Source organism: Mastacembelus armatus, chromosome 22, assembly GCF_900324485.2.
Source record: "Mastacembelus armatus chromosome 22, fMasArm1.2, whole genome shotgun sequence".
In the NCBI taxonomy this organism is placed as follows: Eukaryota; Metazoa; Chordata; class Actinopteri; order Synbranchiformes; family Mastacembelidae; genus Mastacembelus; species Mastacembelus armatus.
The window spans coordinates 19,306,584-19,378,672 of NC_046654.1; the positions used below are offsets into that span (position 1 = coordinate 19,306,584).

Below are 72,089 nucleotides of genomic sequence, written 5' to 3' on the forward strand. Positions count from 1 at the left end.
TAATTTGTGTCAAGAAGGGGTTCGTGCATATCGATGGTGGTGGAGTAAGCTGCCACGTCGCTCCCCGTTGCAGCATCTGTCCGCGGCCAGGCTCGTTACGCGCAGGTGTAGTTAGCTCCGTACTAGCCAGGAACGGGTTGGTTTTATTACCGTTATAGTCCACAACCAGTTTGGCTGGGCTCATTTTAGCTCGAGCAGTCTCAGTCATGTCTAACCAAAACGGATTTGTGCTCACGTTATGTTCAACAACAGTTGTAACAACTTAACCTGGGTGTATTAGCCGCGGCTTTGACTAACTCAGAGCGGCCCCGGTGGCGTGGCTCATTTCGGCGGCTGTGATAGATAGCTTCCCCTGCGCCCGCTAACAACAACACAAACAAAAAACTACCCACAATTCCACCTTCTTAAAGGGCCAGGCCAGTAACATGTTACAGTTGTAGTTTAACTAGAATATAAACGTTTTCGCTGTACAGTATTATCTTCACTTGAGTGATTCCAACGCTATTGACTACTCGACAAAATTACTGTAAATATACACATATAAGTCGCAGGACAGGGTCGAGGAGTAAAAGTGCGTCTTATAGTCTGGAAATAAGGTAATTAGTTTTGGTGCCTTTTTGGTGGTCACAACCTTACTTGCCATGTCCCTTAAAACAAGTAATTTCACTACATACCTTTTGGCTGCTGCATGGAGCAGCAGTTACACTTTTACACGGCTGGTCATAGTGATGTTGTTCACAGTGTGACAGTAGGTGGCAGTGCAAGCTAATTGAAAAGACTTGAAGTGGACTATTTGAAAAAATCTATTACAAATAAAATAAGTTTGTTTTACACCTGTGAATGTTGCAGTTACAATATCTATATTATTGTGCTTAAGTGTTTTTCCTTTGTGTTATGTTCATTTATGTACTGTGTGTACATCTAGTCAGGGATTCGTAATGGTTTTGTCCTCTGACCCCTTAAAATGCAACAATATTTTTCAAAGTCTTCTGAGTTTCCAATCCCAGTTTATGGCATTTTTTTTAGACAGTTGTGAACACGTGAGCAAAAAAAATTGTTTTATTTGAAGATTTTTAGATATCTAGAGATGTTACAGTATCAACTATATCACAAGAAAAATCTAAATTGAGTGAAAATAATGGCAAATATAATTCTGTGTAACAAATCTGTATATTTTTTCCTTCTAATGTCTCAAATGGACTCTTGAGGGATCCCAACGTCCAGTATGCATAGACTACAAACTCATTTGGACAACATATGTCTTGCATTTCTGACACAATAATAACAATAATATTTATCATATTTTTGGTCAGTCTGCAGTGATGACTTTCTAAAGTTGTAACAACAAAGTTGATGAAATGTTAAAATTTGTATGTGTAATTCAAATTATATTTACAACAAAAAGCACACATTTGTAATCAAGTATATCCTAATATAAATAATTGAACTTGATGCATTAAACTGAATGTAACTATGTGGCAGTGCAACACAGAACTGCATAGTCTGCAATAAATATACAAAACGTACAGGTTCAATGTTCACCACAACGTTCATGTCATGCATTGCCATCCACGAGGTTATGACCTTGAGCCATCACTGATAGCTCACAGTACTGCTTTTCCAGGAAAGAACAATGTCATATAAGACATTCTTTCCATTCTTTCTTTTTCCATTTTCACCATTCATTAAAGAAGAGTGATGGCTTCCACAGATGTACACACACATACACAGGTACAACAGTTAACCCTGACCACAAAACCTGAGAAATATGGGAGCAATTACTTGGAGGCCACATGGACTGACTATATGGTGAAGTCTTCTGAATGTATACACAGACTGTAGTCAAACTCAGAAGCTGCAACACTTTCATATACCACGCACAGAACACATAGGAAAATATTGACACTTATCATATTTGTATCCCTAGTGCCGTATGCATTTGCATGTGCTTGCCATTCTCATCTCTGGATGTACGCAAAGTTTTTTAGTGTTGTATAGAAAAAGTTTATTATATTATTCTTGGAAACATTGATAAGCAATCATGATTAGCACTGGTTTACAACACTTATGCAGTAGTCAAGAACTCTCTTGACTCTGTTAATTACTCTGCAAGTCCACAACAAAATGACACAAATAAATAGCATGGTGTGAAACTGAAACTGTAATGAAATGTAATTGTTTGTGTTAATTGTGACATTTGGGTATATTGGGTATATTTCTTCACAGCAGTTTCTATATTTGGATATTTCAGTTACAACAAGATAATGCCTGTGGAGGGCAGCAAAACAGCAAATAATAAAAAGGTATAGTAAATATAGTCCGAATTTTTACCTTAGCAAGCATTAGTAGAACATGTGTGCATGTATGTTACCCTGTCTGGCATCAAATGTCATGTCACAAGTGATGAAACTCATCACAATGAGTAAACCGTCAAAAGCAGTGTAAAAATCTGTATTTGAGAAACACATACACACGTGCTCGCAGTCAAAAAAGGAAGTGAGGAGGAACTTTAATTTGAAAAAGAAACAGCCTGAACATCTGGAAGCTCTTTCACCCCTTGACCCCATCCCCCGCTCCATTCCTCCTCCTCCCTCCATCTCACTCTAGGTCTTCTAGACCTGTGTCTGGAAGGAGTTAAGCACCAGCATCCATGTGATGTCTGGATGTAGGCATGCAAGAGAACACACACAGAGGCCAGGCAGTCAGGGAATAGTATGGAAAAGATATGTATCAATTTTAGACTGCTGTTTTGCCAAACCTTATGTTTTGTTAACAGTGTGCACAATACTAAACGTATCTATTCATTTTGTTTGTTTCATTAAAACATGCTATGTTTATCATTGAGCACAACAGCATTTTATAGGACCGCTGACATGCATAAGGTAAAAAAGGGGAGGGATTGTTGATTGTGTTAAGGGAATTTAACACGTGTTATTTTTATCATTTATAAATATTTAACTTCAAAGGAGAACAGAGACTGTATTGTGAAGATTTAACGATGAGGAATGGTAATGTAGGGCTGAGAATGGTCACTCCTCTTCTTATCTGTAGAGCAAATGCAACTGCATTTGGGCTTATGTTCATTAGCCAGGTGATTCCTCGTCATGTCAAGCCATATTGTATGCCATACAATATTGTGAGCCATGCAACTCAGGCCAAAACAGAAGTTTGTGGTGTTCTTTTATAACCTTGCCTTTGCAGTTAGCCTGACCTTTGTTACAGCCATCACAGGTACATTAACTTGTATTTTATTAATATATTTTTGTTTGTTAAACAGCAAATATATTCTTTTTTCTTAAATTATTATCTATGATTCATGTTAATATATGTAATAAACTACGTATTTTCTTTATGAATCTAGGCTAGATGCTTTTGTGATTGAACCTAGATGTCGTGATGATTCAGTGAGCCCACTTGTTTTTGTTTAATAAACATTTTGTCCGTGATGGACTGGTGACCTGTCCAGGGTGTACCCCTGCCTTTCACCCAAAGAGAGCTGGGATAGGCTCCAGCAGATCCCCGTGACCCTGGATGGGAATAAGTGGGTGTAGAAAATGAATGGATGGATTGATTTTGTACTAGCCTAAACTACATGCTGTATTGCTGAAATTACTGTTGATTCAACTACATTTTGTTTTTCTAGTTTAGCCTCTATGCTGCCCTCCATGTGTCACCCGGGGCACAGCGGAGGGTTGCTCCCTTTAAGCCAGTGCTAGAAGCTGTAGGGTAACCAGAAGACCCGATGGACTCAATTGCACTTCTGCAGAGGAGGACCTTCGACCTGTGTGGACGTGATTCTCTCCGCTCAGTGGCTTGGAAATTGCAGAGGACTATCGAAGTCTCGTTTCACCTCTGCCTCTCGGTTTAAGGATTGTATCCTACGTAAATACATATTATTATCAGAGAACGCACACCAGGGATTGTTAGGGGAGCAGGCGATAGGACAGAGACGGGTAGCGCTCAGGAGCGCAAGGAAAAGACGCACACGTGTGTTGCTGTGCGTTTTATTTTCTACTCCGCTCGCTGAAATGGTCTGAATCCTCTTCTTACAGCCGAGGACCCAGGCTGAAGGATTCTGTATCCTGTCGCTTTGAGAAAAGATCGTCACAGAGTTGTGGAAATAATGCAACGGGCAGAATTGTCGCATCTCTGGCTACTGACTGTTACTGTGGTGTCGGTGTCAATCACCGGCTTTCCCACAAACTTCCAGAGGACTTCAGTCAGAGACAGGAACAGTTCAGCGCCTCACACAGAGGTAAACTATAAACTACTTCTACCCTCCATTCTCTGTACATTATAGAGGTTTCGGGTACTGCAGTATCTCAGGGTTCCTTTTTCAATTATGGGCAAGGGCATTATTCAAAATTTAAAAAAAATCAAAAAATGTGTTCCAAATAATGTCTTCAGCGGATAATCGTTGATGTTCACTATATCAGAATTAAGTTTAACCTAAGACTGAGCCTCACGAGCTTTTAATAAGTAGTAATCGAAGTGTGGACACTTGTATGGTGTGATGTGACCTTTGTCACTTCACAGTCTTAAACTATCTAACAAACTTTGATGGATGTGGGCTTAATTTTTAAACTCTCTAAACTAAAATAAAACTGTCCTGAGACCACTTAACTGTAACCTTTCCTGAGCTGGGTTATACTAAAACCAGCCACATCTCATATTTGGTATCCCCTGATACACTCACACTCATCTGTCTCTGACTTTCTTTGGGAATGTTAATCAATGATTCACTGCAGGCTAAAGGCAACCACGCAATATTTTTTCCTCCTTCTTTTGGCATTCCCTTTCTTGATCACATTTAGATTTCCACAATGCGTAGGGCACAGCTGCTGCTGCTGTAGTTTGTCTAACCACTGAATATATTAGAATACCACATGATTAATTAATGTTGTCCAACTAATAAAAATAAACATCAAAAATATGTTTCAGTGTTTCAAGAAAATTATGGCGTTCAACTGGTATTGAGTCCTATGGGCCTAATACAAATATATATTACTCAGCTTAAATTTTCTGACCATATAACATATTGCCAAAACTTCACATAAATGCAATTCGCTGCTAGATGTACAATAGTTAATCACAATAGGTAGCTAACATGTTAGCAACTAAGCATGTTAGCAGACTTTTGAGGACATTGTGGAAGGTGTAGATTTTAGTGTTATGGAGTTCTGCCCCACTTTGGCCAAAAAAATGTAGATTGTAGCTTTAACTTGTGAAAATCAGTACATATCTATCTCACATGAAAGTAAATCATGCCCATAAAAGGTGCTGTACTTTGTGAGGACATTTAATCTTAAAAATAACTGGAAACTACCTTGACTTCTGAGCTTTACAAAACAACCTCTAACTCCAAGCAGGAAGCATCAGATAGTTGACTCACTGACAGGCCTGAATTTATTTTGCCATCAGAAAAATAACATCTTAGTCTTTTACGGAAGTTTAGCCCTCTCCATTATTGAGTTTGCATTAAATCACTTCCTGTTGATATTCTGCCATTATCCTGCCTGTGAGGGAAGGGCAATTAGGTCTTGCACAGATGCAGCCTTTAAGGTTCATTTTACATTTTGACATCATAAATCACTTTGACTTTGGCCATTTAACTTCTCAGGATACATGAACAGCAGCTAAAGCTCCCCAATGGCCTACTGCATTGTGTGAGCAGCTGCCTCCAGGGATCTACTGTGGATGTGAAGATGTACAGTACACTGCTTCCATAACAGAGGACCTGAACTGTAGTGGCTGATGTGACAACTGCTAAAACTAATTGATCAGTTTTACTTCATTTAGTGATGTGAAGTGCTCATAATGCCACTCTGCATCCAGTCATCAGGTGCAAACCTGCTTGGGCATACTCAGTCATCTGAATGTTATAGACATTTGACAGGGAGTGTGGTTTTACACTGTTGGTGAAGAGGTGAAAGAACATTTTAATCCATATACAGCTGTTGGCTAAAATGTGTTTCCCTTGTTTCTTTATTTAAAGTACCATGTGCTTTCTTTGGCTCCTCATTAGTGAAGCTATAAGATGCTACATTTGTCAATAAAAACAATATATTCTAAAATAGGATAATATACATAATGTATATATACAAATATACGTGTGGCTAGGGCGTTGTGTATACTTCCCAGATTTACTTGGATATCCTTTCATCTGTATTTTTATTTGAATTTGTCACATTTTCATATGAATCTTCTTGTGCATGTGCAAAGAATGATTGTCCTCTACATGCAGCAAAGTTGGAAGTAAAAGGATGAAAAAATATAGGGAGGAGGTGCATGTAATCTATAGCCTCACATTTTGGTAAACAGTAGGGTTTCTTTTTGACGTGCTAGGTGCAGGGCCTAAAAGCTCAGTATACTTTAAATACACGTTAAATAAATAAAAGGTTGTACAACACATTATCGGACCATGTTTAAAGGCAAAGGTGCTTATTCCTGTCCTGAATAGTGACACTCAAAACCTGCTGTCACATCCTCGTACTGGCTCAGTTACAAGGTCTCCTCAGTCGATCTCCAACAACTCTGTCTTTTTCATGTCTTAGTGTCAGCATGATGAATTGTACAAATGGAGATAACAGCACACACTATCGGACAGTCTCTATAAAACCCATCCTTGATGTTACACTTAGTTGCACACACAAAAAGTGACAGGTGTAGTAGGAAAAATGAAATAAAACTGGTTGACAGACCATTTCCGTCGAAGTTCAGTCAAACTGATGTATAAAGTGGGTGAGAATTTTACCATCAGTTTTAGAAAAAAAACAAACGACTGACATTTGATAATCTGAGGTTGGCGTGAAAACTGTCTGAAAGCTGACTGTGGTTGAACCATACAAGTTGAATAACACCATGCTTGCACAAAAACTGTTTACAAGCGCCTGACTGTTCATATACACTTCTGTTTTAATCATACCAGCTATACCAATGTAAATGTGGCAAGAGATTTATATTTACAGTCCATTTTTTCCTTTATTTTAACTACACTTAGTACTGTACCTGAAGACATCTTGTAGATTCATGTGAACAGTGAATGGCGACAGTTGTATATGGCGAGCTTCATGAAGTGTGTTTTCATGGATGCTCTGTACAGTCTGATACTGAATGTACACCAGGTTCATCTAGGTTCAGGATTAAGGTTAAAATGTTTAGCTAGGAGTTAGGGTTTTAGTTGTGAAGGTATAGGTTAGGGTAAGGCCGTAGGAACACATTATGTCAATAAGTGTCCTCATAACTATAGAAAGACAGGACTGTGTGTGTGTGTGCGCGCGTGTGTGTGTGTGTGTGTGTCTGTGTGCATGCACAGGTGTGCATGTACATAAGTATGTACTTCCCGACCATTAAAACAGTACATTCTATATAGTATGTAGGTAGTAGTAGTATGAATAGGTACAGTGGGTACGGAAAGTATTCAGACCCCTTTAAATTTTTCACTCTTTGTGTCATTGCAGCCATTTGCCAAAATCAAGAAAGTTCATTTTATTTCTCATTAATGTACACTCAGCACCCCATCTTGACAGAAAAAAACAGAAATGTAGACATTTTTGCAAATTTATTAAAAAAGAAAAACTGAAATATCACATGGTCATAAGTATTCAGACCCTTTGCAGTGACACTCATATTTAACTCACATGCTGTCCATTTCTTCTGATCCTCCTTGAGATGGTTCTGCTCCTTCATTGGAGTCCAGCTGTGTTTAATTAAACTGATTGGACTTGATTAGGAAAGGCACACACCTGTCTATATAAGACCTTACAGCTCACAGTGCATGTCAGAGCAAATGAGAATCATGAAGTCGAAGGAACTGCCCAAGGAGCTCAGAGACAGAATTGTGGCAAGGCACAGATCTGGCCAAGGTTACAAAAGAATTTCTGCAGCACTCAAGGTTCCTAAGAGCACAGTGGCCTCCATAATCCTCAAATGGAAAAAGTTTGGGACGACCAGAACTCTTCCTAGACCTGGCCGTCCAGCCAAACTGAGTAATCGTGGGAGAAGAGCCTTGATGAGAGAGGTAAAGAAGAACCCAAAGATCACTGTGGCTGAGCTCCAGAGATGCAGTAGGGAGATGGGAGAAAGTTCCACAAAGTCAACTATCACTGCAGCCCTCCACCAGTCGGGGCTTTATGGCAGAGTGGCCCGATGGAAGCCTCTCCTCAGTGCAAGACACATGAAAGCCTGCATAGAGTTTGCCAAAAAACACATAAAGGACTCCTAGAATATGAGAAATAAGATTCTCTGGTCTGATGAGACCAAGATTGAACTTTTTGGCGTTAATTCTAAGCGGTATGTGTGGAGAAAACCAGGCACTGCTCATCACCTGCCCAATACAATCCCTACAGTGAAACATGGTGGTGGGAGCATCATGTTGTGGGGGTGTTTTTCAGCTGCAGGGACAGGACGACTGGTTGCAATTGAAGGAAAGATGAATGCGGCCAAGTACAGAGATATCCTGGAAGAAAACCTCTTCGAGTGCTCAGGACCTAAGACTGGGCCGAAGGTTCACCTTTCAACAGGACAATGACCCTAAGCACACAGCTAAAATAACAAAGGAGTGGCTTCGGAACAACTCTGTGACCGTTCTTGACTGGCCCAGCCAGAGCCCTGACCTAAACCCAATTGAGCATCTCTGGAGAGACCTGAAAATGGCTGTCCACCAACGTTCACCATCCAACCTGACAGAACTGGAGAGGATCTGCAAGGAAGAATGGCAGAGGATCCCCAAATCCAGGTGTGAAAAACTTGTTGCATCATTCCCAAGAAGACTCATGGCTGTACTAGCTCAAAAGGGTGCTTCTACTCAATACTGAGCACAGGGTCTGAATACTTATGACCATGTGATATTTCAGTTTTTCTTTTTTAATAAATTTGCAAAAATTTCCACATTTCTGGTTTTTTCTGTCAAGATGGGGTGCTGAGTGTACATTAATGAGAAATAAAATGAACTTTTTTGATTTTGGCAAATGGCTGCAATGACACAAAGAGTGAAAAATTTAAAGGGGTCTGAATACTTTCCGTACCCACTGTACAAGTAGGTACTGTAGTATGAATGGAATTCGGATGTACTATATCTGCCATGTTGATGTTGTCACGTGTCATGCGTTGTCACAACTGCACAAATATTTAAAAGGCCCACTTCACTGCACCGCAATGATTTAATTCCGTTAAATATTTTACTCTTACTAAACTGCTTAACAACGAACATCTCCGTTAAAAACGTTAACTTGCTGATGTACAGCCTTGACGTTAGCTTGATCTGCACAAAAATAATGATTAAACATCTTTTTATAGCCAATTCAGAATATCATGTCATTGATTTACATTGGTTAAACTTTCAATAAATCAGCCATTTATTTAGATTATGTGAAACAAGTGCAACGTTTTTCTCTCAGGTACACTTGAAAAGAACTGCATCAGCACTTGATGCCATTTTCCGGCATATAACGTCTCCTCTCCCATGGCCTTATGGGATAGCAAAGTGTCCATTGTATGCACACTACAAAATTTGAGTGGAAGTGGTAGGTCATCCGGATACTTCTTTCCTACTGTTTTTCACATAGTATTAATTGCAACATACTACTTGCTTTGCATACTGGTTTTCACATACTATATGGTAAGGAAGTTGCAATTTTAGACGCAGCCACTGTGTTTTTATTAAGGTGAGCATTTGGGTTTGTGTTGCTCACATGGAGCCTTAGAGCCAGCCTTGGTCCAAGGTTGCAATATGAACTTGACGTTTTAGACACAAACTGCCACTCTACCTGTCCAATCTCTGGAACAGTAATGTGAACAGAGAAATATTGAATGTGGTTCAGAGGGGGTACATTCACTGAAAAGCCATAAGGGACATGAAGGGGTCTAGGGTAGGGAGGTGCTACTTTTTAAACCAAATAATCCTGAATGGACAGTTATCCCCTCTACTCTCTCCGAGACGGCATGCTGAAGCTAATGCCACATTTCGCAGAGGACATCAATTCTTGAGCCAGTTCAAGTTTAGGTTGTGCATTAAATGTGGAATGGGCTGTGTGGGATGGCTGACTCTAAAATGCCCCACACCCTAGATGAGCTGAAGATGAAACTGTATATTATAATCTTTATATCAGAATGTATGCTTTATGTGCTGACCATGTGTAAGTGCTGGAGTCTTTGCCTCTGTGGGTTTTTAATGAAGAAACATGAGCTAGTGCTTTCACTGCACAAACTTGTGCGTAGCCTAAGAGCTCATATTCACATCTCTAAATACATGTCGTGCTTGTGTTCTACACTCTGCATGCATACATATTATATCCTGTGTCTGACATAAAAAGGATTTTCTAAGTCTCAATACAGAATGAATAGTGTCCCATATGAAATGTGAATCATAAAATAACATAAAATCTCCTTATGTTCTTACCTTAATTTTCTGAAAACACTGGGGGTCCTGATGCAGAATTATTGAGTTGATAAACCATTAGTGTGATCTGCATAAAAGTTCCTGAAATTGACGAGACTGATCATTTTTCAGTAAGAGAATAACTGCTGGTCTTGGTGACCTAGAAAACCATATAGTCCATTAGACTGATGTTACTCACTGGTGTTTAATTTCCCTCACAGATGATATAAGCTGTGTATAGTGACATCCAGAAAGTACACTACCAATGTCAAATGTTTCATTTTACTCAGTGCAGAATAACTGTTAATTAGCTGTAGATGACCTGTACACAATGTAAAGCAAAAAATACTTTCATTTTTCACCAATGAAAGTGGTTGTCAGAATCTGTCACGTTTGGTGCGTTAATAAATGATTTCAGACCCGGATTTTGGAAATAACAGTGCAGCGGATCTTTATTGTAACAGTAAATGGTGTCTTCATAGAGTCAATAAGTCTGTTCAGAATACTATCACCACTCCTCTAGAGGACATGTCCCAGATGAGTAAGAGCAGTAACTTCTGATAAACTCGGGTAGGTTGTAAGTCATATGACTTGGAATGCAACACAGGTAATTCCTCAGTGCTGCCAGGGAGAAGGCACACAGATCAGTCTATATTTTCAACACTGCTTGTGAATAGTAAAACATTTTTCTGCAGTATTGTCAAGAAGAAATTCAATACAGGTACGTCTCAATATCACTCGAAAGTCTGATTTTGCAGTTTGGTTTCACAGTGCTCAGATTGAGAGTCATCTCAGTCTATGCTCTTGATTAGAAGAGTCACCAGAGTCACACTGGTTGATTCGTTGATAGGAATGATCACAGGAATGATTAATCCGGAGAAGAATTTAGAATTCAGCAATGGTGGCATTCACACAGAAGTACCCAGGGAGAAGAATGCATGCGTCAAAGATTTCTCCCCCTGGGGTCGCCTCCTGGCAATCTCACCAGTTTTGTCAGAATGCCTGCGGTGAAAGTCTCTAATAAGTTCTGGATCTAAAATAAAAGACTTTGGGATCCATGATCCTTTCTCCAGTCTGAACGCTTCCCAGTCCACCAGATACTGAAAACCATACCCCCGCTTGTGTACATCCAATAACCGGTGGATGGTGAATGCTGGTTGGCCATCCACTACTCATGTCGGAGGGGGGACAAGGTTTGCTCGTCATTACTTGTTTCATATGTGTGATGTGAAACACTGGATAGATTTTGAGGTTTCCAGGAAGTTTGAGTTGTACTGCAGTTGGATTAATAATTCTTTCAGTGGTGAATGGACCAATGAATCTGGGAGACATTTTCCTTGAGTCAGTGCATAATGATATATTTGTAGTAGATAACCAGACTTTCTGACCTGTTGTATATGCCGGGGGTGTCTTCCTGTGATTAGCTACTCTCCGCTCATTCTGTGGTGCGGAGTCTCCATTTCTTGACTAATTCTTTCAACTGACCATGAATTTGAGGGTGAAAACCAGAGGATAAGCTCACTTTGGCTCCCAGTGCCTTTCAGAAGTTATCTTCCCTCTGACATTCTTTTGGCAAATTTTAACTTTCTCTCTCTTTTTCTGCTTTATTCATCCAAGCTCAGAGATGTGAAGGCAGTTCTATGATGTGTGTTTTTGAGGTCTTGACTTCTAAATGCTATCCTGTAAATACAGAAACCAGAAAATCCTAATTCAGAAGAAAACCAGGATCCACCAAAAGGTAACCAGGCCAAATTCACATGTCATTGTAAAATAGGTGGAAAAAGATTTGGATTACTTATTTTTTACCATTCACTCCTGTCTTGCGACTCTCTGTGAAGCAGAGAAGGGCTCAGGAAGAAATAAACCGGATCATCCATTAATGGTTAGGTTTGTTAGTGTTATCTCTGGCTGTCTCTGAACAAGACACTGAATCCCAGTCACCTTCAATAACCAGGTCTTTGTCTGACCTTTGTGTGTGAGTTTTTCCTGTAAGTGAATGTGAGCCATATTGTGCTAAATAAATGCAGTCCGTGCTGCATGTCTTTTGAGGACAGTGTCATTTTATACGAGGGTAATTCCTCCACGCTTATATTTCACTAATATGACATCACCCCAGGGTATAAAATTACATTGTCAGACATATATAAATTCCTCTATTGTGGGCTACTCTATTTCTTAGATTCTCTGTTCCTTAAAAAATGTTGGGGTTTATCACATTTAATCAATATGCACAATGATATGTTTAATCTCAGTGAGAAAATCATATCATTGCAGCAATTGTACTGAAATGAATTAACTTGGTTCTATATACTTGGAACTGCAATGTAAGCAAGGAAGATCAGTAGTTGAGTTTCTTGATTATCATTCAAACATATCACAAGTCACACTTTTTTAGACTTTTGTGAAACAGCAGTTTTCACAAACTGTTCTGTTTTGTTAAAAAACGCTTTTTATATTTCAGGGACTTTTTGAATAGTCCTCTGTCAGGAGTGTGTGTCCTTGTGTGTGCTGGTATATGTTCATTAAGACACTGTTCTACAGCATCACTAGCGGCCAAAAACCCAATATGCCATGTCAGAAATTCCTCCATGCATATATTTCACTAACAATACATGCCCAAAGGTTTGTTACACAGCATCATCTGGAAGGGCACCCCAAGGCACCGTTTGGAAAGGGCAGGTGCTTGAAACAATTATTTGCCAGGTAAATGATTAAGCTATCTATCAGTCATCGGCTAATATTACATTGGCTAAACCAATCAGAGCAATGATGCACATGATGTAGTAACTGTGTGCCAAAGTTTAAACACAACAAATCACTGAGGAGCTGTGGACGCTAATGAGCTACAGCTGCTACCAACCATTATCAGTGAACATGTCAGTTTTCGACTTGTGAGGTAAATATGTGCATAAAATGCATGTTATCAAACACAATCAAAACAATGTTATTACAGACTTTGTTGTTTGAAACGTCTCGCTGTTGTCACTCCCCGGACTGATACTGTGTCCTTACAGGATGCTGATTGGTCCTGACCAGGTACAGGTCTGTGATATTACATATTGCAGAGTCTAACAAGATGGATTTTCAGGAGTTTGTGAACTCAAGCAACTGAGCAGGCTAGAACTTTAACTTGATATTCCACCCAGTATGTCGAATGGTAGATAATATGTCTTTGTCTTCTTCCCCACCCAGGTGATAACAGACTATACACATGGAAAAACCCATCAGACTCTCCAGGAGCTCCAGCAGGAAAACCTGTTGCAGACTTTGCCGTCCGATCTGTCTTCTCCCAAGTCCAGAGAGCTCTGGTCCCAGCACCGTCACCAAGGTGTCCTTCCTCCTCCTCAATCTGAGGAAGACCCTGAGCCCTTTATCCTGGACCTAAGGAACTTCCCGGAGCTAGCCAATGCAAACATGGGCTCCCAGAACCCTAACATTCAGGTAGGCAATGTAGGGAGAGGTCAGGATTTTCTGGACTTGTGATTTGAAGTAGGTTCACGTCACTTTGGCATCACAAGAAAGGTTTTTGTATCATCATGAAGTGCAGGTGTTCGAGATTCTAGGAACGTGGTCTCACATCAGTTCCGGTCTCTTCCACACTATGGATCTCTCTCTTAGTCCACACATCCCATCTCTCTGTACACCTGGTTTGAGTCAGAACAATATCTTAAGTTACCATATGCAACGGGGTCCTTCAATTCATCCATTAACTACACAGGATTTAAGAAATAAAAGAAAACAGGGGGAAAGTGAAAATATAACACCCATGTGAGGCAAATATAAGGTGAAAAGGTCTGTGAAGTCAAACCCTAGAAATTGAGCACAGAGTGCAAAATTTTTTGTTGCAAAGTTACAGAAGAGTTGAACTGTATGAACATGAAATAAGAGAACACATCTAAAAGCCTACAGCCATACACAATGAGGCAACTATAAGGTGTGCCATGATCACACCCTCTCATGATGTAAGAGGGTGTGATCTAATTAGCTCCAAAGTCCCACTGTGGGTGATGAGAAAAGCTATAGTTTTTCAACTATTTTGTCAAAAGGAAAAGTAAAGGACAAAGTCAGATGTCAATTACAAATCATGGAAGCATAAATATCTGTATTCAATTTAACGGCTTTTAAGATGTTTTACTTTTGACTGAAGCATGGGACCAACTGATGAGCACCTGCCTGACCATCCCTTGAGCCATGCTGCTAGCATGACTCAAAACGTGTGTGAGTTATATAAGCATTCATTCCCCTCCCTCAGCCGGAGCTCTCACTCCCTCAGCCTGAGCTCTAGCCACCGCCAGAGAGGGCTAGCCGCTTCTCCAGATGTCTCGCCGGAGCCCAGAGCTGCCTTCTCGCAGCCAGAGTTTCCAGTTCTCCAGCCAGTCTCCAGTCCTGCAGCCAGTGTCTCCAGTGTCATCACTAGACTCTCCTGTCCTGCAGCCTGGATGACGGCATCGCTGCCGCCCAAAGAGCAACAGCATCCCCGCTGAGGTTCTGCCCAGGCTTCCAGAGCCTCAGTGTGCCGACGACAGCATCCCCGCTGACGTCCCCTTCCAGCTGCCTAAATCCATGGCTGGCCATTCACCTCAGTTTCCAGCCAGCCTTTCACCTGAGTATCCAGCTTGCCCTTCATGGGGCAGTCGTGGCCTAATGGATAGGGAGTCAAAACTTGTAACATGAAAATTGCAGGTTTGAGTCTCGGTCTCAGGAATTGTCGTGGCACGGAGTGAATAGCCAGCGCCCTGTCCACTTCCAATACCACGACTGAGGTGAGACCTGTGAGCAAGGCACTGGACCCAACTGCTCCCCGGTCCCCGGCTCCCCACTGGTTGCCCACTGCTCTGGGTGTGTGTTCACGGTCTGTGTGTGTTCACTGCACTGTGTGTGCACTTGTATGGGTCACCATACTTGGCCACATAAGTCACTTTCACTTTCATAGTCTCCGGCAAGGCCTTCATCTCAGTCTTTAGCCAGCCTCTCCCCTGAGTCCTCTACAAGCCTCTTCCCTTAAGTCTCCAGCAAGCCTCCTGTCTCAGTCACCGACCAGCCTCTCACCTGAGTCTCCGGCTAGCCTCTCACCTGAGTTTCCAGCTAGCCCCTCATCTCAGTCTCTGACAAGGCCTTCATCTCAATCTCCGGCTAGCCTCTCACCTGTGTTCCTGGCAAGCCCCTCACCTCAGTCTCCAGCAGACCCTTTGCCTCAGTCTCCAGCCAGCCTATCGCCTCAGTCTCCGTCAAGCCCACCTGAGTCTCCGGCAGGCCCCGCTGAACCTCCTCTCCCGGTTCCGGGCCCTCAGTGCGTCGACGGCAGCGTCCCTGCTGAGGTTCCGGTCCGGTGGGGACATCTCCGCAGCCGAAGTTCCTGATCGCCAGAGGGGTCTTCCTCCAGAGCGATCCTGGACCCCTGCTTTCTCAAGGGGTCTTCCTTCAAAGCAGTCCTGGACCCCAGCACTTCCAAGGGGTCGTCCTCCAGAGCACCCCTAGTTTTCAGCTCTCCTCGGTGGTCATCCTCCACAGCAGTCCCAGACCCCTGCCTTCTCGAGGGGTCTTCCTTCAAAGCGGCCCCGGATCTCAGTCCTCCTGAGGGGTCGTCCGCCGGAATCATCCCAGGTTCCAGTTCGCCTGAGAGGCCATCCTCCTGAGTGGCCCCAGAACTTTATGTGCCTGAGGGGCCGACCTCCAGAGCAACACCAGACTCTCAACTGCTCGAAGGGTTGTCTTCTCAGTCATCCCGCCTTCCGGGGCACTATGGGGGCAGACCTCTGGACTTTGGACTGAAACAAGTACACTGGTTGCAAACGTAAAAAATATATACTGACATGTATATATGTATATAAGTATGTATGAAATACAATCGAATGACATTTTGTATATCATGATATTTTTTCTAGACATGAGCCCACTGATAACTTAATTAAATACTGCAGCGTTTAAAACCGCTTACAAGAAATTATGATCATGATTTCTTGTAAAGTATCTAATAATATGTGAAATATATGTTTTTAATTTTTTATGTAATAAAGCAGATTTGTAGTGCAAGTTCTAGTGTAAGTGCAACTTAAGTGGTGTCATTTAACACAACTTGAAAAGTATACTCAGTATGCTTTTAGAAAATATACAAACATATTCTTTTTTTTTCACTTGGGGAATGAGGAATAATTGGCACAATTGTGTAAGTAGGCTACATGTTGTTTTGGTACCTTCAAAGCTACACAGTATTACTAATACTAATGAGAGAGAGCATGGGCAGCCAAGAATAAGAAACCATGGGCACAAGAGAGAACTCGAGCTATGCTGTCAGGAAAATGAGTGGAGAATAGCATAGATGTCCTGGTGAGTTGGGCTATAGCTGATATTGTTTGGTCTGGTCCAACGGGTAATTCAGTTATGGTCAGAAAAGACAGAGGCATCCCACAAGTAATGGTATTAAGTGTAACAGAAAAACGACAAAAAAAAAAAAAACAATAGAAAACACCAGAAAACTCCAAATAGTAAAACGTGACCACTCAATAATCACTACCAGCAACAATTAGCCAAATTCTACTCCCCCTTCCGCCTACGTCATATCAAGTGGTGCAGTTTTGGGAAAGATGATTCAAACTGCTACTTTTCATTTCTGCCAATTTGTCTTGTAAAATTAACACTTATCCTCTACATGGGTATTTTCAAGGCAGATTAATTATGAATTTTTAATAAATGAAAAGCTGTCATTCCTAAAATGTATTTTAGTGATCTTCAAGAATTCTGCAAAAAGCGTACAAAATACATTAAGTAAACGTGTAATATGACAGAGTATTTTTAAGTGGAACGTTGCACACAGGAAGTACACTGCTTACAAGAGTACACTTTACCACACCCAGGAACACATAAATTGTGTACTTCAAATAAGAATACTGTAATATAGCTAAAGATAAACGTAGACATAGTATTATATTTTAAAACACAATTTAAACTAAAAAAAAAACAAACCATTAACATATTTGTTGGAAAATATAACTAAATATACTTACAAATGTGTTTAAAGTAAAATGAACCTGAAAAAAATGCTAAATTACTAATTAAATATCATTTCAAAATATTTTGCAAAAATTTACTGAATAAGCTTTTTTTGTATCTGTGTACTTTGGAGACTTGCCAAAAATGTACATTTACTATGTTTCAACACATGGACAAATACACTTCGTAAAATGTTTAGCACGTTATATGCTAAAAGTATAATTTAAGTATGAAACAATACATTCATTTTTACTTGGGCTACAATAACAGTAAATAATTTTTTAACAAATTTAAATAATTTTTTAACAATAATTTGTTGAACATGTTTTTGATAGAAGAGAGGCAAATGTAGGGAGAGGATATTAGAAATACCATGAGGCCAAGTCCCCTGACGCTCTCCTTATCCCTCCCTCAAAAGAAAGATTTCAAAAAATGTGCTTATTTTTCACATTTCATTATCTGTTTTAATGTAAGATATATATTTAAAATTTATTTTAAGTCTGTACAGGAAGATGTAAAACCAGAACCTAAACAAAACATAATAGGTTTTCTTGAAAAACTTCAGACTATTGATAATTTAACTACTGTTATCTTGTTTAATCCTTTTATAACCATTTATATGCTGGAACTATTTCTTGCTCTCTGAGTCTTTCCTTACACTGAGGTTGTCAGATGTGGCATATTTGGTAATATTATTCTTTTTCACATACTTACATAGACTACATGTATCAACACTTTATTAGAAGCAATAAATGTATTGATCCTTTCATTTAACTTATAGAAAGAAAACTTAATTGATCAGTGTCCTGTGAAAAGGAATGTAATGAAAAGAAGAACAGATCAAGACGAGGAGGAAGACTACAGAGAGAGCTCTTTACCTTCATGTTCTAGTTTCTGATAGTCACCATCATGATGGAATCTTTGTCTTCGGCTGTTGCTTTATAAACAGTTTCAGTGGGAAACATTAGCGACCTGGGATTTGTCTAGACCTGTGTGTTTGTACATATATATGTGTACGTGTATATGTGTGTGTGTGTGTGTATTCATGCTTGTGTGTGACTGGGTGAGAGGAACGAGGAATGAGTCACACGCAGCTATCAGTTCATCTTTCCATTCCGTTGTATATTTCATCCATTTCTCAGTCCCTTCCTCCACTGTACAATAACTCTCTTTCATAAAGGAGAGAAATCTTTAAATCTGATCTTCAAATAAACAGATGTCTCTTGCACCAGTGACATCACTCCCATCATCATGTCTGAGCTCTTGTACCAACATGTCAAGTTGTTGACTTTTGAAATATAGTTTTTTATTTACTGTAATTGAGATATTTATCATGGAAATTTTAAAAACAACAAACTGATAAGCTCTCGCAGTAGGCAGACATCACTTAATGCAGCTTTAATGCATATAAAGCCAAACATCACTGCTCACTTTTAAATGACCATTAGGGCAGTCTACATCCTTTCTGCTGTCTTCTGTCCTATTCCCTCTCTCCTGTCTCTTCTCTGGGTATGAGTCTTTTGGATGAGGTTGTGGTCAAACAGAAACCCTCACCACAACTATAATTACAATCAGACCAAGAAGTCAGATACTATTGTTACATGATCAGGGTAGAACTGTGTGCTGTTGCCACTGTGACTTTAGCGCAGACTGTGACGAATTACACTGTCTTTTAAGAAGTTCTTTTGTTGATCACTTTATGGAATGTCTGACAAGAGGATTAATACCAAAACAATTCTTCAAGTGTTCCAGGTTCAATACAAAATACTAACTTTATACTATAATAGATGAAGTGCCTTATTTACCCCTAAGATAAATTGCAGTATTGCAGGAGCTACTCTTCAAAATCACAAGAAAATGTCATTTACCATCTGTTACTGAAAGAAAATCATGCAATACATGTTCTTATGAGTACCAATCAAATTTGTACAAATCTGATTAACTGAATCAAAGGCTTTTCGCACTGATCATTCAGTGTCAAAGTGATTGACAATGTCAACCTATTGCACTGTTGTCCTTCAAACAGTATGATAAGTATTTCATAATTCTTACAGGTGACCATTGAAGTGGTGGATGACACCCTGACTGAAATGGAGGTTGAGATGGATCTGGCAAAAGAGGGCCAACGTAATGAGTGGTCAGTATCATCCTCAGAATGGGCCAACAGCCACAAGAAGCTGTTTTGGCCACTGTTCTGGGAGTACCCAGAGCAGACAGAGAATGGATTGGGAAGAGCTAGTCTTGATGAACAGTCTGAGGACTACAACTATGACCCAGATGAGACCATCCTCAGTGGAGTGGAAGGAGAATGGGAGGAACACTGGGAAAAAGACTGGCATGGTGAGGACAACTATAGTGCAAATGTGCCCCAAAAACCAAAACAGTGCAGTTTTACACACAATTCATTTACAGAAAATTGAGGTGTAGAGCGCAACAAAAATCTAAAGTGCATGGTAAAATATATCTGATTTGTCTGTGTCCTTCCATCACATGATATGTCTTTTTCATTCATACTGTACATGTTATTATAGCTATTGTTACTTTGTTCATTTTAAAAGCTGCACCAGGTAGCGTTGCACAGTATGGGCAAAAGTCCAGGCTGAAACTGAATATCAATATTTGTGATTTATGTGAGGTTACATGTTCAGAGTCTTAGAGCATTTGCGTGGCTTTACACCAAATATATGAGACATATACTAAAAGTAACTTGTATAATAAGGACTTCCAAATCAGAGTTAAAAGAGAGGGACTACAGTGTACCCCCACTTTTTTCCTTAGAACATAACTAGTAATTGTTCGCGGAAACCCACGCAATTTCGCGGAAACTTCAAATATCCGCTGCATTTTTTAGGGCTTTTTCCATGGCAATATATAATTTTTTCATGCGTTTTAACGCTAAATGATTAAGAACAATATAATCTACTAATTTATTTACTAATAATGTATTAAACTGAGTTTGAAATGAAATTAAAGTGTTCTGGGAGTTTATTTGGGGGCATATTTAGGGTTTAAACTATATAAATAGGCATTTATAGGCATTTTTTTGACCACATCCAAAATTTGCGGTTTTTCACAATTCGCGGGTGTTCTAGGAATGTAACCCCATGGTTTACTGTATTGGATTTGTATTCATCAGATAGCTGGAAATACAACAGTGGAATACTATCTCTGTGTAAATGACAAGTTCTTTCTAACAAGTGTGCCATAACAATTTCTAAGGCAAGAATATTATATAATATATTATTATATCGTTTCATTAATACATTGTTTCATTAATAGGTAGTGTGGCCTGTGGCCACACACTAACGAACGTTCTTGTCTTCAAACTTTCTTAATTCTTTTGCAGACATTTATATTGGTACTCATACTACCACCGAACTGCCCAGAATGCTTAGCACATCAGATTCAAGAAAACGCAAACACGCATGTTTTCATGTGCTCGTTCAATTATCATACATGACCCAGCTGACAGTATTTTCTGGTCATTAGCACTATTATGACTTTCCTCAAAAGTATACAATATTTATTTAGCAGCAGTCCATTATTAACATGAACAGATCAGTGGGTCTGGACTGAACACACCAGCATGCATTTCTGCAGAGATCAGGGCTGACAGGCTACTGACAGAAAGGAGTCCTTTCACTCTTCACAACTTTTACAAGACATTAGTCACTGTATTTCCCATCAATATGTGATCTGATAATGTTATATTGAAGTGTTATAACAGGAATATCTGCAATACTGTCAGAACTAAGCTTGTAATCTTCTAAACCTGAGGACAGCATTTTGCTAAAAAAACAAAACAAATTTTTAAAAAAAACAGCTGTCTCTAGCTGCAAGAAATCTTTCACTTCGGCTGCTCCGCCCCTTTCTCCTCCCCTCCACCTCTTCAAAGCCATCACTTTGCTTTTGTCCCCTCTGCACTGCCTCCCCTTCATTCATCCTTTCTCCCATATTTTTCAGAGTATGAAGAGGAGTGGAGCAGCTGGGCTACCTGCAGCGTCACATGTGGACATGGCACCCAAAAACGCACCCGTTCCTGTGGCTACGCATGCACCGCAACTGAATCACGCACATGTGACCTGAAGAGCTGTGGTATGAAACAGGCTGTAAAATGCTGATTTGTTAACAGCTATTATACATTTATTTATTATTATATTATAATGATGATGTTTTAATAGAAAATGTAGCATAAACCTTTATCTCACCAGTCACATAAGAATATACTTGCTAATATTTCCAGATCTCACAAGAGGCGAGATAACTCTAAATAGGTGCATGAAGAAGTTATGTTTTTTGCGTTTTGGAAGAGGAAGAGCAAAGATAGATGAGTTTCTAGTTGTTCTCACATATTTAATTTAATGAAGTTCGTGTTCATGTATGCAGATGGGTGGCCTTGTAGATGCATTCATTTTCCCAGCCTCTCAAGTTTAAGGATGGTTTGCCTTTTTGAGTTTTGTATCCTTAATTAATTTTATTAGTAATATCTGTGGCACAAAGAAAGAAATCACGTTAGGCTTTAGGAAATGTTGACACTATTTTCAGAACACCAAATTATTTTTAGATTAATTAGCCTATTGCTGTCCTTGCAGAAAAACTGTCTTCCAGCAGACAGTTTGTCCACTACACAGTTTTTGATTATTTTGATGTTCACCATTTATACTGAAACACAAAAACTACAGAAATATCATTAAATATTTTCTTCTCAAGAATCAGATTTTAAAGCACCCATCACATCTTCCAGTGAAAGATGCCAGCTTAGTGCAGGAGACTAAGGGAGACTGAACTCTTAACACAGATGCACACTTTTTATACTTTGTTCTGTCCATTAATGTGTACATAAAATGCCAGTATTTTTGTAAGTGCAATGCATGTTTGTGAAGTTAAAGTTAAATCACTTTCACATCAAGTTGCTTCTTTCTTTGTCATAAAGACACTGTGATGTCTGTAACCGAGCTGATACCCATCCAGATGACAAACAGCACCGACTCCCTGGACATAAGTACGTATGGAGTGTGTGTGCTCGTGTTCTGTATAGAATATAAAAGTATTCTATTGTATTCTATATTGATGCATGCATCCACAAAATAGTCAAAAGGTTGAAAACTTCATGTTTGGGAGGGGTGTTGAATGAAACATATATATGAAACATATGAAACATTATGTTCCATTTGGGATACAGTGTCAGTCAATTACACTGTGAGCTCTTGGTTTTGATATTAGAAATCTCCTATCACAGCATGCTGAGAGCTGCTCCACTAAGTCTGTCAAAGACACAATGAAACACTAAGACAGCATCCCAGAAATGTTTGAATTGCTTTTTACTTACATTTTATTGGTCTCCTGATGCTATGCAGCAGCCAGAGAATGTGATAGTTCTTTTCACTCTGCAAGCATAAAAAAGGATACTGCAGGAGAAGAGAACATGATACAGCATCAGACATTTTCCATCTCAACGCTACATCCACTATGAAAAGCAAATATGGAGAATAGCTTTTAATTTCACATGTTCATTTCTGAGCCACTCTCATCAGTCATCCTATCATGTTGTAGAATTGAACTGTTGATTTCTTAATCCAGCAAGATCTAAGTGGGGTTCTCTTGCTTCTCGTCTTCTTTTAATCCTTTAACATTCAGATCAAGCATCTGGTAGAGCACATTCTTGTTGAGAAAATTTGTTGAACACAGACAAATGTTTGTTGTTTGCTTCCCATAGAAACAAACTGTGGGGTGTAAAAAAAAAAAAAAATAACAACAGTGATTATTTGTTGTTTTTACTGATTGTTGCTGTTATTGCCCTATGGAGATAAAAAAACACTGCTTTTCTTAGTGGGGATGTTGTAAACATTTATCTCTTGGCATGACTCTATCAGCAGAGTGATAGTGAGAAGTGTGAGATTACAGTGGCTGGAGTGCACTTGCATGAATATGATTGGGTGTTAGGAGTCAGCTGTAAGCTAAACAGCTGGTGAAGCATGAATGTAACAGCTGATGTCAGTTAGCTAATGCAAGGGTAACCTCAGTGCTCAGTCTGAATTCACACTAGACTCCATTCCTGCCAGCTATCCAAACCCAGAGGCAAACATTTCTAATGGATCCCTTCCGTTTTTTTCATTTAAATCAAGCATTTTCAAACTTGCTGAATTAGCTCTGTTACTCTCACATTCCATTTTCAATTATTATAAAATGAAATAATCTATGATTTATTTTTTGTTGAATAACTGACTACATGTACATCTTTCTTTATTACTACAAATCTCTAACAATTGTAAATCAGGTGTGTTCAGTGAATCAGAAGCAGAACCAGGGAGTGTCACACCTATTTTATATGTTTTCATGTCATCAACCAAAAAATTATTTTACAGCAGAAAAATAACTGAAAAATGTTTAGACTTATCATGATAAAACCCTACTTTTTTATTTTCCGAAACCAGATGTGGACAGCTGTGAGAAGTGGCTAAGCTGCAAGAATGACTTCCTCCAAAAGTACCTGCACCAAGTGTTCACAGAGCTACCCAGCTGCCCATGCTCATACCCATCTGAGGCTGTTTACAATTCTGTTAACATCCAGGACCCCAGACTTCGCAAGACTTACCGCTGGAGGGACACAAGTGGACCCAAAGAACGTCTGGACATTTACAAGCCCTCAGCCCGTTTCTGCATCCGCTCAATGCTGTCATATGACAGCACAACGTTAGCAGCCCAGCACTGCTGCTATAATGATCAGATGAGACTGATAACACGAGGAAAAGGAGCAGGAACACCAAATTTAATTAGTACAGAGTTCTCACCAGAACTGCATTACAAGGTGGATGTTTTGCCTTGGATCTTGTGCAAAGGGGACTGGAGTCGGTTTCACTCAGTAAGGCCACCCAATAACGGACTAGACTGTGCAGATAACCCTTCTGAACAAGTATTTCTGTTGGAACTTAAGGAGGCTAGGGAGTATTGACACTGTGGGAGTGTGGACAAGAAGGGATGACAGGATACCAACATGGTAGTTGGTAGTTCAAATTGCCATTTCTCCTGTCTATTGTCTTAATTCTGTATGGTCACAGAAAAACTGAACTGCCATGTTAACACAGTGTTTGTTTGGTTCCATGAATGAAACCCTGCCATGTGAAACTCTTTGGTGCAGCCATAAGATCATAGCCTGGGTAACTCTGTTTTTTAAAAAGAAAGACAAAAATGACATAAGTAATATGAAAATATGAATGCAATATGTGGAGAACAAAAACTGGTGAAGCTTTTTTATACTTATGTGTAGACTATTAACTAATCCCCGCCCATGTTTGTTGCATCTATGGGGATGTGCTGGGATGAACTGTATCTGATGGCATGTGTGCACAGTATATGTGTGTGAGTGTGTGTCTGTGATTGTGCACCTGGTATTACTCATATTATGGGAACCAAAACCTCAGAGCTTGGAACTTAGCCTTCCTCGTGGGGATCAGATGCTGATTCCCACAATCTAAATCACCGAATTTTATATTGATGACTTGGTGTAAGGTTGGTGAAAGTTTAGTGTTAGGTTAAGGTGAGGGTTAGGGTTAGGGTTAGGTAAGTAATGGTTATGGTGTGTGTGTGTGTGTGTGTGTGTGTGTGTGTGCGTGTGCGTATGCGTGTGTGCGGAGGATAAGCTTATTTATTGGACCCCAGAACTATTTTAATCAGAACTAGTGTCCCATGAAAGGAACTTCTATCAAGCTGCTAAATAGGGAATAAAATCAAATGGACTATTGGAGTATAAAAGTTTTATGTTCATGTTTAATAAAGATTTGAGGGACTGTAGAATTGTCTTCCTGGTTTGCATCTTCCATCTCTTGATTTGCTCCAGAATGCATTCTCCTAAAGCAGGAAAATCTACAGCCTGTGACTTGTTAAACATAAATAACATCTGATCACTGTGCGTGGCAAACTGACCAGCCACAAAAACACTTAAATCCCTACATCAGAGTAATTGCTGGTGGGAAACCAATGAGGTACACTATCAAGCCAAGTACATTCCTTTTGTATAAACACAAATGTTTACGAAATAAGAAAACCTTATCAACAAACCTTGAAAGCTGAAACACATAGTCGGTGGACATTTGGGATTTGGGAGAATGTAGAAACCTTTACCATAACCAGCACAGCTAAACTCTTAACCTTACTCTAACCTAAACCCTATTCTAAACTGAACCCTAAAACACAAGTTATTAATATTAATATTACAGGCATTAAGCCTCTATTTCAATATTTTTACATTTTGCAAGTGGCCCTGGTCTGATTAGAAAAAAATCTGATCCAAGTCACTGAGAATTTGGGTTGCTTCAGCAGGTAATGTAAATGTAGGTCTCCACCAGAAACAACTCTGAAGGTGTGAGAACAAAAATACCATAATCATTATATTCTACATTTTATACAGTATCTCTATTGGGTGACATCTTCGTGCAATGGACATGCTTACTGGGGAAGCAAGTAAGTAATCATGTCACTGGTTGATCGGTAAACCTCCAGAAAGTCATTTCTATCCTGTCCAAACAGAACAATCAATGTAAAATAAAACGATACCAATCTTATCTCTATGCCAAATATAAGGCTACTGCAAGCAGGCAGTTAGCCATGGAGATGAACTGAAAGTTCTGATCGTTTCACTCATTTTTAATGATTTTTCTGCGTGGTTTTTAACAGTACTATTTTTGGCAATTTAGGCATGTATATGTGCAGATCTGATCCACTTGCTATCAGCCACAACAGATCTGGTCAGAAAACTGCCAAACACAATATTATATCAACATTAAACCTTCCACTGATGATCCTCACACCATAGAAGGTCAGAAACCAAGTTTTTCCCTTTTAGTCCAAATTGTCCGGCCTGGTCTTCTTATGTTTGTGCAATATCAAACATTACCACACCAATAAAGGCACAGCATACCCCTGTCACTGAGCTTTAGGGGTGGTGTTTGGTGAATTTTGTTACTGTCAGGAACAACCAGGCTATCTGTTCCCCATTGCCCTCAGCCTATCAGCCTTGCTAGGTGAGGCTGATATGCTTATCCAGTAAAGTGAATCAATCTTCTTACCTAAATGTCTGAATAATAGCAAATAATGTATTTCCCAACATTTCAAATGTTTTTTTAACTTTAATGAAAGCTCCCTTTGTGGATTGGGTTATATCTCAATACATTATTGGTCTGAAATAAGGCACAATCCTTTTATTAACATCATGTGTCATAGGTCATGTATAAATAATGATGCCATGCACTTTCCAAATATGACTTCACATACTTTTAGTTCATTGTGCTGTTCTCTGAATGTGTTGGTTTAAATCATTAGCAGAGGTACAGCCCAATAACATGCACCAGTGTTTTCCAGCTCTTTTGAAACTGTTATCTGCACCCTATTAGCTCCAGTGTGTGATGCATCCTTTGGAACAGTGTAACCTAAGGTCACTGTGTTGATTTAAACTCATCCTCATACCCTTTGGTGTTTGTGCTTGTTTGTGCTCAGTTGTCCTGTTGAAGAGCCAAACCACATTGAAATATTTTTTCTGCCTTCCGGCCATTCCATCTAACTCAAACCTTGAGTGTTCTGTAAGAGGAGCTCTGAAAGAATGGGGTGTGAAGAGAAAGGTGAAAGACAGATAGTGTTGAAGGAAAATTAGACTGATTGGTGTAGGTGTGTGTGTGAGTGAGAGTTGGAATGAAAGAACAGGTTTACCTGACAACAGTAATATAGCAGTTTCCCTCTTTTTTATCTACTATTGTATGTTGTATTTAATAGTAAATGCATGAAAAGCAGGAATGTGTGCGGAGGAGCCACAGGAAGTTGTCACACCTAATTTGATTGATTGACCCCAGCACCCCCTGCCCTCTTCTTTTCCTTGTCTCAGCGGTGTATGTGGTAGGCGACCTGGAGGGGAAACAGGAACTCTCAGTAAACATACTGAGTTTTTGAAGTTTCTTTCTCCTTTCTTTCCTCTTCCTCTCTTCATCTCTCCTGCTGTTCTGAGGCAACTATGTTGGGCTCAGTCACTGACAGAGTGTTGTTTAAAGAACTTCATCCTGTTGAAGGTTATCGATGTTTTGATTGATACCAAAGGCCTGCTAGAAGCAATTGAGCTCTGATAGAGGGTGGTCTTTCTAGGAAGTTTGATTTCTTGTTCTCAAATTCACAAGAACATGTGTTAGCCTTCAATCTTTCTGTCTGCCCATCTTCAGTCTGCCTCATCACTGATATGGGCAGACAAGGGAATTCCCACTTTACTGTCTATGAGTTGTCTTTGATTAGCACACACCACATTAAATACTGAAAAAACATGCACAAACATGATCAAATGTAACTAATACATATATTTGCTGCATTCACTCACATGTTGATATGCAGTACACATAAAGGCATACTGCTAACAGTGTGACTTCACAGATTCTTGTTGTTAACAACAGTAAAGGTCAACTTTGCTTTTCTGTTTAAACACAACTAAGTTTATAGAATTTTCTGAGCTCTGGGAACTCTCTAGGAGGTTAATTTGTTGCAATGAATTAATTGCTGCTCAGTTATCTGTCAGTCACCTGGTGGAAGACAGGAAGACAGGACAGCAGTGTGTTCCAGTGGTTAGCATTAAGGTTCTAGGTTTGGGCCCATGGCCGACCACACCTTGTGTAGAATTTCTGTCTCTCAATGTCTGTGTCCTGTGACAGACTGGTGATCCAGTCCAGGGGGTACCCTGCCTGTTGCCAAAGGTGGGATCAGCTCTGGCTCCTTCACATCCCTTCACCAGATAAGTGGTAGAAACAATGGATGGATAAAAGAAAAAAATTCACATCTCCATCCATACTCATTTATTCCTATTCTAGGGATCTGCTGGAGCCTATCCCAGCTGTCTTTGGTTGAAAGGCAGGGATATACCCTGGACAGGCTGCCATTCCATTGCAGGGCTACACATATAGATGAACAATAACACACACACTCCCATTCACTCCTACATCACCAATCAACCTGACATGTTTTTGGACTGTGAGAAGAAGCCAGAGTACCTGGAGAGAACTCACACAAGCCAGGTTTGGAACCAGGAACCTTCTTGCTGTGAAGCAACAGTACTAACCCTTAAGCCACTCTGCTGCAGAGTAATATCTCTTCCTGGATAAAATCTCTTAAAACACACTGCCAATCAAAACATCCAGATGCAGATGTTTTGATTGGCACATTTATCTTTATGCTCCAGGACAGAGACATGTCATACTAAGTGCATCATGCTCACATTTGTATGACCACAATAACAAAAAAAACAACAAAACAAAACAGTTTAAAATCTTATTGGCGGCACTAGGTTACACTGGGAAATGTAACCTCAAGGGATAAATGGATGAAACACACAGTTTTGGATTCAGTGCCTTGCTGTTTTGCAGTATTTTAGTATCATAGATATAATACCTACCTTCATCCAGTGACCAGCTAACAGCTGGAGGCCATCTCTTTCTCTGTGCCAGGAATCAAAATACAAAATACAATTCTCTACACTCAGGCCCTTTACCTCAGAACCTGGCACTGTGCAGCAATGACTGGCTTACTGCTAACAGTCTTATTAGGTTGGATTGGTGAAGGGGATAAAGGTCAGAGTAATGGATATCTGTGTTAGCACAAATTATCTTCCAGCTGCTCCAGCTGAATAAACCCTGGAATTTCTGCACATTAGCAGCTCCAGAACCCAGCGGATCCTCCACTCAGCCTCAGGTTTCATGCAGCGTCCCAGCCCTGGGCTGACACACTGGGCTGGACAAGGCATATATAAATGGATTCAATGTTTGTCCATAAGTGCACTAACAATGTGACTGCAGGTATAAGCCATTATCCCGTTTTAATTTCCTTCAGTCCTTTTACATGTTTTAAGCAATATAAATCAAATCACCTTCACACAACTGCTAAGCATTTGCGAAAAGTTGCTGGTTTTCAACTGTTTGTTACAGGCAGCCATTTGGTTTTCTGTTTATTTTACCTTTGTTGAGTTAACATTATAGTGTTGTCAACAGTCATTGTTATTATTGCCTTAATTGTGTTACAATACACGTAAGAATTATATTATTATATTATTTAAATCCATCATAAATGAAGTACTTTATGAACAAATATCCAGGTATCTGAAGCTGGGCACAATTTCTGCAATTCTTTTATCCACTGAAACATGTAAAGTAAAAACACAAATTGGCAAAAGGCTAGAGTGCACACTACAAGGTATTGTACCAGGAATGTACTGGATCAACTTTTTTGTTTTTGCCTGATTCCCAAAAACACCCCTGCTTCACAGTGCCTAGCTGAAATTCATGAGGAAGCTATGTGACTGTCAGTCTGAACATTGCATCCAGGTAATTCCGTTGTTTTCTCTGGTGTTTCATTTCAATTTCAATGTCAACAATTTTAAACCAATGTGTTTGTCATCTCAGTTTGCATCCCCATTTGTTAATTTGTCCTTATTCATGTGTTCATATGTCTTGCATTTTCTTTACATGTCACACTGAATCTTATATATGCTTTGCATTTAGCTGCCACAGTGTATCTGTTTCCTAACCTGCTCAGCTGCTAACAGGCTATTGCCAGCCATTATTCAGAGATCTGGATCTAAACTGGGGGCTGAAGTTTGTTTTGAAATCAAAGCTTCTGAGTCAGGAGTTAAAAGGAAACTTAGATGAAAATATTTCCTGGCTCTACTGTTATACCACCTTCAACTGTCAAACAGGGATAATTAAAGTCAGCTTTAAATCTCAAGTGAGATTTATTAAATCTTTAGAAGAAATGAAGTGCTGCACAATTTTTAAACACGGTTTAGAACACTTTCCAGGTGTGACTGTGGTTGTTATATGTGGTCTGTAAAAGTTAACTTTAGGCTTGCTCTAAACATATTGTATTTAGTTACTGTTAATGTAGGTGCATTTATCTTTATTTCAAATCAAGATGAAGTTGAATCACAGCATCACTGCATATACAGATTCTGTACATGGTAAATTTAGGGGACTATCTTCAAAAGGTCTTTTGGACCTCTGCAGGAGAGGGAGCTGCTGCAGGCCAGTGGTCACTTAAGAATGTGCCTTTTCACTTACCCAGTAGTGAGTGTGACTAATCCAATCTCCTCAGAGAGGCAAGTATAAAACATATTTAAAAACAGAAAAGCATATAAACGAGACAAACAAAAGTTATTGTTTCTCTGATACTAGAGTTGCATAATAAATAAAAAAATGTAACATCTGTTTTAGAATTCACTTGTTTGCACTAGAATATGTTCTGCATTACACTGCTGGCACTGAATTTCATTACCAATTTAGCCTTGGCATTAACTTTAGTTTTGTGTTTCTGTTCCAAGCTTTGTATTTACTTTCTAAACCTTTAAAACTCAGAACCACTGGAGTTTTGCTGTGCTGCTTTTGGGGGAATTTTACAGTGAAACACCTTTTAAATACAATAATTAAACTGTATATAAATTCTAAAAATGTAATTGTAGAGGCTTATGTTGCATCTATTGTAAAATACAGATTTGGTGTTGTTCATGACGCAGAACAATAGTTATTCATGTTTTGTCATGCATCATTAATCGGTGCATTCAAAAATCTATATTAATTATGCAACATTGAAGCCAATGTTTTGTCACATCAGAATCATCTGAGGTGTTAAGCAAAGTTTATTAAGACTGATCTTTATTAAACAGTGAAGAAGTGAGGACAGTTAAGTATACTTTTCCTGTCCTTTTACTGTGCATTAGAACTGGAGAGAAAGAAACTATGCAACACCATGTACCTAAAGCCTAACAGATAGTGCTGGTTAGGGGAAATTATCACCACAAATGGCTGCATTGGTTCAGACTTGATTCTGGTGTTGTGAGAGATAAGAAAATAAGACACGAGGTGCTGTTTCTTAAGGCTTATCACAGCATCGGTTGATCAAAAAGTCAATGTGCTCTTTTGTATTCAGTGGTACAGTGAAAGCCTGCCTTCAGAGAGAGATGAGATGAACTGCACAAATCGGAAAGCTTTAAAGTTTTCTCAAAGACATTCATGGTGTTGCACTTATACAAAAAAGGGGAGCTTAACAGTTTAAACGCTGCACCAGCTTCATACAGTTCAACTACTTTGTTTAAAACATAAAATAGCTTTCTTTCTCCAACACCATGAATTGTCACAGAAAGCATGCAACAGGAAGAAACATACATAAAGGGGTTGTTGTTAAATGCCATAACATTTAAACACGAAGAGAAGGCCATTCTTGTTTAGTCTACACTAGGTTTAATAAAACAAATGCTTTTGCACCTCAAACGTGACTTAAACATAACTGTAAAGACCTAAAACACTGGCAGAAGAATCTGATGAGCAGACTGTTCGATTCCTTGGACTTGTACATAAAGCAAACACAAATGCTATGCTTATATTATGTTTTTAAATTGTTTTTCACATTTGGCTTTGACCAATGCTATCTAAAATCTGCAATGATTTTAATGGCAAATGTGCCAACCCATGAACTAGTGTGAACATGAGATTTGAGAAAAGAAATCCAGTAATTTTATTCCAGAAGTGTCATTGTATTGTTTTTTTAAGTAGTTTTATTTTATTTATGTATCTACTAATTACAGTAGGATTTTATTTAACTGACAAATGTGTTGGTGTTTGTTTAATGCAGTCCCAGGCCTGAATTTAGGGCAGCATCCTTTGCAAAGAGCCCACCACTACAAAGCTGTTACAAACGCCGCAGAGGTGACATCCATCACCGAATTCATTAAGCGGAGAACCACATTGTCAGTGGTTTACACTTCTGCTTCTGACTTTAAAGACTACAGCACGGGAGGACGTCGTTTTAAGTTGAAGATAACATACCTGGACAGGAATCTGTTTGGACTGAAAACAAGGCATTGTGGGAACACAAGCAGGGGCAGGACTAGAAGCATTTGCTTTACTTCCTGCTGGGAGATAAAATGACAACACAGTGGTGAGAGTCAACCAAGAGATACTCTCTTTCAAACAGGAAACAAAGGGCAGCATTAGTAGCTTTATGGTTGTTTGTGTGTTCTGATAAAGGTGAATCACTGCCATGCTGGTGCTGAGAGTCACTAGTGTAGGCTCAGATCACATGCAAACTATGAATTATGACTTAGTTTTTAATGCTGTCTCTGAACATTTCACTCACTAGGAGAAAGTGAACTATGCTACCTATTTTCCAAAATGGTGAAAGAATAATTGTATGGTTGTTTGTGGGGCATTGTTGTATGCTGCCTGGAATAGAAAGATTTAAATAACTAGTCAATACAGATGCATCAGTGATATTTAACCTTAAATAGGAGTTTCTTTGTGAGTTTCTCATTGATTTATTGGCAATAATATCCCTGTCATTGTGTTCACAGGACTTGAGAAACACTTTGGAATATCTCTGCCTGAGGATTCTCTGGGGAATGATGTTCAGAGAGCAAACACGTGAGAGGAGAAAGGCAAACAGAAGTGACTGAAGAGAGAGAAAGAGGCAAACTGGAGTTCTCCCATTTTCTCCACTGATAAAACCTTTAAAACTTTGGCTGTGGGACAACAAGGAACGGATAAGAAAGAGAAAGAGAAAGTAAGTGGGAAAGATGATGACACACCTACACAGACACAGGCAAACTCAGGCATGCATGTTTTACGACTATTAGTGGGGCAGTAAATAGGGGCCTGTTGCGGAGTGTGGCTGGAGAGCTTCGAAACCACAGGACCAGATGTCTGATTTCACAACAGACACATACACAAATTTGCCTGGTTTACAGCCCTCAGTTTGTAAGTTCCTTGTAAATTTTCTCATCGTGATTAAGTATATGTGTTTATATATATGTATGTAAGTGTTAATGAGAGTGTGTGTGTGTGTGTGTGTGTGTGTGTGTGTGTGCATGTGCATGTGTGTGTATTAGCTCCCTCTAATTCAGGGTGTGAATTATGCCATAATTCTAAGACTTATTTACTCCAGAGCCATTTTCTAGAACGTATCTAATTTATTCTCCAATGTGCCAAACTCTCTGGCTACAGTGAATAAAGGCAGGCATGATGTGAAAAGAGAACTGTGAACAAAACTGCATCTGTGTGTTTGGCTCCAAGGTGAAGGCCTTCACGGATATCAAGATTTCTGGAAGCAAATACTTTAAAGGTATTTAGAACAGTTCAGGGGTCTATAACAGAGGGAGAGAGGGAGGGAGTTTACACAGCTTAATGCAGGGAAGTCATTTACAGTACTAACACTAATGCTATCCTGGTACAGCATAATGGCATGCTGCTAATAAATGTCAGCTGGTAGAGGAACTGGAAAAAAAACATTCAAGCCTTGATTTGGTCCGGGATTAAGTGGAATTTGAGATTGCCCAACATGCCAGTGGGAACAGAGTAAGCTCTCTACAATCTCTAGTAAAGGTGCACGAAATACTCAGGATTAACTATGCATTAATAGCCGGGAAAGTCAAGCTGAGGTCAGTTTACAGATGGTTTCAGTCTTAGAGTCACAACATCTCAGCTTTCAGAAGGTCCCAGTCAGCCCTTCTCTAGAGCAGAATTCCATACTGTAATAATTCACTGACAGACAGACCCAAATGCACAGCCTGATAAACATGGATATGATAAAAAAGGGTTTTAATGTCCACAAATGCTGGTAATGCAGAGTCAAAAAACAGGCAGTAATGTCAAGTTAGAATATCAGTCCACACAAGCAAGGTATCCAGACGAAAGGCGAGAAAATGGTCATACACAAAAAACCCAGATGTGACTGAACTAACGTTACAGTGCAGACAAACCTGTAACTGGTAACTGGTAAGAGTCAGAGCTAGCGTATACCTGCCTGGCTGATTGACCCTGATTAGACAAACATAACTAGCTGCACGTGGATAATAGATTAACCAGAAGTAATTTGACATTTGTGATACTGATGGTAAGGGTTACAAAATAAAACAGGAAGTGACAAAAACTAAGACCTTTCAAACCAAAACTGACAAACATAGATAATTCAATTCAATTCAGTTTTATTTGTATAGTGCCAAATCACAATACAAATCATCTCAAGGCACTTTACAAAACCCAACAATTCCCTTATGAGCAAGCACTTGGCGACAGTGGAGAGGAAAAACTCCCTTTAACGGAAGAAAAAACCTCCAGCAGAACCGGGCTCAGTTTGGGCTGCCATCTGCCTCGACCGGTTGGGGTGAGTGGATAGAGCAGAGAGAAAAGAACAGCAACAATAAACAACAAATAGACACTGCAGGTTGGTGGGGCCAGTAACTGCACATCAGCGATATACAGCTCCAGGACCAGGGACACCTGCAGAAGGTACAGAGAGAGAGAACAGAGAGAGAAGGAGAGAGCACAAACTAGGGGGGAGAGAGAGCACAAGGTTAGTGACATTCAATGGTGGAATATACATGTGAGGTGGGAGGAGAGGAAGAGAGGGGAAGGAAAGGGAAGAGAAGGGAAGGGAAGGGAAGGTAAGGTAGGGGGGGTTGGGGTAGGGGAGCTCAGTGCACCGATGGCCCTCGGGCAGTCTAGGCCTATAGCAGCATAACTAAGGGATGGTTCAGGGTTGCCTGAAGCCAGCCCTAACTATATGCTTTGTCAAAGAGGAAGGTTTTAAGTCTAGCCTTAAAAGTACAGAGAGTGTCTGCCTCCTGAACCCAGGCTGGGAGTTTGTTCCACAGGAGAAGAGCTTGATAGGTAAAGGTTCTGCCTCCCATTCTGCTTTTAGAAACTCTGGGAACCACAAGTAGACCTGCACTCTGAGAGCGACGTGCTCTATTGGCATAATATGATACTATGTGGTCTTTAAGGTATGAAGGAGCTTGATCATGAAGGGATTTGTATGTGAGGAGAAGGATTTTAAATTCTATTCTGGATTTTACAGGGAGCCAATGAAGAGAAGCTAATATAGGAGAAATATGATCATGACACGTGCAACCCTCTGATTTTTTTCCTACAATAACATTTATGTATTAAATAATTAGTATTACATCATCTATCTGAATTTTGTTCTAACACTGTTCCATGACAGGAGACAGCCGGTGGTACATTTTAGGAGTTATATTGATGACCTTGGTGTCGTTTGAAGCAAAAGCTTCCCAGTTAAAATGTGAAATATGACTCCCCTCCCCCTCTAGCTTCGAGTGCTGCTTTCCCAGCGTTGTCAAGGCAACATTTACAGTAAGGAGTGGGGGCTATTTAAAGCCCACTGTTGTGTCATCAAACATAACGAGTCGTATAATGTTCGAAAGGCCTCATCATTGACGAACAATGCGACTGGCTGATTCTACTGTCAATCGAAGTTAGTCTATGCCCCCTGACTGGGATTTTCTCTGAGGGTGCGAATTCTATTGGTTTTAGGGTTAGTTATGCTGTGAAATGTAACAAACAAGTTTGATTGAGGCCTCATATGATTCACAGAAGCTTGCTATGTCAAACTTTATTGAATAAACGGTGAAATCAACCGTAAAACGAAGCGGATTACAGCTTTTCATGAGGAGGACGATGGTTTTATGGATTTATTGTATAATATTACATCTTTTGGAAACACTTGGATGCACTTTGTTCTATGGATTCTAACGAACAAAACGATATGTGACACTTGATGTTTGAGTACATGTATGAAGTAACATAACAGAAAGGTAAGAACCAGGGTATTGTACTGTATTTTTACTGTTGTTAAATATTAAGAAACTGTAGTAGCTGTGATTATTCAATCCTAAATTGCTTTATACCATTTGAATTGTGAGACTTTAAAGTTTTATTAGATATAAAATTTGTTAGACTGTATTCAAATTTATTCAACGATCTTTGGTGAAATATCTGGACATACTTTGGACTAACTTTGGGACTGGATCCGCTCTTGGGGCACCTAAAAATTTTGGATACTGTAGCACGTACAGTATCCACGTTTAAAACCAACGCGATTTCTCCCCAGCTCTTCTCCTTATTGCTACGGTTGTGGTACAGCTTTGATGAAACATTACAGTCATGGTGTTGCCACATCTCAACAAGTTGCTCATCCACCTCTGAAGTCCAACAGGTACATACTACAGGTTTCACGGTCGCCATTTCAAAATGTTCGTCACTTCCAAGAAAATTGTATAATTTCTGAGGTTTTGTGTTTAATCAGCCCAGTAGGAGGGGCTTAAGTAATGATAAGGGCCTCCTCAAGCCCTGTGGAGTCAGTTTGTTTTTAAACAGCTACAAGGAAGGTAACTTGTGTTGTTGGCTCAGTGGTTGCAGCACTGAGGCTTAGTAAATTTATTAGTAACTTTTGCCTTTGTAAATACTTTTTTTTTTAATTTGGGAGGCAAGCATGTAAGAAAAAATAAATACATTTCACCATCACACCTTCAGCTGCGCCTGAGTATAGTTTTTTTTTGTTTGTTTGTTTTGGGGTTTTTTGGGGGTTTTTTGCAAGGAAGGGCTGAGGAAGAACCCTATCACAGTCAAGTATTAAGTAATTTTTTCGACACATGTAATAACCACATGTTCTTGTCACTGCAACTAAGTACTGCAACTGAATACCACAGGTAAAGAAACAGTCTGCATTGGATAGACGTTTTTCACCAAAGGGGAATTAATACATAATATGTATGCATATTGGGCAAATTAGAAATGCAAGTTGCTGGGCAATTTGTGTTCCTACAGGAAGCACTGTCAGGAACCTGTGGTGTGTTACATTATGTAACCGAGGCAAAGCTCACCTCATCTACATATGCATCACTATGCACCCAATGTGGGGCACCTCAAATTGTAAAGTAGTTCCTTTACAGTGTGGACTAGTTCTATGTCAGCCCAATGATAAGAGCAGTGATTTTTTCATGGTGTATCCTGCTTGTCACCCACGTTGGCTGGGATTTGCTTCATCTACCTTCATTCCCAGTGTTAAATTGGTTAAAATCTTACTTACAAGATAGAGACTATTTTGTCTCACTTGCTAATTACTTGTCTGAGCAAACAAAAATTAAATGTGGGGTTCCTCAAGGGTCTACTCTTGGACCTCTCTTATTCAATATCTACATGCTGCCCCTTGCTCAGATTATGGAATACTACAACACTGACTACCATACCTATGCAGATGACACCCAACTTTATATATCAGTATCATCTCTATTTTCATTATGTGAGTTTATTAATCAAGTCAAAAAATGAATGCTCAATACAGACAAGACAGAAGTGATTGTTTTTGGCCCCAAAAATGAAAGGTCAAAGGTCATTTCTCACCTTGACTCCATGTCATTGAAAGCTACATATCAAGCCAGAAACCTTGTGTAATCATTGACTCAGACCTGAATTTTAAGAACCACATAAAATCCATCACTAAATCTTCCTATTACCACCTGAAAAACATCCATCCATCCATCTTCTGCTTATCCGGGGCTGGGTCACGGGGGCAGTAGCCAAATCAGGGATACCCAGACTTCCTTCTCCCTGGACACTTCATCCAGCTCTTCTGGGGGGACACCAAGGCGTTCCCAGGCCAGCCAGGAGACATAGTCCCACCAGCGTGTCCTGGGTCTTCCCCGGGGCCTCCTCCTGGTGGGACATGTCCGGAACACCTCCCCAGGGAGGCGTCCAGTAGGCATCCGAAACAGATGCCCGAGCCACCTCAACTGATTCCTCTCAATGTGGAGGAGCAGCGGCTCTACTCCGAGCTCCTCCCGGGTGACCGAGCTCCTCACCCTATCTCTAAGAGAGCGCCTGGCCACCCTGCAGAGGAAGCTCATTTCAGCCGCTTGTATCCGCGATCTTGTCCTTTCAGTCATGACCCAGAGCTCATGACCATAGGTGAGAGTAGGGACATAGATTAACCGGTAAATCGAGAGCTTCGCCTTCCGGCTTAGCTCCTTCTTCACGACAACGGACCGGTACACCGACCACATTACTGCAGCCGATGCCCCGATCCGTCTGTCAATCTCGCGTTCCGTCCTTCCCACACTCGTGAACAAGACCCCGAGATACTTAAACTCCTCCACCTGAGGCAGGATCTCTCCCCTGGCCTGGAGCTGGCAAGCCACCTTTTTCCGGTTGAGTACCATGGCCTAGGACTTGGAGGTGCTGATTCTCAGCGGTTGCAAACCGCCCCAGTGCAAGCTGGAGATCCTGGCTCAATGGAGCCAACAGGACAACATCATCTGCAAAAAGCAGAGATGAAATCCTGTGGTCCCCGAACTGGACTCCCTCTGGCCCCTGGCTGCGCCTTGAAATTCTGTCCATAAAAGTAATGAACAGAACCGAAATGAAGTGAAAGTAATGAACAGAACTGAAAAACATCGCTAGAATAAAAGGTTTTCTGTTTAAACAAGATGCAGAAAAACTTTATGCATTTATCTTCAGTAGGTTAGATTATTATAATGGCTTGTTTACAGGTCTTAGCAAAAAGTCAATCAGGCAGCTGCAGCTAATCCAGAATGCTGCTGCCAGAGTCCTTACAAACACCAGGAAACTGGACCATATCACATTCACGTTCTCAGATCACTACACTGGCTTCCCGTTAGTCAAAGGATAGATCCAGGTAATCAGCAGTGGATAGGGCAGGGATAGTTGGAAAACAAGCAGGACAATGGCCCTCAAGGACCAGGATTGGACACCCCTGTGCTAAATGGTTGTGGACCAAAATATATTCAAGATGTATTAGTTCCCTGTGAGGTTTCCAGACCCCTTGGGTCATCTGGGACAGGTCTACTGTGTGTTCCCAGAACCACAACCAAACAAAGTGAAGCATTCAGTTACCATGCTCCTCACTTGTGGAACAAACTTCCTGAACACCTGAGGTCTGCTCAAACTGTCAGCTCATTTAAATCAGGACTGAAAACACAGTTGTTTACTGCTGTCTTCAAATAATTGTTCATCCTTGTTTTCTTAATGTGCTTTTACATATTATTTTAATTTACTCTATTTTATTTAAATTAATTTTATTTTAAATGTCTTTGTTTTTAAATGCTCTTTTCCATGCTTTTAATGTAATTATATGCCTTGTAAAGCACTTTGAATTATGTAGTGAATGGTGCTATACAAATAAATTTGCCTTTGCCTTTTGCCATCCCTAACACTTGAAAGAGTAAGCGGTATAATTAATGGAGGCATGAATGGACAATGGACTACCCTTTAGTTTACAACATTGAGAAGTAGTTCCTAAAGTGGTTTATAGCGTTTCCACAAATAGAATTGCAAAATCAGTATTATTACTGCAATTGAACAGCATAAGTAAACAGAAGTGAAACTGTCTAAAGAACGAAGGCATAGTGGATGGAAGTGCAATATTCTGGGGGATTTGCTCTTCTAGATAGAGCAGGATAGACAGACTGAAATCACTGACTAAACATCACACATCCTGCAGCACAATATAATATGTAGTTCATGCAGAGCTCTGCTTTTGTAAATATGCACTGTGTTCAATGCCAAAGGTGGTTGAGTACTTAAACCCACAACTCCGATCTTAAAAATTAAACACTTTAATCACTAAGCTAACTGGCATTTTGCAAATATTCTCAAAGCATCGTTTTTGGAATTGTGAGACATGGAAGAACTGCTTTTTCTTGACACATTGCAATAGCTTCAAAACTGTAACTGCCAAGGAGTCATTACATTTTATGATTTTAAAGTTACACTATGTTTCTGTTAAAAACATTCAGAAGACAAGTTGCCAATCAAAACTGATTTCAACTTGTGATCAACAGCAGCAGTCAGTCAGAAAAGGCTTAACAGTAACATTCTCTTATTTTAGTCAAAATAAGGAACTTCCATATCCTGCATCTTTGCACTGAGCAAGTGGGGCTGAATAGTGTTGAAACTTGAAAAGTATACTTGAAAAGTAAAGAACATGACTCTCACAGTGTTGCCCTGCCTCTCCACATGGGAGTATGCTCTGTGCATTAAGAAGATGATGACATCCTCCACTCCATGTGTTCCTGATATGCAAACTGCAGGCGGTCCAGAAATTCAGACACTTGAGACCTCAGGTGTTTCAGGACCAGTCTCTCAAACACTTTCATGACATGTGATGTTAGCACTACTGGTCTGAACTCACTAAGGGTACTGGGACGGCCTCTTTTTGGTAATGGGACAATACAGGAAGTTTTCCATAACTTAAGCACCTTTTTGAGAGAGGTTGAAGACTGCAAGATGTCCAGCACACACATTAAGTAGTCTGGGACTAATCTCATCAGGTCCTTTTGCTTTGTTGGTCTTTAGTTTGGATAGTTCCTTCCTCACCTGTTCTGTGCCAAAGGCTGGGCTATTGTGTTGATGAGGAGTCAGATGGTGAGGGCGGGGAGGAGGTATTGGAGGTGAGGTATACTTCAGTGTTGTATGGCTGCTGATAGAGGAGATGTCATCAGTGGGCAATGGGGAGGCAGCATTGGCAGAGATGTTGGGTGGAGGGATGTGAAGAGACCCCAAGGCATCAGCTAAGGTGGTGGAAGGAGGAGGGATGGTGTGTGAAGACACTGGGTCAGACTAAGAAGCAGAGATGGTGTCAAATCTATTGAAGAACAGGTTAAGTTCATTAGCAAACTTTGAGTCCCCTTCCACAGCAGTGTGTGACTAACGCACTAACAGATGTAAAAACAGGAAACATCCTTTTCATTTTGAAATGTAAACTATAACCTAAACAACAAATGTCAGACCAGGACAATGGCCATCGGGCTTTCTGTGCAGTGCTCACAAAACACTTAAGATCCTAGTGGCTAGGCATGGAGATTATTAATATATCCTTAACAGTGGTTACAAATACTTGCGACAGATGAATATAGCATCCGAAGTTTGAAGATCAAGGCTATCACCTGCCTGGCTGAGTGGTTAGCACTTTTGCCTCACAGCAAGAAGGTTCGCAACCCATCAGGGACCTTTCTGTGTGGAGTTTGCATGTTCTCCCTGTGCTTGCGTGGGTTTACTCCAGTTTGCTCCCACAGTGCAAAAACATGCCTGTTAGTTTGACTGGTGATTCTAAATTGCCCATAGGAGTGAGTGTGAGTGTGTGAGGTTGTTTGTATCTATGTGGCCCTGTGATGGACTGGTGACCTGTCTAGAGTGTACCCCTGCCTTTCACCCAAAAAGAAAGAGGGGGGATAGGCTCCAGCAGATCCCTGTGACCCTGGTTAGGAATAAATGAATATAGATAATGGAGGATGGATATCACCTAACAGATGGAGGAGGTCTGGGCTTCAGGGAACCTCTATGGTATCAGAAGAAGGCTGTATGGAGGCCTGCAGGAGGAAACAGGGTTATATTCATATATGATCACTTACTTTACTCAAGACTTTGAACATAAAACCCCACAAATAACATCCTGTGAGTTTTTTTTTTTTTTTTAAATATGCAGTGCATATTTGTTACCATATCAGTAGTGTATAGCATCTACGGCATGGTAAGGTGAATGCTAAATACTGCAAACAATGGGGGTTAAAAATTCTTTCAAAACACAGAGGAAAATTATATTTGCATCTTTGTTAATATGATTTGCTTATCTTATTTTAAATCTTAAAGGTCAAACTGTTATGTTGCGGTGGTGTGTGCTAAAGAGATGACTGAAGGAGAGGCGTTGGACCCAAATGCAGGACAAGAAAGTATATTTTATTCCTCCTGTGGATACCAGGACACAGGAAAAGTGCAAACTAAGATACAGATACAGCATCCACAACAACTAGTTGCATCAGTCAATAGTGTCAATGCTTCCACAAACATAAATGAGGAAGGGGGGTCTTTATAGAGGGCAAACAAAAGGCAGAGAAAGAACAGGTGAAATTAATTATGACTGATTAACATAAAGCTGCCGGGAACCAGTGCAGGGGAAAAAAAGGAAGTGAACACAAAATAACAGTACCCCTCCCCAAGGGCTGAATCCCAGACGGCCCAAGTCATTCCACCGATCCTGGGCGGAAGGAGGAGGGAGTGAGGAGATGGGTGCCAAAGGACGGGTGGGAGGGAACAGTCCAAAGGCAGTGTGGACCAAGAGGGCAACCCCTTGGACAGTTGAGTGTTTGGAGTCGCTCTGGAGGTCGGCCTTTCAGGTACCAAAAGTTCTGGGACTGCTCAGGAGGACGGCCTCTCAGGCGAGTAGAGACTTGGGGCTGTTCTGGAGGACGGCCCCTGAGGTGAGCATAGGTCCTGGGCCGTTTGGGAGGACAGCCCCTTGAGCAGACTGAAATCTGGGCGCTGCTTGGGGAGAGGGCCTCTGGGGAGGCCTGAAGCCCGGGACCGCTCTGCAGAACAACCCCTGAGGAGAGCTGGAGACTGAAGTGAAGGTCTGGCCACAGGTGAGGGACTAGCCACTCTCTGTACTTTTAAGGCTAGACTTAAAACCTTCCTCTTTGACAAAGCATATAGTTAGGGCCCCCCCCCCCTACCCCCTTCCCTTCCCCTCCCCTCTCTTCCTCTTCTACCACCTAATGTATATTCCACCATTGAATGTCACTAACCTGGGGCTGTATATCGCTGATGTGCAGTTACTGGTCCCACCAACCTGCAGTGTCTATTTGTTGTTTATTGTTGCTGTTCTTTTCTCTCTGCTCTATCCACTCACCCCAACCGGTCGAGGCAGATGGCCGCCCAAACTGAGCCCGGTTCTGCTGGAGGTTTTTTTCTTCCGTTAAAGGGAGTTTTTCCTCTCCACTGTCGCCAAGTGCTTGCTCATAAGGGAATTGTTGGGTTTTTAGTTTTAGTTTTTGTAAAGTGCCTTGAGATGATTTGTATTGTGATTTGGCGCTATACAAATAAAATTGAATTGAATTGAATAGCCAGAGACTGAGAGGAAGGGCTGGCCCAGGTGAGTGGCTGGCCAGAGACTGAGACAAGGGACTAGCTGGAAACTCAGCTGAAGAGCTGGCTGGCAACTGAGATGAGAGGTTACCCGGACACTCAGGTGAAAGGCTGACCGGAGACTCGGGTGGGAGGCCTGCCGGAAACTCAGGTGAAGGGCTGGCCGGAGACTGGGGTGAAAGGCTGGCAAGAGGCTAAGGAGAGAGGCCTGTGGGAAACGCTGACGAGGGGCTTGCCTGAAGCTCAGATGAGAGGCTTGCTGGATGCTGAGTCAATGAGCTAGCTGGGAGCTCAGGTGAAAGGCTAACCGGAGACCCAGGCGAAGGACTGGCCGTGGACTCTGGTGCAGGTCTGGCTGTGAGCTCTGGCGAAGGGCTAGCCGTGGACTCCGGTTGGGCAGTGCCGCGGGACCCCAGCTGAGCACAAACATCAATTTATTCTGAAACCATATACTCCTCATTTAGGTAAATTAACATATATAGTGTGGAAGGACTTAACTACCTCAGATACAGGGTAGTACCCAAAAGAGAGCTGGACTGGGCTCCAGCAGATCCCCTGGGAGCAACGGCAGCACAGAAGGATACTGGGATACCTGAATGTGGCAATTCAATGCAAAATGGTTGATGAGTGTACATTGAGCCAGCCAACAGAGTTAGCAAGTTGAGATTATGACTACTGAACTACGACATTAGGCAGTACCTAATGGATAGGAAGTCGGACTTGTAACCTGAAAATTGCAGGTACTAGTCCGGCAGGAATTGTCGGTGGTGTCCACCAGAACCCTGTCCACCTTCAATACCACGACTGAGGTGAGACCCTTGAGCAAGGCACCGTACCCCCAACTGCTCCCCGGGCACTGCAGTGCTGGCTGCCCACTGCTCCGGGTGTGTGTGTGTGTGTGTGTGTGTGCACTTTGGAATTGGGTAAAAATGCAGAGCACAAATTCCGTGTATGGGTCACCATACTTGGCCATATAAGTCACTTTCACTTTCACCTTTCATATGTGACTAAGCCTTTACAGAGAATGGGATACATGAGCCAATGGTAACAAGCTTACAACTTTCCTAAATTCAGTAAACTCTACCACTTTCTCATAAAGTCTCAGAAAAACATTAGTAATTAAACTACATCATACCATTTCTTTAAAATTCAGTGTAATGTCCATGGAAAATAGTAGTAAGACACTTTCAACCACCAGTTTTTGGCCATCACACTACTGGGAAGTGTTGCTTTGTGGAATATTCATGGAATGCCATAATGAATAACTATGCAATAACTATACTGCATCTTCCCAGAAGAACAAATGGGTTGGTCTATATTATTTCACAAGAACATGTGGTGTTTGTGTTAGGAGGGATGCATCATTACCCACTTATCAATACAGCTCCTCAACAGACTTAACTTAGCCTCTACAAGCACTTACAAATCACTGCTGCTGTTACTGATTTAGTTAATAGCAAGTATACATGCAAGGTAAGACACCTGTAGGGGTTGACAAAGTAATGTGGGAAGAAAACACTTGAGTGGCATTAACTTTAAAGTCACCTAATTACTACAAAAAGTGCTGTAGAGGTCATTAGGATACGTGCGAATTTCCAACGTGTGATCAGTACTTTGATATTCCACCATGGGACACCCTAGGTCTATTTCACAAAAATATACTAAAGTTAAAATTACAGTATAATAAAATAAAAGGAGCAATCCACCACATACAGTATTATTTACATTTTTACTAAGAGTTTTTATCAATTATAAAGCCCCATGTGTGACATGCAGAGAATAAAGTTTCAATTGCATTACATTTTTTTCTGGTCTCCTACAATGCATTTTTAGGAGATCTATTTTTGGATCTGTTATCTTCAAGGAACATGCTTTCTCTAACACAGGTCATATAAATAGTAGTATAAGTAGTAGTTATACATGTTTATATCTTTACTTACCTGATTATAATAAATAGCATTAATGCAATTAATGCAATTAACCAACTACAGCAAGTATCAAATGTCTCAAATGGTATCAGCGACAACAGATGAACATTGGCCAGCTGGCTAATGAATGATTGAAAGACAATTTTGCAACTTGTTAACATTTATATAACCAACTAGTTTTTTAAATGCCCCTTCAAAAAAGTCAGTGGGAATGTTAATGTCCCTACGAAACAAAAATGTGCTTGGGTCCATCAGAGGGTTAAGAAAATAAAAAAAGTTAAGTGTTTTTCTACATTTAATGGCTTGTAAAAGTCTAAATCCAGTTTGAGTTTAGTAATTTGTGTGTTTTAGCCTTGGAGATAACTAGTACTACTACTACTGCTACTACTATTAATTGGTAGGCTACATAACATCCTTTGCAACAGCGTTTGTTATATGAACTCAGTCATTTAAACGAGTCATTTTTATTAGTGTGCATGTGTTATTTTGCCTATGGATCATAGCAAGCAGAAAAAATTGATGAAAGACTAAGAAAATAAGGTCTTAAAAGGGAAAATACTTTTCTGGAACAGTGACTGATTTATGTTTCTGTTGGGGGCTGTGTGCATTATTATGATCACTGAGTAGCCATCGTTGTTTATTTTGGGATTTACTACCACATCACTAATACACAGTGGGCCAAAAGCACAGCTGCAAGGCACATCATCACGGAGCCATAATAACTTTACATGCTCCGTATAGCACTTTTCAAGCCAAGAGAAAGAATTTGTTTCCATGAAACAACAAGGATAAAGGAAACACCATATACAGAAGAATCCAAATTAGAAACCTGAAGTGATTATATAAACTATCTCCACTAACTAGTTTGACCATAAGATAAGATAAACATTATCCATCTTTATCCAAGAAAATGCAGTTAGTGTTGTAGTTGAGTAAGACAGTAGTTTAGTAGTCATCCGGAATTGGCTGTAGAGCCTGATGGCAGTGGGGATGAAGGTTCCAGGATTTAACGTAAGTCAATATAAAGTCCCCACAAAAATGGAAAATAAACATATGGTTGTGTGTGTGAATGGCAGTGACGGTGGTTGTCTGTGGAAGTACAGTATGCTTGGGTGGTGGTTTGTTTCTAATAAATAGTGTCCTTTGAGCTGCTCAGGAGCTGGTTGGATAACTTACTGCAGAGAGGAAACAACATTTCTTTCCATGGTTAATGCAATACCATCCAACCAATCATACCTAGACACAAGCTCAAAGGGAAGGGGGTGGACCAGTCCTTTGTTTCCTGGATCACAGATTACCTGACAGAAAAGCCACAGTTTTTCAGGCTGGGGTACTTGCATCTCTGGTACAGTTCTAAGCAGCACAGGGGACTGTTTTGGCTCCATTCCTGTACACACTGTGCACAGCAGACTTCACCTACAATTCTGAGTGTTACCACATTCAGAAATATTCTGAATTCTGTTGATACCGGTTGTTGCATGTATTAGGAATAGACAGTAAGTAGGAGTACAGTGGCCTGATAAAATTCTTCAGTGACTGAACTCACAAAAACCACCTCCTACTGAACACCTCTGTCTTTGTGGTGCTCACTGCACAGTTTCCTGCTTCTAGTTCTGTGTTTTAATGTTAGATAGCTACGTCAGTTTTTGTGACTCTCAGTTCCTTAGTTTGTAAATGCATAATTCTTTGTTGTTACTCCGTTGTTTCTTCGTCTCTCCATTTGGGTCTGAATTGCAAGTCCTAACAGTTTTTTTCTAACGTTAAACTGAAAAACTAAAACTTTAAATTTAAAATCAAACTCAGTGAAAAGACAAAACAATCAGAATGCTATCAACTGACTTGCTCTTGCGTTCCAGGGAAAGGACCCAAATGCGGATTGGAAATTCAAACCAGTCTAGTCTTTATTATAAACACAAAATTACTGGAGTCAAACAAACTGAGGAGGTCTCTTTTCCGAGAGGGTAATCTTTTGTTTGACTGAGTGATGTTTTGTTTCAAACAGTTTCAGTTTTGTCTCAAATATGTAGGGACTTATATATTTCCCTTTTTCTTTCACCTTCACTTATAGCAAGTGGTTAAGTGGATTAATTAGACTGATAAACACAAATTAAGTAAAAATTAAACAAAAACTCTGTTTTTAGTTTTTTTTTATTATGAACACTGGGATTTTATAGCTATCTTTCTATCTTTCTGTGGTTTAGGCTTAGAATTTAGGTGTTTGCTGTACTTATAATCTTACTGGAGTATTGATGTCCCCAACAAGTCCTAAAGGAGTTTGATGCTGTTTTGCTTCATTACCGTCTTTACTTTTGTGGTTTCTGAGTTTCAGACCAGGAGGAGGAGAACCCCCCTGGTTCTCAGGAAAGACTGATTTTTGGTTGACTCTTCTGGTTGGTTCAGTTGGGGGGGGGGGTTGGACTTTCTCCCGTACTTAAAACTTTTCATGTGGAACTTTTTGGCTTGTTGGTTCGAGCAATGTGGGAAGTTTTTAATGTAGTCTGCCACATCCTTTTTCATATGCAGCCAGTATGCTATTTGTTGAAGTGCCTGGTATGTTGCTTTGATTCCTCTGTGACTTGTGTTGGGACGGTTGTGGGCCTGCGCTATCATCACCCCCCTGTGGCTATGAGGCGCCACAATCATGGGAGAATAAGTGTCTCGGAGACAAACATTAGAAGGCCCTCCACGACACGCAAGGATGCACATGAGTGGAAAAGGTAATTCAAGTCAGGAAGAGATTTATGGTCGGCCTTAGAAGAAAAATATGACGCAGGGTCAGATAGGTGAAGAAGCATGGTATGTATCGCAGGATTGAGATTTTTAGCGGACATGAGATCTTTATGTAAGGAGGGAGGGGCATAGCCGATGCCTGGGTGTCAGTGTTGCTAACTGGAGTAGTTAGTTGGGTGGGTGAGTGTTTGGGTGGGAAAAAGTTTCAGGTTTGGGTACCTGAGGTGTTTCCCTGATTGTGCTATGTTCAGTTTGTGGGACAGTGAGCTCACTGGGAGTCACAATGTTTGAACCACTGGAGTTAGCACTGGAGACTGACTACATGGCAAGGCTGTACGGGCAGAGGAGTGTGCACTGGTGTCCATAGCTTTTCTCGTTTGTTTGCAATGAGCAGCTCAAAGTGGCTAAGGAGGTCTTGTCTGACGAGAAGAGGGACAGAATCAAGGTCAGAGATGTACACTGGATGTGCAACTTCCATAGGACCAATGGCCAAATGGAGTAGGGTCTTGAATGTAAAAGTGAAGTGCTGAAGTGTGTTTTCAAGCGTTAAAGGTATGAACAGTCTTTGTGCAGGACCGCGCATGACTGTATGAGTCAGTGATTGGTTTCTTACCCCTGAGTGGAGCATTTGGTGAGGCCTCTGTGGACTGCCAGTCTGGACTTAGGTCCATTGGAGCCTGACTTTTGAGTTCATTGTTGGAGAGCACTCTGAATGAAGTGCATAATTTCTTCTTTAACACTCTGGGTCAGACGTAATAGTTGAGACTCACGTGTGGTCATTATTCTGCTATTCTGTGCCACAAAGTTCTTCCACTGATGAGGTGGAATCTTTGGCAGGATTTAGCAGAGATGACTGTATTGCTGTTGGGAAGGACGTCAGGTTTGCTTCCAGCCCAACTACTTTCTAGGCTGACTAACAGTCTCAAGAGTCATTAGATGGGTAGACTATGAATGTTTTGACTGGGATTGCTTGTGTAAAACAAATCCCTGCTGGGGAAGATCACATAATGGCTGAATTGTTAGCTTGGCTGGATTCGCTAAGATGCCTAAATGTCTACTAGTGGCAGGGTGGAGATTTTCCACAAAAATTTGTTTAAAATGGCTATCTTCTTCCATATTAGGTTCATTTCTAGAGCCAAAATATACTCTATGGAGTCTGTGGTAGTATTCATTAGGAAGCTATTGGCGGTTCTGTCAGTCTGCCAGGGCAGCAAGTAGCCCAGTTTGGGTTAAGTGATCAGTGAACTCTAACGCTTATCAGAGCATGTGAAGTCTCTCTGAACACTGTGATGTTGATGTTCAATGAAATCAGTATCATCATGGTTGGATGTTAACCTGATTAAGTACACTTTGTCATAGTTAGGGCTGGCTTCAGGCAACCCTGAACCATCCCTTAGTTAGTTATGCTGCTATAGGCCTAGACTGCCCGAGGACCATCGGTGCACTGAGCTCCCCTACCCTAACCCCCCCCCCCCCCCCCCTTCTCTCCCACCTCATGTATATTCCACCATTGAATGTTACTAACCTTGTGCTCTCTCTCTCCCCTAGTTTGTGCTCTCTCCCTCCCTCTCTCTCTCTCTCTCTCTGTACCTTCTGCAGGTGTCCCTGGTCCTGGAGCTGTTTATCGCTGATGTGCAGTTACTGGCCCCACCAACTTGCAGTGTCTATTTGTTGTTTATTGTTGCTGTTCTTTTCTCTCTGCTCTATCCACTCACCCCAACCGGTCGAGGCAGATGGCCGCCCAAACTGAGCCCGGTTCTGCTGGAGGTTTTTTTCTTCCGTTAAAGGGAGTTTTTTTTCCTCTCCACTGTCGCCAAGTGCTTGCTCATAAGGGAATTGTTGGGTTTTTAGTTTTAGTTTTTGTAAAGTGCCTTGAGATGATTTGTATTGTGATTTGGCGCTATACAAATAAAATTGAATTGAATTGAATTGAATTTGTCATAGGCTGTAGCCTGAGGAAATCGTTCCAGATAGAACTCAATGTCTCTCAAGTAGGAATGGATGTCCTGGGATCCCTCTGAACCCTGTTTAAAACATTTGATGTGTCGCGCAAGTTTATCAAGATCACGCATGAAGGTATGCTGATCAATATTGTCAGGAAAGAATGGAGTGTGCACTGGTAATGATATCACAGGAGGATCATGGATCAAACAAGCATGTTGAGGGAACACCTGTGCACCTGCTTGTTGGGTTTTCAGGTCCACAAGTTCTGCTTTTACCTCAGTAAGCAGGTGTTCTGTTGCAGTCAACTCCTCTTTGCACTGGAGTTAAGTGTCTGCTTAAGTTCATAATTTTCTTCTCTCAACTCATCTCTTTCTGAGGGGTTAGCGTAGTTGTTTGCGTTCATGCAATCTTTGACTTGTTTGTTCTAACAAGTAGTTAGCTTGTCTTAGCTTGTAACAGATCTATAGTCAAATTCATTACCACTGCTTCATACTCAGACAGGATGAGCTTCGTCTTTGTGGTCTTTCTTCTTTTCTTAATTTTTTATTCAAGAGGAATGTGATTTTCTTTGTTCTTTAGGCTTAGTTTATAGATTTAAATATGTTATTTAAATACTTAATGACATGGCTAGCATTGGCTTATTATGGATAGCATTAGCACCAATTATTAGCAGCAATGGTTAGCATCAATGATAAACATCAATGAGGTTGCAACAATGTACAATAATTGGTGCTTGTTCATAAGCCTGAGCTTATGAACAAGTTAACACAATAGCTGGAAAAAGGAATTGTTAATATTCCTGATTCCAAGAATTTACAATGTTAAAATTAGAACATCAATATTTTGCACAAACAAGCTGTCTAATAACTTGGTTTGAATTGATAAACCTGATATAAATTCTTAAGGGGGTTTGAGGTTATACACAATACTGAGCTGATAACAGATGTGCAATGTTCATCAGTGGGGGTATTAACCTCTACAAATTTATACACTCTCCTACAGTGGTTTAAGTTAAACCAGTGTGGAGCTCTCACTCACAGTAACTCACTACACTGGCCACTAGGTGGACACTTGTTTTGATTTGGGAGAGTTGAAAAGTGAGACGTTGAGGAATGACAATGTCATCAAAAGGAGGTGTTTAGTACCGCCCCTTTGAGTGTGGCTCTTTTGGCCGTTTCTTAAGAGGTCAGTATCTTTTGGCACTCAAAGGGTTAACAGCTAAAGCCAGAAACTTTCACAGCAGCAAGTGCAACGACACAATGGAGCTTCAATAAACAGTCTCAGCACAACTTTAACTTGCAAAACATGAACAGCATCTGTTCCATTAACAGGACAAAGTGTCTTTATCAACAGGTTTAAATCAGAATAACTTTGTGTCATTCCACCAACCACTTCGGTGGTCTGTTAAATGACCAGATATAGCTAGTTTGGACAGTTTAACTAGAGGAATTTCAGGTCCCTTTGATCTGTGAGGAATATGCACTCAGGTTGGGGTTTCTCCGAAGAAGAGGCAGTTACAGGCTGGAGATCTACAGATTGTCTACCTTAACGACAAGATGCCTCTAATTTAAAAAAGTTTAGGAACAAAAGAGTGCGGCGGCTTTCATCATGGGATTAAAGTTTATGTTAAAGCATTTATTTTCACCGCCTGTGGTAACAAATGCACACTAACATAACATGAAAATTGGAGACCCTCTGTGAGCACAATTTCGGGGCACCAGATCTTTCGATCAAGCAGTCAATTAATTAAAAATACAGGATATCAGTCTACAGTCTGAGTGAGAGTTCCCCAATTCAGTATTTATTGAGTGAAATAACATCAATGATGCCAGTCACAAATGTCTTTTTAAGATTTGATCATGCTACATGCTACTTACATAGGGGGAAACAGAGGAATAACTGATCAGAGAATCTAGATTAATTAATGAATAAAACATTATAACAGCCTAAAAGTAGGTGGTTTGCAGTGAAGGAAAATAAATCTGGAAAATAAATTTATGTTCTGTGTTTGAGTCTGAGATCTAAACAACAATTTTGGAGGAAGCTCTAAGTAACTATGGAGACCAACTGAGATCAATGTGAGACAACCAGCACAGCCATGGGTTGCTTGCTTGACCTTGGGTTTACTAAGGCTCGGTCTGTTCTGCTGTGAGCTGGTCTGACCGTAGTCTGCTGGGAGGTTTCCAGGAGAGACATAGGTGTTCCCCAAAGTCCTCGGCTGCAGGCCTGGCTCGTTGCCTTTTGTCGCTCTCCAACTGGCCGCTGCAGGATTGTCCCAGGGAGTTTGGTTGATGTGAGATGGTCAGAGAGCAAACTGGCTCCTAGGTTTTTGCAGGAAGCCCTCCATACCTGGGATGTGAACTTTGACCCTTAGTCAAAGTTGGGGGATCCCGTGTAGACGGGAGACGTGGTTGGTGAGTTGATTGGTGATCTTCAAAGGTCTGGTTAACTTGGGCAGGGAGACAAAATGTACAGACTTAGAAAAATGATCTATGATTGTGAGTATTAATGTGTTACCTTGCGAGAGTGGTAGGTCAGTGATTAAATCCAGGGCAATGTGAGGCCAGGGTCATAAGGCTATGGGTAGTGGTTGGAGGAAACTTGCTGTTGGTTGGTGTGATGTCTTTCCCCGAGCACAGATGGAGCAGACAGAGATGTAGCCCCAAATGTTGGAGTCCATGGATGGCCACCAAAAACGATGCCTTATTATGTCCTTGGTGCATGCGATCCCAGGATGGCAGACAAATTGGGAGGCCCAGCTGAGAACCTAATGTGTTTGTCCAGGGAACAGGAATAATTCAAAATATCGTCAAGGTAGACAAAGACGAATTGCTTCAAAAAAATCTGTCAGCACGTCATTGTTGAATGCCTGGAAAACAGCGGGGGCATTAGTGAGACTGAATAGCTTCACTAGGTATTCAAAATTCCCTAGGGGTGTTGTGAACGCTCTTTTTCATTTGTTACCCTCCCTAATGGGGACCAGATGGTAGGCATTCCACAGGTCTACAGCTCCCTGCAGAAGTTCAAAGGCTGAAGTCAGTAATGAAGAAGGTAGCTGTTTTTAACAGTAATCTCACTGATGCTGTGATAGTCAATACAGGGCCTGAGGGTGTAGTCTTTCTTGGAAATGAAAAAGAACCCTGAACCAACAGGGGATGACAAGGGCCAAATGATGCCAGAAGCTAAGGACTCTCTAATGTACTTTTCCACTGACTCCCTCTCCAAGCGCGATAGGTTGTATAACCTGCTTGATAGTAGGGCAGCCCCTCGGAGGTAGTCAGGTGCAGTCGTTGGGTCTGTGTGGCAGAAGGGACAAGGCTTTGTCTTTACTGAACACTGGGACCATGGTAGCATTGTGGAACTGTGGACAGATCTAATGGTTTCTCTAGGATGGTGACTGAGTTGCCCACCAGGGCAAGACATATGGGCAGCAGCTGTGGGAGAAAGCTGGTTTGTTAGCATTCATACTTGTTCCATTAATTGAGTCATTTGCATTACCAGCTCGTTGTTCGTCTTGAGTGTAGTGTCTGGTCATGTTCGGGAAAGTACCTCCTGCAGGAACAGAGTACTGGGGCCAGTTTCTTGGGACTAAATTGGCCCACTTTTAGTTTAGTTTAGTTTTATCCAGTATTGTCCTAAACTATAACAACTTTGTACTTTTAATAGCTTCCTTTGTTTTAACAGGACCATAGAAAGGGCAGGTCATGAATCACAAAAGCAGGTACACATAGGGAGCAGATAAAAATAATTGGACAATTAAATACAGGACAATACAATAACAATGTGACTGCTACAAACACACAACAAAAGGAATATAACCAAACAATGTGAACACGAACAATAATAGTGGTAAAACATAGTTTCTATATTTGGGGTATGTCGGGACCACCTGTTCAACCCCCAAACATTCTAGTATACTGTGTAGTGTACCATGATTGAATTTGTACTGTAGGTACTAGTTATATCTCTGCCAAATTGATAGGACTATGAGTCATATCACAAGTGTAGTGTTGTAATATAATAGCAGGCTAGCTCTTGCTACTCATGTAGTAGTTATTCTAAAGTATTCCACCCAAAACTACAAGACAAATACATAAACATTACCGCACTGGTCAAGTTTGGGATTGCCTCAGTTTTTTTTACTACTGATTATGTAGTTTCAATTCAATTCAATTTTATTTGTATAGCACCAAATCACAAGCACTTGGCGACAGTGGAGAGGAAAAACTCCCTTTAACGAAATTAAAAACCTCCAGCAGAACCAGGCACATTTTGGGCGGCCATCTGCCTCGACTGGTTGGGGTGAGTGGATATAGAAGAGAGAGAAAAACAGCAACAATAAACAACAAATAGACACTGCAGGTTGGTGGGGCCAGTAACTGCACATCAGCAATATACAGCTCCAGGACCAGGGACACCTGCAGAAGGTACAGAGAGAGAACAGAGAGAGGGAGAGAGCGTAAGGTTAGTGACATTCAATGGTGGAATATACATGTGAGGGGGGAGGAGAGAAGGAGAGGGGTTAGGGAAGGGAGGGGAGGGTTAGGGTAGGGGAGCTCAGTGCACCGATGGTCCTCGGGCAGTCTAGGCCTATAGCAGCATAACTAAGGGATGGTTCAGGGTTACCTGAAGCCAGCCCTAACTATATGCTTTGTCAAAGAGGAAGGTTTTAAGTCTACCCTTAAAAGTACAGAGAGTGTCTGCCTCCTGAACCCCGATGGGAGCTGGTTCCACAGGAGAGGAGCTTGATAGCTAAAGGCTCTGCCTCCCATTCTACTTTTGGAAATTCTGGGAACCACAAGTAGACCTGCACTCTGAGAGCGAAGTGCTCTATTGGGATAATATGGTACTATGTGGTCTTTAAGGTATGAAGGAGCTTGATCATGAAGGGATTTGTATGTGAGAAGAAGAATTTTAAAGCGTATATAGAATATAGAGTGCTTCCAAATGCCATAACCTAAAGGAAGCAAGTATAGGGTGAACAGAATTGGTTCTAGCACAGAGCCTTGTCCATAACTAACTTTTGTTCGTATGGAAGGACACACGACAGGCCATGAACAAACTGGAATCTGTCCGATAAATAGGATTGGAACCATTTTAACGATGTTCCTCTGATACCAGTCACATGCTCCAGTCTCTGTAATAAGATGTTGTGGTCAATAGCGTTGAATGCAGCACTAAGGTCTAGGAGGACAAGCATAGAAACAAGTCCATTATCTGAGGCTAAGAGAAGATCGTTGGTGACTTTTAACAGTGCTGTTTCTGTACTATAATGTGCTCTAAATCCTGATTGAAAATCTTCAAATAGTTCATTCCTGTGTAAGTGGTCTGATAGCTGCTTAGCAACAGCTTTTTTAAGGATTTTAGAAATAAATGGCAGGTTGGATATTGGTATATAATTAGCCAAGACTCCTGGATTAGGACTAGCCTTTTTGAGTAGGTGTTTGATTACTGCAGTCTTAAAGGCCTGTGGTACGTAGCCTGATACTAGAGATAAATTCACTAAGTCATAAAGTCTAGTCGGGATGGGGTCTAAGAGACAGATGATTTTGATGAAGCAACTACTGATGTAAGTTCAGAGAGATCTATGGGAGAGAAGCAGTCTAAACATAACTGAGGTCTTGCAGATGATTCAGGAGCTACTGTAGTAGAAGATTCATTTATTGCAGGTATAGGAAGCATCTGCTGAATTTTATCTCTAATAGTTGTGATTTTATTTGTAAAGAAACTCATAAATTCATTACTGCTGAGAGCTAAGGGAACACTGGGCTCAATAGAGCTGTGAGCTTTTGTCAGCCTGGCTACAGTGCTGAAAAGAAACCTGGGATTGTTCTTATTTTCCTCTATTAGTGATGAATAGTATGCAGTTCTGGCTTTATGGAGAGCTTTTTTATATGTTAGTAGACTGTTTTTCCAGGCTAGAAAAATTTCCTCTAAATTTGTGTAACGCCACTTCCTTTCCAGCCTTTGTGATGCCTGCTTTAAGGTACGAATACGTAAATTATACCATGGGGCTAGTCTTCTCTGATTCACTAACTTCTTTTTCAGAGGGGCTACAGAATCAAGTGTTTCACGCAGTGAGGTTACAGCCCTGTCAACAATATGATCAATTTGGTAGGGAGTGGGATTGAAGCAGCTGCCCTCCACTATGTTTATACTTGGTATAGATGTAAATAAAGATGGAATCATTTTCTTAAATTCATTAACAGCATTGTCAGATAACCTTCTGCTGTAGTGGAGTTTTCTTCCAAACACTGCATGATCCATCATCTTAAATTCAAAAGTTATTAAAGAATGATCTGACAAAACAGGATTTTGGGGAAAAACTATTAGATGTTCAATTTCGATGCCATAGGTCAGAACAAGATCAAGGGTGTGATTGAAACAGTGGGTGGGTTTGTTAACATTTTGAGTGAAACCAATTGAATCTAATATAGAATTAAATGCAGTGCTGAGACTGTTATTTTCAACATCTACATGAATATTAAAATCTCCCACTATAATGACTTTATCTGAACTAAGCATTAAATCAGACAGGAAGTCTGGAAATTCAGTTAAAAACTCTGAGTAAGGGGCAGGTGGACGGTACACAATGACAAGCAGATCTGGTTTTTGTGTTTTCCAGTTTGGATGTGATGTGAGAGGCTCAGAGTGAGGCTCTCAAATGAGTTATAACTGTTCTGAGAATGAAAGTTTAATAATAAGTTTGAGTGGATGATTGCAGCTACTCCTCCACCTCAACCTGTGCTTGGAGAAACATGACAATTTTTATGACTGAGGCCATCTGCCTCGACCTGTTGCTGGTGATGGCCGCCCAAACTAAGCCCGGTTCTGCTGGAGGTTTTTTCTTCCGTTAAAGGGAGTTTTTCCTCTCCACTGTCACCAAGTGCTTGCTCATAAGGGATTCGTTGGGTTTTTTGTTTTTGTACAGTGCCTTGAAATGATTTGTATTGTGATCTGGCGCTATACAAATAAAATTGAATTGGATTGAATTGAATTGAATTTAGACGAAAGAGACCTAATATTTAATAATCCACATCCTACTGTTCTGTTATTCTGTTTAATAAGAGTCTTCATTTTTATTAGGTTTCTAGGAACGTGTGATAACTTCTGATTTATTTGATTTATATGTTTGAGGGGCAGACACAATCTCTATGTGGTTTGAGGGGGGTGACAACAAGTAACACAAAATGTAAATATTTGGAGATTAAAGAAACTAATGGAATCTGTTGGTTTAAGAAGGTTTAATCAAAATTTTTGTCTCTTTGAAAGGCCATTCTGGCATTCTTTCTACAATTAAAATGAAATATTGTTGGGATAGATAGCGTTGCTGCAGAGGTTCCCACAAATGTGCTGCAATTGTAGGTTTCTGTGGTTTCACCTTTTCACCTGCAGTCTCGGGACATCTTTTTTTAATCACCTTTTTCTATGAAAGCCTGTGTATTTATGTAAAATTTTTGTAACATTTTTGGATATATGGATATTTAATCTCAATTTTAACTATACAGAGAGATTAAAGTAATATATCTAAGCAATTAAAACTGAAGAGGGATCTTCTGTAAAATGTAATTCCATAAAAATGCATATTCTAACTGAGGCAAAAGTTAGGACACCCTCACATTTATTCCCACTTAAAATGGCTCAAATCACACACAGGTGTATCACACACATGATTAGTAGATCGTTACTCAGCATTTTGAATGAGGCTTGCTCTTTCTAAATCTCAGACATTTAGTTTGGTGTGCTCCAGACTGTTGAAGTGAGAGTGAGCACCATGGTGAGAGCAAAAGAGCTGTCTGAGGCTTTCAGAAAAAAAATTGTAGCAGCCTATGAGTCTGGTAAGGGATTTAAAAAGATCTCAAAAGATTTTGAAATCAGCCATTCCACTGTCCGGAAAATAGTCTACAAGTGGAGGGCATTCAAAACAACTGCCAACATGGCCAGGTCTGGTCATCCCAGCAAGTTCACCACAAGAGCAGACCACAAGATGCTAAAAGAGGTCTCCAAAAACCCTAAAAAACCCTAAAATGTCATCACGGGACCTACAGCAGGCTCTGACTACTGTTGATGTGAATGTGCGAGCCTCTACAATCAGAAAGAGACTGCACAAGTTTAACTTGCATGGGAGGTATGCAAGGAGGAAACCTTTGCTCTCTAAGAGAAACATCAAGGCCAGACTGAAGTTTGCCAAAGGGAATGTTGACAAAGACCAGGACTTCTGGAATAATGTTCTTTGGACAGATGAGTCCAAAATTGAATTATTTGGACACCAGAACAGAAGACAGCATTCCAGGAAAAGAACCTCATACCAACTGTGAAGCATGGAGGTGGAAGTGTCATGGTTTGGGACTGATTTGCTGCAGCAGGACCTGGTCAGCTCGCCATCATAGAATCCACCATGAATTCTACTGTGTATCAGAGGGTGCTTGAGGAACATGTGAAACCATCTGTCAGAAAATTAAAGCTGAAGTGGAACCGGACCATGCAACACGACAGTGACCCAAAACGTACCAGTAAATCAACCAAGGACTGGCTGAAAATTAAGAAATGGATAGTCCTAGAATGGCCGAGTCAAAGCCAAGAGCTGAAAAACATCTCACAGCTGAAAGAATTCTGCATTGAGGAGTGGGGTAAACTTTCCTCAGATCAATCTACCATCTATCTTCCTCAGTTCATGTACAAGAAGCTACAAGCTACAAGAAGCGTCTCACTGCAGTTATTTCAACCAAAGGGGGTAACACTAGCTGTTAGGGGGTAGAGTGTTCTATCTTTTTCCTCAGTTAGAATATGCATTTTGTAGAATTACATTTACAGAAGATCTTGAAAAGTCTTTTCTTCAGTTTTAATTGTTTAGTTATATTACTTTAATCTTTCAATATTGTTAAAATTGAAATTAAATATCCATATATCCAAAAACATTACAAAAATACACAGGCTTTCATAGGGTGTTCTAATTTTTTCACGACTAAGGCAATAATAATAATAATAATAATGATAATCTCAGTCAGTTTACTTTCACTCCATTCACTTGCTGGAAATCGGCTTTACCATGTTGTTTTCATTTCCAGAGAAACATAGCAGGGCCTAGGGCCTCACCTCTCTCCCCAGTGGACGCCAAGGAAGAGGAAGGAAGCCCAGTCCAAGGAGATTATGATGAACTGTGATCTGCACTTACACATTCTCAGGTGTTTTGTTTTATGTGTGTGTGTGTGTGTGTGTGTGTGTGTGTGTGTGTGTGTGTGTGTGTATGTGAGTGTGTGCGCGCGCATTTTAGTTGCTATTGTTTAGTGTACTCCTCACTGAGACTTTATTCTATCACTGTCAGTACATTAAAAAGAAATTATGACTGTTTTTACAATTGATGTGTTAATTTAATCATTTGCCAGTATCAAAAGGGACCACATTTTGGATGCTAAAGGCCTATATGATTATTTGTTTGCATAATATTGTATATGATATGTAAGGTTTTTATGATACATTATCTGAATTGGTCAAAAAGACACGTTTGTTTTTACACAGACTGACATCTATTAGTTTATTACATATGATTATCTAATATTTACATGGTAAAATTACATTTATATTATACATATATTCAATAATACATATATGCATTTTATAAATATCAATCTATTGTTTATTTATTATTATTTTATTTATAGTAATAATAATTATCATTCACCACACTATTTTATAATATATTGTATTATATATCATCATATGACTAACAATTTCACTTATCTGGAAACTAAACTATTGGTTAAAAAATTGTTTTTGAACATATATTACACTGATACATGTAAAAAACTATGGGGTTTGCACTGTATACTGTCATGAGTCCCCTTGGGACTTCCTGTTAGAGGACCTTTATTTTGTATTGACTTCCTGTTTCCCCCCGTTCTGGTCTCTGGCTGCTTTATGTTAGTAATTTGTGTTTATTAGTTAGTTATTAGTTTGTTACTGTTTTAGAGATATACATTAAACTGTTCAAATGTTTTCAACATGATACAAAACTTCTGTTAATGTTTTGTTACTCAATCCAGCAATACATATTCAGCAATATATTTAACTTCAACTAAATGATATCTTATGTGGGATGGGTTAGCATTTTTGAAGTTGATAAATAAGGTACTTATACTTTTACTTACTTTTTTTTTTTTTGTAAATTTTGTTTTTGGAAAAAACAAGATGATCATGAAAGAGCCCTTCAAAATGAACACAAATATACACTGTGCAAAATAAGAGAAGGGTAAGAGTAGAGATGTCTTGTCTGCTCTCCTGGAATTTTAGATTATAATATTCACATATTGTGTTAATCCTCCAGCACAGCTGCCTCTTTATGTTTATGCTGAGCTCACTTGTTGAACCCATAGACTCTAGATAAAGATCGCCAACACATCACCACTTCCTCTCACTATGAAGAACTGAAGCCAAGAATCTGCCCAATAAATTCAATATTTATGCTTTTGTAAGTCTTTGTCTCTATCATCTTCAGGAAAATATCTGTCCCTGTCTGCTGTGTTGTGGAAATTTTGAGAAACTTCACTATTCTATGGAATAGATAGATTCTATCTAAAATGAAGACTTAAATGTTGTTTTATAATTTACTCTTTGTAATTTGTAAAATAATTCTTTGTAATTGTAATTCATCATGACAGTGCTAAAGCAATCTGCTAGAGATGTGCAATACTGAAAAATTTGGTATTGATCAAATTCCAGTAAATAAAAGACTGACATTGCTGATACCGATGCGGACATGTTACTAATGAAACAGGCTTATGTACTTTCAAATAGGAGAGATAAGTGTTGTGTCATGATTTATTTGGTGAATGCATCATCAATATGATATGAGCCGGCAGTACCGGCCCTCCTGTACCTGCTGTGTCTCTCTCCCTTTTCCCTGTGTGTGTTGTTCTGTCTGATCCTGTTGATTACCTGCAGGTGCGTTGCCGGAGACTGTGAGGCACTGATGAGCTCCCCCTGTGACTTACCTTCACCTATGACCATAAAATCCCTGGATCTTCTCAACCACAGCGCCAGTTCGTCAGTTTACCCACATAGTAGTGCAATGTCAGTCTCCTGAAATCCTTGATGTTGTTTGATCATTACTTACCACATTTCTCGCTCTCTCTCAGGTCATCCACCTCCCAGTAAAGCTGGCGTTCCTGTTGCCTGCAGGTAGAACTTCGCATGCCCTGATTTCCTGTTCGTTCCTGGAGTTTCTTCGTTTCCTTCTTTGTTCTCCAGTGATTTTTTGTTAATAAAACTTTTTGGTGACTCTTCACTTGGGTCCGGTTCTGATTCATGACACAATATCATCATTATTATCTGAATAGGTTTATATGACCACTAAACAATAATTATTTTATGATGTGAATGTTAAACCTTTAAAAGGTCTTACTTTATTAAGTAAGACCTAAAAAAGTTATGTTGTTTAAAATTACTGTAATGAAAAGGAATTTCCTTGCTGAAATGAGAAAGTTTTAGAAAGTCTTAAAATAAGATATGGGCAGAACAAAAATATTATTTTCACCATGTGCCATTTTCACCATTCACCTCTGTGCTCAGAGTTCTCTTTTTGTGGTATTTCATACATTTATAAAGATAGGTGGTGTTGTCCACTAGTTAACAGTCTTGTTACACACATCACAATTCATTTACCGAAGTAACGCCACACAACACCTCCTCCTCTCTGCCATCATGACACTATCATGTTTTCACTCCCTCCCTGCAGTCATCCACAAAACACTGGAGAACAGGGGGAGCATGCAAGATGTGAAAGGAGCTTTAGTGTTTGCACAAACATGACTGCTCTTTGATGAAACAGGAGCAACACACTGAAAGTAAAAAGTAAAGTATCAATCCTATCACTCTAGTATCTCTCAATATAGATACCAATGCTGATATCAATACTATCGATATTTGAATCGATCCGCCCACCCCAAGGCAAAGACTGACAGAGAAACGAAGGGCACAATGAGTTTTATACAGTATTATCAGGATGGATAAGAAGCTACCAGAGGCAGACTTTTCCCTGACAGGGAACACATTGACTAAGTGAGTCAAGGCACTCTAGACAAATGCAAAACAAGATTAAACACGTGTCGTAACATTAATTTGTGCTAAAGACATCTTCATAAAGTTTATAAAAATGATTTTCCATTACAGTGCAAAATGACCTCGCTTTGTTCTACATTGTGTTCCCGCTATTGTGTTCCATGCTAACAACCGACAGGTCCACAGCTGGACCTTGTCCACTGAAAGGTAGTATATTGTCTAGTGGACTATTGACTTCATAAAACCTTGTTTTCTCAGGAGGTTATCCATGAGTCCACGCTAACTCTCTCTGTCAGTGCACACACACACACACATGCTGAATGCTTTTATTGTTTGTCCTCATTATCTCTGCTTTGAGTTCCTGTGTTTGTCTGCCTTTTATGGCAGTCAAGGATCAATGGAGTACAATGTGCTTGGATGAATAGAGAAAATAGGCTTTGCAGTGCTGGTGAGTTTGATGTTTTCCTGGAAAAAGAGAACTGAGAAGGAGAGCTGAGGGATACAAGGAGAAAAAATGGTTAAGTTAAATGAGAAACAAATGTTTGCTGATGTGTATTAAAGTGATGGGGAGGACACAGTAGAGAGGTTTGTGCAGATAGTTCAGGAGCTGACACTGTACAATCATGCCTTTGCCTCTGTTGACTGAGTTTACACAGGCTTGTAAATGGAGCTGATCAAAGATAACTGGAAATTAATCTACCCACAACTTTAAAGACTTTCATCCTTATTTTGTTGGTTGCATGAAAACTTGTATGATTATATATAAAGTGATTTTGAAGGCAAGAACTTGAACTGAGAGTTTCATGTGGTTGAGCAAGAGCATCCGACTTCCACTTCGAAAACAAGCTGAAAGGGGCTAATGGAGGGAAAGGGCTTCACATTAAATTAGGCTTTTCCATATACTGCTAAAAAAGGATGCTCATACCATTCTAAAAATACTTCATAAGTCAAATATTGTGGCATTTTGTCCTAGTGGTTGTCTATGGTTTAAAATGATACTATGCTGTTCACACTTTTCAGAAAAACTCTTAGAGGTGTACAAGTTGTTTAGTTTGAGTAACTGTAGCTGGTGTTTATTCAGAAATTTTGAGTTGTTTAAATTTAAGAAGTATGTTCCTTCCTCAGTGTTTCTACTGGATGTTGGCACACAAAGCTGTGAACCGACAGTGCCAGGGGAACGTAAGGTAAGTGACTCCCAGCTGGAGCCCCCATTGCTGTTCAGTGACCCGATAGCGTCTGTCACCTCTCCACCTATTAATAGACACCTAACCACTGTTTGTTCATTTAGAGTACAGGGCACAGACACTACATTTAACCACATACATCTCATTCACATTTATTATTTCCATATAAGAAGTTAATACCAACAGTAGAAGTATGTTTTCTAATAAGTATATGTTGTGTTGAAACATACTTGATCTTTAGTGAAAACAAGCAAACAGAAACACACTTTGATGGCTCCAATGATAATCAACCCTGACGGAAGGAGGTGAAAATTCCTGGCGTTCCATGTGGAGCTGGGATGTCACTCCAGCCGACATGAGCAGACAGAGGGGTGGGGAGTGAAAACTAATATTTGGGAGTAGAAAGAAGAAGACATGCAGGCGGTTTCGACTCCCTCTGGGTGAACTTAACATTGCTGAAAGGAACAACTGTTGTCATTTGTTTCACTCAAAATATCCAAGGCTGTGCTGATATTGAACTTAATTTATTTCTGAATTAGAAGACCAGGCATACAGAAAAGTAAGAAAATGACCAAAAAAACATTTCAGGGCCTCAGAACCAGCAGCAAGGGGTACCTCCATTGTTCTCCACCACAAGCAAATGACATGACATGGTTTAGCAGCTATCCTGCAGATAAAACGGCTGTATATTTTCAAGAAAACCTTTTTTTCTTTATAGACATAAATCATTAGATTCTCTAAAGCATCTGCTTCTGTGCTCTTCTGAAGCAGACAGAAATCAAATATACTGACTGCTTCTACATTCAGTTAGCCCATAACCCAAATTACAAACTGGACAATAAACTGAGGGATGAGGGTAGTGCAAAATAGGATGCAGCAACACTCCCACCTAGTGGCAACTAAATCCTGGGCCAAATACTGTTTATAGAAAGGCAAGGATTTCTTCTATGACTAAGGTACACTCACTAACCAAAACAATTGTAACAGCTATTAAACCAAACTTCATAATTATACTCCCATGATATCAATTTTTGAATGTTAGAGGAACTGGTCTAAAGAATTAAGAGAAAACAAAAACAAACTGGTGCTCTGCATATCAATCACCTAAAATAACGTAGTGGAAAGTTCCCTGGAATAAAAAGATCTATGGAACTAAAACAGTGACAGTTGAACTTTGGCAATGAAAAATAATACTTAGTGAAAATATAATCAGAACTGAAAAACACTTCTTCTTTTCCTTTCGGCTGCTCCCTTCAGGGGTCGCCACAGTGAAATATCTGCCTCCATTTAACCCTATCCTCTGTATCCTCCTCACCCACACCAACTATCCTCATATCCTCCTTCACTACATCCAAGAACCTCCTCTTTGGTCTTCCTCTAGGCCTCCTTCCAGGCAGCTCTAACCTCAGCATCCTTTTACCAATGTATTCACTGTCCCCCCTCTGAACATGTCCAAACCATCTCAATCTGGCTTCCCTGGCTTTTTCTCCAAAATATCTAACATGAGCTGTCCCTCTGATGGACTCATTCCTGATCCTATCCATCCTCGTCACTTCCAGAGAGAACCTCAACATCTTCAGCTCTGCTACCTCCAGGTCTGCCTCCTGTCTTTTTCTCAGTGCCAATGTCTCTAAACCAGACATCATTGCTGGTCTCACCACTGTCTTGTCCACCTTTCCTTTCATTCTTGCTGACGCTCTTTTGTCACACATCACACCTGACACTTCCCTCCACCCGTTCCAACCTGCTTGCACACGTCTCTTCACCTTTTTCTACACTCTCCGTTGCACTGGACTGTTGACCCAAGCTACTTAAAATCCTCCACCTTCTTCACCTCTACTCCCTGTGACCTCATCGTTCTACTTGAGTCCCTCTCATTTACACACGTTTTACTGCGGCTAAGCTTCATTCCTCTCCTTTCCAGAGCAAACCTCCACCTCTCTAGATTTTCCTCCACCTGCTCTCGGCTCTCAGTACAGATGACAATGTCATCTGCAAACATCATGATCCACGGCGATTCCTGTCTAACCTCATCTGTCAGCCTGTCCATCACCACAAGCAAACAAGAAGGGGCTCAAAGCCGATCCTTGGTGCAGTCCCACCTCCACCTTGAACTCCTCTGTCACCCCTACAGCACACCTCACCACTGTCTTACAGCTCTTATACATGTCCTGCAGCACTCAAACATACTTCGCTGCCACTGCAGACTTCCTCATACAAAACCACAGCTCCTCTCTCGGCACCCTGTCATACGCTTTTTCCAAATCTACAAAGACACAATGCAGCTCCTTCTGGCCTTCTCTGTACTTCTCCATCAGCATTCTCAAAGACAATATTGCATGTGTGGTTCTCTTTCTTGGCATGAAACCATACTGCTGCTCACAAACGCTCACTTCTGACCTCAGCCTAGCCTCCACTACTCTTTCCCATAACTTCATTGTGTCACTCATCAGCTATAGAGGGATCTCTGTAGTTTCCACAACTCTGCACGTCACCCTTGTTCTCAAAAATGGGCACCAGTACACTTCTCCTCCATTCCTCAGGCATCCTCTCACTCTCCAAGATCTTCTAAAGTAGCCCAGTCAAAAACTCTACTGCCACCTCTCCTAAACACTTCCATACCTCCACAGGTATGTCGTCAGGACCAATTGCCTTTCCACCCTTCATCCTCTTCAACGCTTTCCTCACTTCATCCTTACTGATCTTTGCTACTTCCTGCTCCACAACAGTCACCTTTTCTACTCTGTGCTCTCTAACATTTTCCTCATTCATCAACTCTTCAAAGTATTCCTTCCATTTTTCCATCACACTTGTGGCACCTGTCAACACATTTCCATCCCTGTCCTTGATCACCCTAACCTGCTGCACATCCTTCCCATCTCTGTCTCTCTGCCTCGCCAACCTGTACAAATCCACCTCTCCCTCCTTAGTGTCCAACCTATCATACAAATCCTCATATGCCCTTTGTTTGGCCTTTGCCACCTCTACCTTCACTTTATGCTGCATCTCCCTGTACTCCTGTCTGTTCTCTTCTTTTCTCTCAGTGTCCCACTTCTTCTTAGCTAACCTTTTCCTTTTAACACACTCCTGAACTTCCTCATTCCACCACCAAGTCTCCTTATCTGCTTTCCTCTTTCCAGATGACACACTAAGTGCCCTCCTACCCATCTCCCTGATCACTTTAGCTGTAGCTGTCCAGTCATCTGGAAGAACCTCCTGACCTCCCAGAGCCTGTTTCAGCTCCTCTCTGAAAGCCACACAACACTCTTCCTTTTTTAACTTCCACCACTTGGTCCTCTGCTCTTCCCTTGTCCTCTTTATCTTCCTCACCACCAGCTTCATCCTACTCGCCATCATCCTACGCTATCTGGCTACACTCTCCCCAGCCACTACTTTGCAGTCTTTCAGGTTGAAACATTTGCACAAGATGTAATCAACTTGTGTGCTCCTGCCTCCACTCTTATATGTCACCCTATGCTCCTCCCTTTTCTGGAAAAATGTGTTCACTACAGCCATTTCCTTCCTTTTTGCGAAGTCTACCACCAGCTGTCCTTCTGCATCCCTGTCCTGCATACCAAACTTACCCATCACTTCCTCGTCACCTCTGTTTCCCTCACCAACATGTCCCTTGAAGTCTGCCCTATTCACCACTCTCTCACCACTAGGGATACCCTGAATCACCTCATCCATCTCCCTCCAGAATTTCTCCTTCTCTTCTAACTCACATCCTACCTGTGGGGTATAACCACTGACAACATTCAACATCACACCTTCAACTTCCAGCTTCAGACTCATCACCCTATCTGACACTCTCTTCACCTCCAGAACATCCTCTTTCAGGATAGCTCCTGCGCCATTCCTCTTTCCATCCACACCATGATAAAACAGATTGAACCATGCTCCTAATCTATAGGCCTTGTTACCTTTCCACCTGGTCTCCTGAACACACAAGATATCCACCTTTCTTCCCTCCATCATATCAGCCAACTCTCTAGTTTTCCCTGACAAGGTCCCTACATTCAAAGTCCCTACTCTAAGTCCTACACTCCTGCCCTTCCTTTTCTCTTTTTGCCTACACACATGCCTTCCTCCTCTCCTTCTTCGATTAATAGTAGTCCAACTTCCACTGGCACCCTATAGGTCAACAGCACCGGTGGTAGTTGTTGTTAACCCAGGCTACGACCGATCTGGTATGGAAGTCATATTTGTGATTCGCATGTTTGAGTTGGCTTACATTTTACGTCGGATGCCCTTCCTGACACAACCCTCTGCATTTACCCGGACTTGGGACCGGCATATGAAGACACTGGATTGTGCCCCCTTGTGGTTGCATTAAACAGAAGCACATCACTGTAAAGCACAAACTTACAGCAGCCTTGCCTAGAGATATGGGACAAGCTAATATCTGGGCTGGGAGTGCTCAGGGTGGTGATCCTCACACAGTAAGCAGCTTTGGAGTTCTGGGGTGGTCATATGGTCAGAGGCTTTTGCAGGACTGGGAGTGGTAGTCTGAACAGAGGACACAGCAGGGCTCAGGGCTTACATACAACATAATAGTACTAGCAGTGGTGGCAGTAGTGGTGATGGTAACCTAGTAGAGGGCAGCTGCTGTGACTACAAGTCACATTAATGGCAAGCAAAATCTGTTCACCCACCAATTGGCATAAATGGCTTCATAAATAACAGTGTTCTATCAGTTCATAGATAGATATCTGACCAGTCTTCAGGGCCAATAAATTTGGTCTGGCAACTGCACTTAGAGATCCCCCAAAGCAGGCGGGTTTGTCAAACTTTAAAAGGAGATGAAAATGATAGCATGTCTCCTAAATAACAACATTGCAGCTTTCACTAGTAAATGAAATGAGGTAGGAGGAAATGGATTGCACTGACAAGGATGGTGCAGGCATTTTGTGACTCTGAAGTGGAGGAGGGTACATGGGGATGTAGATGACACAGGGTGACCGTTTGCCTAAAAGGTAAAAAAAGACACTAAAAATAACATAGTCTAAAAGTCTAAGACCACATCAAAAATTGGTGATATTTTAATAAATATCTGGAATTTATTTTGTTTGAAGATTTATAAACACAACAGAATAAATAAAGAATTTTATATTCAGAATTATTTCTAGTTTAGAACTCAAATTCAAGAACATTTATGACATTGATCTGCAGTGCTTTATGCAAAAGATCAAATCCTCGAATTTTATCCATTACACTGAATAACACATTTAGATGACACTCAGGTGTATGTGATATACTCATAAGAATCATGTTCAAATAAATAGAATTTATGTTTGTTCATCTGTGATAATTCTAAATAATCCTAAAACTTTCTGATTATTTTGAAGTTTACATGAAAATATCATAGATTTTCTATGTGTTCCCAAATTTTTGGACCTCATTTTACATAAAAGGTCACATAAAGCTCATGCCATCTCTATTGTCTGGGAGCAGGCTGGTTTCCAAGCTTCAGAGAGCCAGACAACAGAGGATGCAAATTTCTTCAGGGGGGACATCCATTCATCATCCCCCATGGCTTTATGCCTTGTGGAAGCCATGTTCTAAATAATGCATAACATATGCAATTAATTTTCGTATTATACTAATCCAACCTGAGCAAAATACATTTATACTATAGTGAGTGACCTAAAGAGTCATTTTCATAAGTAACAAGTTTTAAACAACAGACTGTATGGAACTAGTAAAGAAATACCAGGCATACAAATGTAATATTACTGTAATATTTAGAGCTATCATAAAATAACCAGAACACAACCAAACACAAAAACGCCACAGCTTTTTGTGTTTGGTAAGCAGCTTTGGTTATGTTTAAACATTTTTTCTATCCTAGCCCACACAGATAAATGTTTATGTCAGAAACAAAATAATATTTATCTCTTCATTGACTTTCATAAAAATAGACTAAAGACTACCCTTTTATTGAACAGAAAAACAGAACAGTCAGATGTGGACTATTAAATATTAGGTCTCTTTCGTCTAAATCTCTGTTAGTAAATGATTTGATAACTGATCACCAAATTGACTTACTCTGTCTCACTGAAACCTGGAAACACCAGGATGAATATGTCAGTCTGAATAAATCAACCCCCCTCAGTCATAAAAATTGTCATGTTCCTCGAAGCACAGGTCGAGGTGGAGGAGTAGCTGCAATCTTCCACTCAAACTTATTAAACTTTCATCCTCAGAACAGTTATAACTCATTTGAGAGTCTCACTCTTAGTCTCTCACATCCAAACTGGAAAACACAAAAAACAGTTCTACTTGTCATGTCCCATGGCATCGAAATTGAACATTTAATAGTTTTCCCCCCTATTTTGTCAGATCATTCTTTAATAAAGTTTGAATTTAAGATAATGGATCATGCAGCATTCGGTAGAAAACCACTACAGCAGAAGTTTATCTGACAATGCTGTTAATAAATTTAAGAAAATGATTCCATCTTTATTTACATCTATGCCATGTGCCAACACAGTGGAGGGCAGCTGCCTCAATCCCACTCCCTACCAAATTGATCATGTTGTTGACAGCGCTGTAACCTCACTGCATGAAACGTTTGATACTGTGGCCCCTCTGAAAAAGAAGTTAGTGAATCAGAGGAGATTAGCTCCATGGTACAGTTCACATATTCGTACCTTAAAGCAGGCATCACGAAGGCTGGAAAGGAAGTCGCATTCCACAAATTTAGAAGAATTTTATCTAGCCTGGAAAAACAGTCTATTAACTAATAAAAAAAGCTCCGTAAAGCCAGAACTGCATACTATTCATCACTAATAGAGGAAAATAAGAACAATCCCAGGTTTCTTTTCAGCACTGTAGCCAGGCTGACAAAAAGTCACAGCTCTGTTGAGCCATGTGTTCCCTTAGCTCTCAGCAGTGATGAATTTATGAGTTTCTTTACAAATAAAATCACAACTATTAGAGATAAAATTCATCAGATGCTTCCTATAGCTGCCACAACTGAATCTTTTGCTCTCTTGATCTCTTGAATCATCTGTAAGATGACTGGTCACCAGTGTGTCAAACTCCTGAATTTTGCAGACGACACCACCCTCATCTCGGATGGGGACAAGTCAGTGAGATGGACTGCCAGGTGTCATGATGCAGCATGAACAAGGTGGAGCTCAACTCTCTCAAGACAGTGGAGATTATAGCAGATTTCAGGAAGGACCCAGCACCCCTCACCCCTGTCATCCTCTGTGACACTTCAGTGACCTCTGTTAAATCCTTCCCCCTCACCCCCAAACTTACCGACAGTCACTTTGACTAAGTGATTCACATTAGTCAAACCAGATTCTCTGGTCTGATGAGACCAAGATTGAACTTTTTGGCGTTAATTCTAAGCGGTATGTGTGGAGAAAACCAGGCACTGCTCATCACCTGCCCAATACAATCCCTACAGTGAAACATGGTGGTGGGAGCTTCATGTTGTGGGGGTGTTTTTCAGCTGCAGGGACAGGACGACTGGTTGCAATTGAAGGAAAGATGAATGTGGCCAAGTACAGAGATATCCTGGAAGAAAACCTCTTCCAGAGTGCTCAGGACCTCAGACTGGGCTGAAGGTTCACCTTTCAACAGGACAATGACCCTAAGCACACAGCTAAAATAACAAAGGAGTGGCTTCGGAACAACTCTGTGACCGTTCTTGACTGGCCCAGCCAGAGCCCTGACCTAAAGCCAATTGAGCATCTCTGGAGAGACCTGAAAATGGCTGTCCACCAACGTTCACCATCCAACCTGACAGAACTGGAGAGGATCTGCAAGGAAGAATGGCAGAGGATCCCCAAATCCAGGTGCAAAAAACTTGTTGCATCATTCCCAAGAAGACTCATGGCTTTACTGGCTCAAAAGGGTGCTTCTACTCAATACTGAGCACAGGGTCTGAATACTTATGACCATGTGATATTTCAGTTTTTCTTTTTTAATAAATTTGCAAAAATTTCTACATTTCTGTTTTTTTCTGTCAAGATGGGGTGCTGAGTGTACATTAATGAGAAATAAAATGAACTTTTTTGATTTTGGCAAATGGCTGCAATGACACAAAGAGTGAAAAATTTAAAGGGGTCTGAATACTTTCTGTACCCACTGTACATGTTTTTGGACTGTGGGAGGAAACTGGGCTAAACATGCAAACTCCACACAGAAAGGTCCCTGCTGGGTTGCAAACCCAGGGCCTTCTTGCTGTGAGGTAACAGTGCTAACCACTAAGCCACTGTGCTGCCCTCATGCAAACTCCCTTTTCTGTATATAGTATTCATTTCATATTATTTTATTTTATTCTAGTTTATTCTAACATTGTGTACATACTTCATATCTGTATCTGTGTTTGCACCAGGCACCAAGACAGATTCCTAGTACTGTAAAGTGTTCTTTGCTGTACCTGGCAATAAAACTTATTCTGATTCAGATTCTTACTTATTTTTAGACTGCTTCTTTCCCATAGATCTCTCTGAACTTCATCTGGGGGCCTGCTGGTGATGTAGCGGTAGTGCACCCATCCATATACGCAGAGGTCGACCCCTGAGCTGGCGTCATATAACCTGCATGTCTTCCCTCACTCTCTACCCTAATTTCCTGTCTCTTTCCACTGTTCTATCAAATAAAGGCAAAAACTGCCCAAAAAAAACAGTAGCTTCATGTAAATCCCATCCCAACTAGACTGCTTAAAGACATCCTGCCATTAATTGACTCATCTTTATTAGACTTTGTAAATTTATCTCTAGTAAATTTATCTCTGCCAGACCCTAGTGCTGCATTTGACACTATCGACCAAAGTATCTTATAACAGAGACTGGAGCATGTGATTGGAATCAAAGGAACCGTGTTAAAGTGGTTACTGTCTTATTTATTGGACAGATTCCAATTTGTTCATATTCATGATGACCCTTCCACATGCAGAAAAGTTATAGAGTTCCACAAGGTTCTGTGCTAGGACCGATTCTCTTCATCTTATACATGCAACAGAAGTTATTGTATTTCTCATCATATCATATTTCTCCTATAATAGCTTCTCTTCATTGGCTCCCTGTAAAATCCAGAATAGAATTTAAAATCCTTCTTCTCACATATAAATCCCTTCATGATCAAGCTCCTTCATACCTTAAAGACCTCATAGTAC

At 40.5% G+C, this 72,089-nt stretch overlaps 1 protein-coding gene across 1 annotated transcript; it reads left to right on the top strand.

The window, feature by feature from the left end:
* The first annotated feature begins 3,739 nt into the window (after nucleotides 1-3,739).
* Nucleotides 3,740-25,159, top strand: ism2a (isthmin 2a). Its single transcript, XM_026306331.2, has 6 exons — nucleotides 3,740-4,255; nucleotides 13,571-13,819; nucleotides 19,423-19,708; nucleotides 21,332-21,463; nucleotides 22,302-22,370; nucleotides 23,803-25,159. The coding sequence occupies exons 1-6, from the start codon at nucleotides 4,124-4,126 to the stop codon at nucleotides 24,318-24,320; spliced, it is 1,386 nt and encodes a 461-aa protein (XP_026162116.1). The 5' UTR covers nucleotides 3,740-4,123; the 3' UTR covers nucleotides 24,321-25,159.
* The last annotated feature ends 46,930 nt before the right edge of the window (nucleotides 25,160-72,089 follow it).

What these genes read in the sequence shown, in the direction of transcription:
- ism2a (XM_026306331.2), top strand. Translation starts at nt 4,124, where the DNA reads ATGCAACGGGCAGAATTGTCGCATCTCTGGCTACTGACTGTTACTGTG. An exon ending in CCCAGAACCCTAACATTCAG is followed by an intron (nt 13,820 to 19,422) that starts GTAGGCAATGTA and finishes TAATTCTTACAG; the next exon opens with GTGACCATTGAAGTGGTGGA. An exon ending in CTGGGAAAAAGACTGGCATG is followed by an intron (nt 19,709 to 21,331) that starts GTGAGGACAACT and finishes CATATTTTTCAG; the next exon opens with AGTATGAAGAGGAGTGGAGC.